Genomic DNA, 72,089 nt, shown 5'->3' on the forward strand with positions numbered 1-72,089 from the left:
CGTCTCAAAATGTTGGCAGATTGGTGGGTAGATGCGTCAATGAGCGGCGTTAAGTGGGGACTTAGAAAAAATTTGGCCTTTTTCCAGCATAGGATTGATGCCGGGGGTCTCCAGAGCTGATACCCATTAAAACCAGCACCGGAGACCCCCGGCATGCATCCGATGCAGGAAAAATGCATTTACAACAACTTCATTACCTTAGCGGCTAACCGCTAAGGCAATGAAGGGATTAACCACCCGTGCCAGGCTTATTGTGGCTAGCGAGGGTGGGTGAAAGGGGTATTTGGCCCTTAGTGGATGTTTAGACCTTGCGGAGGGGGTTGCGGAGGGGGTTGCGGGGGGACTTAACCCATGCATTACCTTAGCCGTTAATACCGCTAAGGTAATGAAGGGGTTAACCCAATCGCTACTCACCCGCAAGGTCTAGACACCCATCCTTAGGGCTAATACCCCCTTCACCACCCCCGCTACCCACCCGGGAGGACTAAGCACCCACCCCGGACTGACTATACCCACCCTGTACCCATTGAGTAGTATAGTGGTACATCATACCCATATAATAATTTGGGCATGATAAGCCTCTATAGCACTCAATGGGCACCCTAATCACAATACATTAATGCACCAGACACACAAAAATAAAACATAACAAAACACCAAAGAACCACACTTCACTAAATAAAAACAGTAGCCAGCTACAGTTATCCAATGATACAAACAATAACAACATCAACAATGAATTAATGAAACCATTAACCAATCAAACCAATTAATTCCTAACAACTCGGAATTATTTTAAACAGTAACCAATCAAACCAATCAATTACTAAACCAACTCGAAATTAATAGTCACATTAACCAATGAAACCAATTAATATATACAAGATTAATGAATTAATTGAAACATTAAACTACAAAGAAATAAATTAAAAAAATATCTGAAATAACAATTAAACGCATTAGCTAACATAATACATCATTAACTAAAAACAAAAAACAATCACAAACATTTGATTTCAATCAAGCAGAAAAAGACCAAACAATGACATCCACATAATAAACTGTAATTAAAAAAAACATCAGCAATACCAAGCCAGAAATGCCCCCCAAATATTGTCATAATAATGTATTGATCTGTACCCTAAAGTGGTACAGATTAATATATTATCAGTCAATGTGCCCCCCCCCCCAAATCAAAAAACACATCCAATGAAAAAACCTGTAAAAAAATAAATTTACAAACATTCACTATATTACTTACCATTAGAAGCGCTGGCCCTCCGACTCCCGGGGAAACAGGATGCTCACGTACCTTGAAGGCCTCCAACAGCATCCGATGCAATCCGCCATGAAGATCCGTATCAGGTACCCAAATCTTCTTTTTTTAATCACCTTCTTCTATCTTCATCTGTCACCATTTCTTGATCTTCTTTATCTTCTACCCTGATTTGTCAATCCAAAAAGCCCCATGGTAGATCCGAACCGATGTTGTTTCGTCGTCTTCTTCGGCTCAAATGAGGCGTCACGGCCTTAAATAGGGCTTGTGATGTCACATTTTGCCTCACAATTGTTTAACAGCCACCTGATTGGCTGGTAAAACCATGTGGCGACTTTAATTTTTTTTTTAAATTACGTCACTTAAAGGGAATGATGCCTGCCAATCAGAATGGCTGTGATTCATTTGCCTATAAGATGACGTCACGAAGCCGGCGTCACATGGTATTTCAGCCAATCAAATTGTGGGAACCAATTCCACAACCTGATTGGCTGAAATACCATGTGACGCCGGCCATTTTGGATTTCGTGGACTACCTCTTCTTCAGCATGCAGTATCAGCAGTAGAATTTTCATAGCCCACTGCATGTTTGGATGTCTCTATTATAGTGAAATGTGTCTGCACACTACACATATTTAAAAAAGGGTAATATTTGCAGTTTATGAGCTTTTAGGATACACATACAATATCTGCAGAATTGATAACTGTAACAGTGTTTCTCCCACCCGGTGGGAGATTTGGCCATTACTGGTCGTGTGGTGCATGATACCTGCTGGTAACAGGAAGCATGAGTCATCCGCCGGTGGTAGTGGGGACACAGGACTAAGCTTTTGGGGTTATTACCCTACATATCTCTTGAGCAGTGCAGCGCCTCCATCTGCCGTAGGCTCCAGGAGCTGAAGGTGATCTCCCACGATAGAACTTATTACCTCTTCCCCTGGTAAGGTCACACACCAGGCAGCAGGTATAACAACAGGAACAGGTTTATTACTCTTCTGTACAGTTACAGGAACAAGGCAGGTTCTGCCTGATGCAGTACTCTCAGCAATTCCCTGCACCGTAACTACAGGCCAAAGGCACCCTCAGCCGTCCTAGCTCTTCCCCACCTCTCTAGCAGAGGCAGAGGTATGGTCCACACTCACTCTCCCCCGGAGGGAAGAGGACTGGAGAAGGCCCAATCTCAGCCTTTCCACTGTGTGACCTGCCTTCCTCGGTGGGGAAGGGACACTAACAAATTTGGGGTGGTATTGCCCTTAAGTACAGCCAGGAGGAGGGCACCAGATCTGGTTCATGATTGGTCATGCTCAGGCCTGATGTCACTGCCACCCGCTGTCACTCAAGTGCAGCTCCTCTGAGGGGGAAAATCCCATATCAACTACTGGCAACCTGATTGTTCCAGGGTTTACTGCCAGCCCAAGGGCAGAATAGTAGTCATCATATGACCTGTCTACACTAATAAAGTAGCACTCCATTTTGTACTATAATCAATCTGGGTTTTTTCTCCAATGTTTCAGTCCTGCTTTGATGACTTTTGTCACGGCAGTCATAATAATGTTGCATTTATACACATTTTTGCTCTTTTATCCATTATAAATTGCAATTGAAAATTCATTGGCACATATTGCACATGGAAGCTTTTCACAAATCCTGAATGTGAATGTAAAAAATGTTCATTGTGTGGATTGCAGGAGAGACAATGGATAATCTAGAGATAATAATTCATTCTGCACAATCCCCATACTCCATTAAATGAATCCATTAAAAAAAATACCACAGTCATACAGATGAGAGGGCAACACTTACATAGAGGAGACAAAATTAAAATTGTACTAATTAATGTTTTTATAGCATAAGCCATTGAACATATTCAGCTTTGCAGAGCTCATTCCATTAATGTACATGAATAATGCATAAAGTGAGAGTAGCATAGCACTATTTGCTTAAAGAAATAATCTTTAAAAAAAGCAAACTAAATTAAACATAATTTATCTTGATGTTTTTTCTCGACAATTACACACAACTGCCTTATTCTCCACAGTAATTAGCAGATCACATCTTTTTTTAAGAAATTAAAATTGAAAGTATTTTATTTCTATAGAATATGTAAAAGATCAGTAAAACTACAAATATTCTCCCACCTTAAATAGATAAACTTTACGTTTTTAAATTGGCCATCCTTTTATGTCTGTGTATTAATTTGGTATTCATTTTTCTCATAGAAAAAACAAACAATATTATTCTCTTAATATACGTTGTGTGTTTCTTTAATCAGCTACTACCAACTCTGTTATATCATTTGCATGTAGACCATCCTTCAACGTTTCTGTACAGCTTCAAAGTATAACAGGTATAAAATACTAAGATGAGCAAAACAATGAAATTAACCCCTCCAAAAGCGCTAACCTACACTAAACTAAGTGATAACAATTTGTGCTAAAACAACGATAAGTGCTCGTGCAACATCAAAATAAAATGACTTGCACAATGCTGTGATAAACAATGAGAAAAAAGCAGCTAGGTGACAATAATAACAGGTGATTCCAAAACCTGATACAAAATGGTGAACAAACAAATATAAAGTCCCCAGCGCTAAAGTCCAAGATACCGTGATCTTTAAGGCAGTCTCTAGTCTTTAAGATGGTAGTTGGGCTCTGGTTTAGATGCTCCAGATGGGATAGATGTCCTTGATGTAGATGGATACACCGTCTGAAATAACAGATAAGCAGACACACCTGATTGCGCAGTGTGTTATAGCAATCAGAGCCCTATCTGAGATGTGAAAGAATCCTACTCACATAATCAACGCCAATATGTTCAGTGGAGAGGATCTGTGCTTGCTCCCCTTCTAATTCGCTCCTCACACGAACCCCACGTGGAGACAGCTTACAGGAGACAGCTTACAGGATACACCCTCTATCTTCAATGGCGTCGGGGATGCGTCCGTTAACGACACCTGTGCCGGATCCTGATGGCGGATGGCATCGGATGCTGTTGGAGGCCTTCAAGGTACGTGATCTTCCTGTTACCCCGGGAGTCAGAGGGCCACCGCTTCTGCAGTGGTCTGCAGTGAAGATTTGTGAGAATTGGGTTCAGCTGGCTGTCTGTACTGGAGCAAACTGTTGCAAGGACTTATTTTGAAATCTGCTTTTGGAGAAATACTGATGTAACCCCCCCTCTGGGATTACTATGGGCAGTTAAGGACCCGAAAGGTCCTTAACTGCCCATAGTAATCCCAGAGGGGGGGTTACATCAGTATTTCTCCAAAAGCAGATTTCAAAATAAGTCCTTGCAACAGTTTGCTCCAGTACAGACAGCCAGCTGAACCCAATTCTCACAAATCTTCACTGCAGACCACTGCAGAAGCGGTGGCCCTCTGACTCCCGGGGTAACAGGAAGATCACGTACCTTGAAGGCCTCCAACAGCATCCGATGCCATCCGCCATCAGGATCCGGCACAGGTGTCGTTAACGGACGCATCCCCGACGCCATTGAAGATAGAGGGTGTATCCTGTAAGCTGTCTCCTGTAAGCTGTCTCCACGTGGGGTTCGTGTGAGGAGCGAATTAGAAGGGGAGCAAGCACAGATCCTCTCCACTGAACATATTGGCGTTGATTATGTGAGTAGGATTCTTTCACATCTCAGATAGGGCTCTGATTGCTATAACACACTGCGCAATCAGGTGTGTCTGCTTATCTGTTATTTCAGACGGTGTATCCATCTACATCAAGGACATCTATCCCATCTGGAGCATCTAAACCAGAGCCCAACTACCATCTTAAAGACTAGGTATAAAATACTGTCACAGGAGACCAGGTCTTTTATACCTTTTTACCAGGATCATTCATTGAGCAAAACAAGGTAATGAAATAAATTGTAGTTTATTTGTAGTTTATTTGCATAAATTCGCTTACACGCAATGGAACACAAAATACAGACAAAAAGACACACTTACTGGTGGTCTGCGGTCGAAAACTAAACTTTCCTAGGTGCAGTGAACTCTAAATAAGAGTTTTACCCTGACCAGGAAACTCCAGGTTCCCAAATCGACGTGAAGTTCCACACACCACCGCTCCCTTCTCTCCTGAGAACTTGGACTTTCTTCACCGCAAGTTACTGCCAATCCTCTGGGACCGAAATCAGCATAAAATCCCAGCCGCGTCAGCTACGTTCGATTTTGAGAATTTGGCCACAATATTCGGGACTTAGAGACTGAGGCTTTTCCTGGCTTGAAATTGAAGCCGGTTGCCTTGCTATTCGCGTATAAGAGCAACTTTTAAAACCTGCCCACGCTCTTACTACCGGAGAACTCAAATCTGTTTGGCTCACAGTTTCTTTATGGTAGTCTGAGTTTCATTCACAAAACTCAGCAGCCAATCATCCAACCAATGAGAGCCAAGCCGGTAAGAAATGCCGGGTCAGCAGGAAATATGAAATAGCCAGGAGACATGCGCAAGCCAGGCACATCACACCTTGGCTCAATCTCAATGCGACCCACTTGGACAAGCTCTTCCAGGTCTGGCAGAGCAAGTGGCATCCTAGATGACTGCCATTGTTCTCCGGGCCTGGATACTCAGCCCTTCTCTGCTAATCAAATGCTTTTTTCCTCTCTGGCATCCTCTAGTTTCTTTGAACTCCGATGTCCAGCAGACTTACTAGCGCCTATGGGTTAGCCTGGGCAGCCTGGCTGGACAGGGGTTCCGAATGTAAAAACACATTTCATTACAGTACATTAATAAAATATACTTTTATACATTTCCGAGTCTCTGCGTATAGGGGATTGAATAGGAAAAATGTTGTACTTTATTTTCTATCTCCCTTATTCTCTATACACCTTATCTTAGACTGTGTGGACTCTTAGTGTCCCCCTCAACCTTATATACGGTTGGGGCACCCACAAACCCTATACTGGTTCTGGTTTACCTGGGCACTAGCTCGGGTACCCCCCTTAACCTAGGGATTCCCTCAGCTATAGGAATAGATGTTTTATCCCTCTGCCCCATTGACTTTTCTGGGCTATGCTGAAGCAGGGTACCCTAGTGGTGAGTCGCGCTTGTGTTTTCAAGGGGAAGTATTGCCTACATGAGACCCAGGTACATTTATGGGGGATCTGACAACTCCGGACCCCAACCTCCTAGGCACATTCTGACAACGGTTCCTCCGCAAAAAAAACCCCTTGAAACTCATAACCTAGCAATCCCTGCTTGATTACATGCCCGGAAAGGGAAAAACACACAAAATACTTTTATTACACAAAGTACATAGGAAACATACAATGTTACTGGGCCCAAGAGCTAACTCTCTTGGACCCTTATACACAGATCAAGTGTAAACAAAATTGGCTTAACCTTTATTTTAGAGCCTGGTTACCCTCTACTGTCACAAACACAAATAAATATCTTGTATAATTTGGTAAATTTATTAGACTAATGAAAAAGTCTAGGAAAAGGAGAGTCCAAAGATTACCCTAGTTGAACTCCCCCTTCCAGAATTAGATGTAGGAATTGTGATATGCAAAATATTAGTCTTCTTTGTAATAATTACAACAACAACAATTTATATTTACTGCACCGACACACTTTATTCGAGCAAATACCCAGTATGTACCTGGCAGATACCTGGAATGCGCCGCTCCTCACCTCTGACAAGCCCCGTTGCGTTTGCCTTCCCAGCCTGGGTTCATGCCTGGCTGACGGGCGGCTGATCTGTTAAATGATAATGATTAGGATTTAATAGGCTGCAATGCTTCGCGTGTCTACCAGATGGCATAAATTCATGAATTGTAATGCAGTATATATATATATATACTGTGCAGTATTGCAGCCAGCGGGAATAAAATGCTTCAATCCCTGCCTGGAAAATACCTCAATGCACTCGGGCAGAAAACAGTCACAAACCTCAATACACCCGGGTATACCCGAATTCGTGGGACTAGCCGAGCTCGAATAAAGTGTGTCGCCAGTGTATAAAGAACTACTAATGAACATAGGGCTGCACAGTTGAATGTATTCAACCTCTATGCCTGTCTACCTACTAAAAGGTATATTCATGAAACTGTCATACTGTACGGGGAATCCCTATGTGAAAGGTGAAAAATACAATTTAAGTCAATCACAGTTATCGCATGATCGCCTGATAGTTTCATGAATCTAACCCCAAAAACCTCAGTTCAATATGCCAGAAGTCAACACTCCCTGCCAGGTTACCCCGCCATGATTCAATTCAACGGCAGTTCATTTAATGAATCTCAGCTTTAGTCTCATTAACACTTTCAGAAATCAACAAAAATCTGGTCAACAATCCCCTGTTTTTGTAACAGATGGCGCTCCTAATGTAAATCATATAATTCAGTAAAAGCAAGGAAAATATTATTTTTCTGGAGCACTTTTTAGTCACTAATTAAAAAAAAAATATATATATGGAATGAATGAACATTACAAATATACACAAAAAAAGCTAAACAAATTGAAGGGAATATCAAACCTCCCATTTGATATATATATATATATATATACAGTATTTGTTTAGCTTTTTTTGTGTATATTTGGAATGTTCATTCATCACATATAAATCATACATTAGGGACACGCTTCACGTCATCGACTCCATGTCTAGTATTATTCTCTAGTATTATTTGTAAGGACACTTTTTGTTGGGCCACGTGTGATGTTTGTTTGTTATACACATGTATAGATCACAATAATGGGATTGAGGCTATAGATCATTTTTTACTTTTTACGGTTAGATTCACTATTACAGTACATCCATCACAAAGGGAATTAATTTTATTATGCATTATGATTAATTTTAACTCCCAATTATTTTTTGTTCAATGACACATATTATTTACAGACATGTGGAATGGCCATGGGTACCAGATTCAACCCCAGCTATGCCAACATCTACATGGGGTTGTGGGAGAACCACCATGTTTGGGAGGACACCCAGCTGGGGGCGGGTCTGGTATACTATGGCCATGTCATAGACGATATTATTATTATTTGGGTTAGCTGGTATCAGGGCCAGAATTTGTTCTCTTGTGTGGATTGGGAGTGTTTTAATGATCCTGTTGAGTTCTCCACAGCCACAGTTTGCCAATCTGCTCTGCGCAAAACTGGAAAGTGACTTCCTTTCCTCCTGTCACTTGAAGCCTCTTACATACTTTTGCTACATTGATGACATCCTCCTGATTTGGACCTCTGGTGAACAGGACCTCCTACAGTTCCATGAGAACTTCAATACATTCCACCCGACCATCAACCTCAATCTCACTCATTCCCCGGATGAAGTACAGATGCAGCCACGAGTATTAGAACTCTGGCCTTTTAAATTCTGGTGCAGTCTCACAGTAAATGCCTCAACATTGCTGCAACATTGCCTCAACATTTTTGTGAGATTCTTAATGGCCCATCGGATTAACACAGTAGGGGTCCCTGCAGTCTCATTCCATTTGAATGGACTGCAGGGACCCCCCCCGTGTTAATCCGATGGGCCATTAAGAATCTCACACAAATGTTGAGGCATTTACTGTGAGACTGCCCCAGAATCTCACAGAATTTCCCAGGTACAAGTGTTTTAATACTGGTGGCTGCATCTGTATATTTCCTAGAAACCACCATTTCTATAAAGAACAACCAGCTACAGACTTCTGTATATCGCAAACCCACGTTGGTGCGTTCTCCTACCCCATTGTAAAACTGATTAATTAATAAACAATTCGTTTTTATTGTACTTGGAGTTGCGCTATTTCATTCCATGCATTCTGGATGCGGATAGCTGTGCTCCTTCCTTCCTTCATCTTCTGATCTACATCTCCGAGGACTGCACGCTGAAGAATCCATCCCACTTGGAACTTACACATTCAGGTATAGGGCATTAGCCCTTTTATTATTACCTCTCTAGTGTGGGATTGCTTATTGATCATATCCCATGGGTGAATTATGTTTCTAAGGGACCATTGGATGTGGCAGCTGTGTGGGCACCACTAGGTCTCCCCCTTTTTTTCCCCTGGGATGAACATCTCTGTTAATTATACAGTGGTTATGAAGTTTGGATTAATTTGAATGGACTTATATCACGGATGATCTTATTTTGTGATGCACCAACTCACCACATATCTATGTACGTTTGGTGGTCACATATAACCCACACCAAGAAGCCATACGCAAGATTGCCAGGGAACTACAACCCATTCTCCAGGAAGATACAAGACTGCAACAGGTCCTCCCAGAAACACCCTTATTATCATACAGACAACCTCATAATCTCAAGAAAATGAGACGTAAGGTATCCATCAATACAACTGAATGTATTGACCAAGACCATGCCAGGACTCAAGATGGAAAACCTGTGCACTGCTCCACACACCAGACAAAATACACATACTACACAGGAATCTGGAGAACAAAATCACAGGAAGGTTCCCATTCAGTTACCATTTAATACCTCAAGTCATAAAACGCATACTGCAAAGGGGGAAGGGATAAGATTCAATCACAGATAACATTCCAGTATGTACTGTTTTAAAGTAAAAACCCTTTTTTGGCTTCATTCATTGTAACACCGCCGGAAGAGATCAGTGTATCTCAAAAGCTCGCACAAATATAAGCTTTTTGTTAGCCACAGAACGGTATCATCTATTAGTTTTTGATTATTAAGCTTGGCTAAAACGGTAGAGAGAGCTCTCTATCTCTCTCTCTCTCAATATTTCTCTCTCTCTTTCTCGCTCTCTCTCTCTTTCTATTTCTCTCTCTCTCTCCTGTGCGTTGTAGTGGGGACACCCGCGGTATGTCAGGCAGTGGCAGGGGCAAGTGCGTCGCCGGGGGCTCCGGGGCGATTGAGGCAGTGCGTCGCCATCTTGGTTGTGTCCGAGCACGTGCGAAGGGTTATGCAGACGCAAAGTGGTGGCAATTACAGAGAGGGAGGCAGGTCAAGATGGCGCTCCATAGTGTAGGGACCCCTAGAAGTCGCGCATGCGCAGTTAGGGCAATGCGGCGCCATTACAGAGTTGCGCAGGCTCAGTGGAGAGTAGCGGTGGCCATTACACATCGCGCACGCAGTCCCAATGATAAAGAGGTCCTGAGTGGACTACAACTCCCAGCATCCTCTGGGGATTGCCCTTTCACCCATATCACATGAAGCCAGGCAGCCACTAAGGCTTATAGATTCTCATGCTGCATTTGGATACATTGTGGTGTGCTGAGTCAGGAAGCAGACAGTTGAGCACATGAGTTTGTTGGAGTTGGGATAAGGGAGGGGGAGGTAGTGTGTGTGTAGGGAGCAAGTGCTCCTACTGCTGCGGCAGCCTTTATTCTTACCTTTGCCACTAATTGGCCGGGGATTTACTCCGGCTGGCGCCGTGACTAAACAGCGCGCCAGCCGCATCCCCTCCCTGCACCCCTCCACTTCGCGCGCATTTTTGTTCCCCTTCCCGACCCCCTAACTGCTCCTGCCTTTGCCCCTCTGCTTCCCCGCAACCCCGCTTACCTCACTTCAACTTCAGGGGTGTCGGGGAAGCCGGGGAAGCCGGGGAAGCCGGGGAAGCCGGGGAAGCCACGTGACAGTGACGTCACAGTGACGCGCCGACATGCCGCCGTCACCACGCGGCCCGCACGCGTCCAGCCGTTCGGTAAAGGTAAGAATTAAATGTTACGCCAGTGTACAAACTGGGCCAGGTTACCCCCTTGGCCCCACTCACCAGTAGATGTGTAGCTGCTGTAGGGAAGGCCCTAACGTAGGGACTTTGCCCTTTTAGCAGTTAGCTTAGTCAGGGAGACAGCTGCAGTGCTGCGTGCTCTGACAAGGAGGGAGCAGTGAAAGAAGTCTGGGATCAGACCTGCATCACTCAAGATAGAGACTATCTGTGTGGGTGAGATTATCTTAATTATTGTTTGCTGTACACTGGTGCAGGAGCCCCGGGCAGGTATTTCTACAAGTGCACCAACTTTAACCCACATACCGGTTTCCTTACAGGCACTTATCACGCCTAGTGGGGGGGTTGCTGGACTATTGGGACAATTGGGTATAGCGGTGGGGTTGAGGCCCAGTGAGGCCAGGTTAAGGGGTGACACGGCTGTGTTGCTGTTATTGATGTGATATGATGTAATGTTATTGTTCTGCCCATATAGTAAACAGTATATATATATATATATATATATATATATATATATATATATATATATATATATATATATATATATATATATACTTCATTGTATGTGTTTCCTATTTTTGGGTCCTGTGTCAGAGGTCATTCTATGTGCCTGGAATCCCTGCACAGGTGGAGGCGCTGTAAGCATACGTTCCAGGATACACCCCAGTGGCGGAGGTTCAGGCCTCCTGTGAGCCTATCAGGTATTGCACCACACTCGTAACATATGTAGATTTCCCCACATGGTCCCCGATTGGGGGTGTGTGCAAAATGTGTTACATGTGTGTGTGTGTGTATGTATATATATATATATATGACAAAAGCATGCCAATTATAAAAAAAAGAGCGTGAATAAGCTAGTGGATACGATGTAAATCTTTCCAGTATCTTAGAATAGCCACAAGTCTAATAAGAATCAATTAGTAATTGTTAGGTAGGTGTGGTGCCAGTGGAAATGCTGCTGCTCAAAAGTAGTGGTTTCCTAGGCACTGGGATTCATTTTCTGAGAATGATGAGCGCAAGAATGTCTCCAATTGCATAATATCATTTTTAATCTGATAAACTTAAAATTCAAGATTGCACACTCACAATTTCAATGAAAAAATCAGGTCCTTCACCCTACTAGAGTAGTGTGTTTTGTTTAATGAGCAGGTCGCTTCCTCCTTCGGCAGGGTAATGCCTGACATGCGAGCAATCAGGGGTTTCATTTTTTGGTTTATTGGCATTTTTTTTTTACAATTTCATTGCAACTGTATTTATGTATGCCCCTTTACTGTTATATATATATATATATATATATATACTAATATATACATACAGTAAGAAGCAATGGTTATTTTGCAAAATGCTTGCTTTTATGTTTTTATATGTATGTTGGCTCATTTTTTAATATTTCTATTCAATTTATTTTGCGTGCTCATGTTTTATTATGACATTTTTGGTGGTGTTTTTAATTCTTAATTTCTGTGTTCTTTTGGATGTTTGCATTTTAATAGTGGTTAATTTTGGACTTTTGAATTTGAAGGATGTTTTTTTTTGGAGATTTATTTTCTTTATTGCTGGTTTTCTTTTGGTGTTTGAATAGTTAATTCTATTGCTGATGTGGTATTTGATTAATTGATTGGTGGTAATTTTGTTGTTTTTACTTGTTTTTTTTAATGTTTATTTGGTAATTGATTTTTTTTTAGGTTCACCATTGACTGGCATAGTGTTAAATCTTCTATATCAGCGTTTCCCAAACGGTGGGTCGCGACCCGGCACCGGGCCACGGCACCAAAATTGCCGGGTCGCAGCGAGGCTGGCCGCGCGGTGTCTCCCGTCCCCCCTGCTCAATTTAAAAAAAATGCCGGCGATTTCCCCCTGCGGTCCCGCGCGCTTGCGCAGGGCAAGCAAGGCCTGCTCCCTTCCTCCCCCCCCGCTCCCAACGTGGGACGGAGGAGGAATGTACCAGCTCCTCTGCGGCCCTCACGTTACGTGGGACGTAGGGGGAAGTTCAAGCTCCTACTGCGGCGTGCTTCCCCCGCAGCCAGCTTCCCCCCGCAGCCAGCTTCCCCCCGCAGCCAGCTTCCCGAGCTCACCTCCCGTGGCACCCCCTCCCGAGCCCACCTCCCGTCCCCCCAAGCCCACCTCCTGTCCCGGGCAGCAGGGGATATCGGGGGCAGCAGGGGAAAGCATCCGGCGGCAAGGTAAGTCACCCCATCCAGTCACTGCCTCCCACCCAAGTGCCCCTGGTCCCCCACCCACCCATCCAAGTGCCCCTGGTCCCCCTCCCACGTGCCCCTGGTCCCCCTCCCACCCACCCAAGTACCCCTGGTCCCCCTCCCACCCACCCACCCAAGTGCCCCTGGTCCCCCTCCCACCCACCCAAGTGCCCATGGTCCCCCTCCCACCCACCCAAGTGCCCCTGGTCCCCCTCCCACCCACCCAAGTGCCCCTGGTCCCCCTCCCACCCACCCAAGTGCCCCTGGTCCCCCTCCCACCCACCCAAGTGCCCCTGGTCCCCCTCCCACCCACCCAAGTGCCCCTGGTCCCCCTCCCACCCACCCAAGTACCCCTGGTACCCCTTCCACCCACCCAAGTACCCCTGGTCCCCCTCCCACCCACCCAAGTGCCCCTGGTCCCCCTCCCACCCACCCACCCAAGAGCCCCTGGTCCCCCTCCCACCCACCCAAGTGCCCCTGGTCCCCCTCCCACCCACCCAAGTGCCCCTGGTCCCCCTCCCACCCACCCAAGTGCCCCTGGTCCCCTTCCCACCCACCCAAGAGCCCCTGGTCCCCCTCCCACCCACCCAAGTGCCCCTGGTCCCCCTCCCACCCACTCAAGTGCCCCATGTCCCCCTCCCACCCACCCAAGTGCCCCTGGTCCCCCTGCCACCCACCCAAGTGCCCCTGGTCCCCCTCCCACCCACCCAAGTGCCCCTGGTCCCCCTCCCACCCACCCAAGAGCCCCTGGTCCCCCTCCCACCCACCCAAGTGCCCCTGGTCCCCCTCCCTAACCCAAGTGCCCCTGGTCCCCCTCCCTCCCACCCAAGTGCCCCTGGTCCCCTCTCCAGTCACTCACATCCGTCGTTGCCTGTAATTCACTGTTTGTGTCTGTGGGGGTATAGGGGAGAGCGAGTGTGTGTGGGTATAGGGGAGAGCGTGTGTGTGTGTGTGTGTATCTGTATCAGTGTGTGTGTGTGTATCAGTGTGCGTGTGTATCTGTGTGGCTGCATGTGTGTGTCAGTGGCTGCGTGTGTGTGTCAGTGGCTGCGTGTGTGTGTGTCAGTGGCTGCGTGTGTGTGTCAGTGGCTGCGTGTGTGTGTCAGTGGCTGCGTGTGTGTGTATCAGAGGCTGTGTGTATGTATCAGTGTGTGTGTCAGTGGCTGCGTGTGTCAGTGGCTGCGTGTCTGTCAGTGGCTGCGTGTCTGTCAGTGGCTGCGTGTGTGTGTGTATCAGTGGCTGTGTGTGTGTGTATCAGTGGCTGTGTGTGTGTCTGTGCAGGCCCTATAGGCCAGTATAGGCGATAAATTTTTTAGTGGGTCACGAAGGAGAAGTTCAAAAATAACCGGGTCACGGAAAAAAAAGTTTGGGAAACCCTGTTCTATATTATATGGGCATGATTTACACACTGCGCCAATCATATGGTTTGTTCGCATTTTTTATGTCTTGATTTTTATATGTAATGTGTTGTATTTTGGGCCTGTTTTGATTTAGCTTCACCATTTATTGCCATAGGGGTAAGTCATGCCCATATTATATGGGCATCATGTACCCACTGTGCCAATGAATGGGTGGAGGGTGTGTTTAGTGGGTCCAGGGTGGATGGTTAGGTCTCCAGGGTGGGAAGCTTGGCAGTGTGGGTTATCCCCTTAATAACTGTAGTGGTTATTAACCCCAAGGTATTAGCCCCAAGGATGGGTGTTTTGTCCTATCGGGTGGTAGAAGGAGGGGTTAACCCCTTCAATACTGTAGCAGTATTAAACGCTAAGGTAATGAGGGGGTTAGGTCCAGCTGCAATCCCCCCGCAAGGCCTAAACACCCACCATGGGCCAAATACCATCTTCACCCACTCCCGCAACCCACAATAAGCATGGCACTGGTAATTAACCCCTTTATTGCCTTAGCGGCTAAGGTAATGAAGTGGGCTGCATATGCATTTTTCAGGCATCCGATTCATGCCAGGGGTCTCTGGTGCTGATATTAATGGATATCAGCTCCGGAGACCCCAGCATCAATGCGATGCAGGAAAAATGTCTGATTTTTTTTATACTAAGTTCCGTCTCTCCATTCATCGGCAGCTTCTCACCATCTTCTTGCCAACTTTTTGTTGCGAGGCAATTTAGAGAGAAAATCGCCATTCTAGAGCGGTGATCAGCAGCAAAAGATGATCGGGGCTACTAGAATACAATGAGTTTTAAAAGCTGGTGATGAGCGGCGGAAAGTGGCTTATCGCCAAGCGGTTGTCAAATTTTTTTTCCCGGCAAAAAAAATCCGGTGATTTTTGCTTATATCGGGCCTTACTGATCACTGTAGGCTTTTTTAGCGATAATCTGGTGATAAGGGGCTTATCACTGCTTATAGCATGAGGCCTGTATTGGACAAAAAACAGGCAGAAGAGTTACCGCCACACTGACCTTATTATTGTTCCATCAATTTGCTCCCAGGGCCATCCCTCCTCGAGGCCACACTTACCCCCTTTTGGTACCATAAACCATGTCTATGTGGGGATACTGTAACGTACGTGCCTGCCACAAACAAGGAGGGACCCCGATACTGAGGTGAGATGGGTAACAAACTGCACCCACAGCTATGTGGACACACCTGGAAAGTGGAAAATAGGCGTCTGGAACCACCTGGGAGTATAAGATAAAGTAAGATACTCGCCAGACGAGAACGGAGATTCCAGAAGATAGGTGGTACCAAGAGCCTGGGGTCCAGAGCCGGGAGGTAGGTCGGAATGGGGTATCCAGGAGGTCAGGATACAGACTAGGGGTAGAAGACCAGAGCGGATCCACAGCCAGGCCGGTTCGGTACACAAAGGATCACTGAAAAGACAAAGAGATAGGAACTGAGGCAGACACGCCACAGGAAATGCTGGGGAACCAGCGTAGCCGCTACAGCGTGGTGAAAGCGAAGTCTGCCAGGAACAAAGAAAGCAGCGCCGAGGCTGCTATGCAAGAAGGCCTTGGGATGCCGGGGCCTGGAAACAGGATACAAGGCACAAGGAGCCCAGCAGGCCAAACACGGAGTCTGTGACAAGCACAGTTACTTGCAACTTTGGATTGCCAAGTCTATGTCCAGCAACTTCCTGAGGGCGGGGCAGGCACTAAATAGCACAGGAGGCCAATCAGACCAGAGCTGCACAGGAGGCAGCAGGAGGCAGGTGATTGCAGAAGCAGGGAATAGATTGTCTGGAACCTGCAAAGCTCTGGATGGAAGGGCTCCAGCCAAAGCCAGGAGTGGATTCCTGACAGATACATTTTGGAGAACCTCCAGCAAGGGTTTATTCGCAAATCAAGTTCTCCCGCTGGTGCAGGTTTCTTCTTTGTTTCCAAAAAAGATGGTTTACTCAGCCCATTATTGATTGCAGAGGCCTAAATAAAATCAAAGTAAAAAGTCGGTATCCTCTACCCTTCATTCCTGAACTTTTCGACCACTTACGCAAAGCTATGATCTTCACCAAACTGGATCTTTGTGGAGCTTAAAATTTAATTTGGATCAGAAAGGGTGATGAGTGGAAAACAGCCTTTAATACCCATGACGGTCACTACAAATACCTGGTCATGCCATTCGGGTTATGCAACGGACCAACCATATTTCTAATCCTCCTCCAGCAAGGCTCTGGTTATGCTTAGTGTGGACTTCAGCTCCTCATGCTGCTCTCTGTGGGGACACTGAGTATTCAATTGCTCCTGCAGCATTTTTACTTAGTTAGCAGTCTGGAAACTTTTTTCCTGCAGAACTTGCTGCTTCTCCTCAGCATCCACCTGTTTTTCCTTGGCATTCTCCAGACTCACACGCAGTTCTTGCAGCTGGCTCTGCAGCACGTTCTCTGCTTGTTTGCACTGCTCCAGGGAGACATGTTCTTATTGCAGAACTCTCTTTGCATTTTGAAGTTCTGCCTGTACGTCTAACTTTTCCTTGGTCAATTGTTTCTTCACTTTTCATGCTTGGTGAAGCTTTTCAGTCTCTTCACTGACCTGACTAGTCAGATTCCAAATCTCTTCCTTCAGGTTTATGTTCTCTTTGCTTACTGGCTCAATGTCCCTTTGGACCGTCTCATAGGCATCCCTCAATGTACATAGCTCTGTTTATAGACCATGGCCTTCCTGGCGAGAGTGTTCCAGCTTGGCACTAAGCCTGCGAATTTCTTTCTGAGATGCTTCCAGCGCTGCGCCAACTTGATCCATGAAACTCTGGACCTGGGCAGAATCAGCATATGTCTTCTCCAGCTTAATTGACAAGATCACCCTGTCACTCTTCAACTAATCCTTTTCTTTCTTCTCGAGTACGCACTTAGCAATTGCTGTGAACAGAAACTTTTTTAGTGCAGCCTTGGCCTCTAGTTCTTTATCAAGTCATCCATAGAGGCAATCAATCTCATTCCATGCATATTGAAGTGCCTGAGTTAAGGCATCTTTACCTTTTTAAAGGCATCTTTTTTCTTTTCCACTACCCCTGGAATGATTCTGTGAGTTGCCTTAGGCTGCAGCATATCTGTGTTACATTCTAATGCAGGCTTTCCTGAGGTTGAATGAGCATCCTTAATTCCTTTTGCAGTTTCCACTATAACGGAGAACCATTCTTCTTTTTCTTTGCCTTGAGAAGCTCTGAAGAATCAGTGGTACTGTGTTCACATTTATTGCTCAAGTGTTTTCAAAGTGGGAGCCATAGATCCAGACATACGGAAAACCAAACCCCAAGAAACCCAGTAAAGAGGAAATGTATTTGAAAGCAGAAGCATAGGAATGAACAACAGAAATAGACATAAATAGGGAGACAAAAAGACAGGAGAGCTGACTTTTAGATTTACTACCTTAGCATTAGTGATAGAAATATCATAATTGCAGGGGAAACCATAGATAGAAAAATATAAACAATGGAAATACTTTTGTCTTTTGGAAATGGAACCCTGCAAAACAGCAGTATATAGCAAGCAGTGCAGAGTAACAAAAGAAAATCAAGTTTGTCTTATAAGTAGAAGTCTGAATGTCTGCAGTGAAAGGCAAGCTGGTCCTTGAAAATGGAAAAATGAGAATTAGCAGGGGTTAAACCAGGCACTGCAAAAAAAAAACCCCTCAAAGAAAGGTGCACTTGTTTCTGCAGCAACATTTCTAGCATCAGCAGAAACGTTTTTGAACACAATAATTCTTCCTTATCTGTACAGGGGGTGTAGTGGTGGGTTTGCTTTAGGAAAACTAAAAAAACCCTTTCAGCTGGAATTCCCACAAAATAGAAAAAGGGAACTCTTCTCAGGGAAAAAAAATCAGGATATAACAAATCCTGTAGAAAATTTTGAAACAAACACATTTAGCAATTCACAATTTCCAAACACCAAGAGAGTACTTAGCTTCAACCCAATGTAAGTGGGAGGTGTCTGCTGAAGCAGGCAGGTGATGGATCAGTTCCATCGAGATCCAGAAGTGGCTTTTGTTTTTCTGTCATGGGGACTCAAGGAGACAGCAGGACCTCGATAACCGGAACAGCAGGAAAGGCAAGGATTGTTGGGGTCATGGGCTGAGGTTGGTGGCAGGTGGCAAGCAGGATCGCCGAGGTCCAGGAAGGGGTTGGTTGCAGGCAGTGAGCAGGATCATTGGGGTCTTGGCAGGGGTCGGCAAAAGATAGGCAGGAATTGGACACAGGAGCAGGAACTGGGACCAGGGACTCACAAGCAGGAAACAGACAGGGGACAAGCCAGTACATAGGCAAGGACCTTTAATACGTGTCAGGACTCCACATGGAACAGAAGCAGAAACAGAAGCATGGGCATAAGCATAAGGAGTAAGGACACAAAACAAAGGCAAGGAGGAACAGGAAACGGGGAACTATAAGGACAGAGGACAGGAGCACCAAGAGGAGACAGAGAGACAGAGGAACCTCAGAGCAGACAGGAACAGCAGCACACCCAGTGGACAGACAAGGGAACTGTGGCTGGGAGCAGGATGTCTAGGAAGACTCTGACACTTACTCATCAAGCTCATTTTGTTCCTCTCAGGAAACTACCTACAGCTTCAGAACTATCTGAAATCTATATTAAGGAGATATTTTGCCTTCATGGACTCTCGGACCGTGGATCCCAAGTCGTGTCAAGATTTTGGAAGGCTTCTGTCAAAGAATGGTAATCTACCTTAATTTTTCTTCTTCCTACCATCCCCAGTCAAATGGACTAATGGATAGAGTTAATCAGTCCTTAGAACAATTCCTCAGATGCTTTTTTTCTGAGCTACAGGACAACTGGGTTGATCTGCTCCTGGGGGCTTAATCAGTCCCACAATTCCATGAAGCACGATTAAACACTGGAATCACCATTCTTTGGTGCCTATGGGTACCATCCCACTGCCCTTCCTCCTTCCAGTCCCCTCTCTGGAGTTTCTGCAGTGGCTGACAACATGCAAGAACTCCAATAACTCTTGAAGAAAATCCAGGCAAACCTGACCATAGCCACCCTCCAGAAAAATAGCCAGGTGGATAAATGTCGATGACCACGACCTTGGTTTCATGTGGGTCAGGTTTGGCTGGCTACAAAAAATATCCGCTTGAAACTGCCTTCCTCCAAACTCAGGCCCAAGTTCATTGGACCTTAAAAAATCCTGAAACAGAATCCCAAGCCCTTCTGGAGATAAATTACATCATGTTTTGATTCTACTTACACAATTTAGTATCATCAGCAAAGATGGAGGCTTTGCTCGCGATGCCAACCTCAAGCTCATTAATAAGTTAAAAAGCAGTGGTCCCAGTACTGATCCCTGAGGTACTCCACTCACGACCCTAGTCGAACCTGAAAAAGTTCCATTTATGACAACCCTCTGTTGAGTCAAATTTGCTTTATTTTGTATACCAACCTGTTGTGTGGAACCATATCAAAAGCCTTTGCAAAATCTAAGTACACAACATCAACTGCATTAACCTGGTCTAAATTCCTACATACCTCCTCAGAGAAACATATATGTTTTATTTTTTAATGGGCCAATGTGCAAATTATCCAGATATGGATAATAAGGATTTTGCACATTACTGTACTGTATTTGTTTGGGGCGTGGGAGCGTTTTTTTCAATTTGTTGTATTGTAATGTTTATTGGGGGTAGAGGAGGTGGGTCAAGTGGGTAGTTTCCCCAGGGTGGGTGGTTAGGCTATGGGATGGTTGTGGGAGGGGTTAACCACTTCATTACCATAGTGGTTACTACCACTAAGGTAATAAAGGGGTTAAACCCTCCCACAACCTTCACGGTAGGGCTAACCGCCCACCATGGGGCAACTACCCCCTTTACTCACCCCCTGTACCGCCAATAAAGCAGGTGCTTTGGTTTAACCCCTTCATTGCCTTAATGGTTAGCCTTTGTAATGAAGCTGATTTTATTTTATTTTAATAATACAGTATTGTAGCATGGGGTCTCTGCAGCTGAATCACATTGATTTCAGGTCCGGGGACCATCTGCTTTCTGAGGTATGTGTTGCCGGTATCCCTCTGCTTTGTTTAAATCTCCAGATCACGTGGGCCTTGATGCGGGAGAATGTAAACATGGACGCTGGGATACTGGCACGCCATAACTGGGAATGTAACTTGGAAGGCAGGAGGTCTCCAGACCTGAAATCAATGCATTCAGCTCCGGAGACACCCTACTACAATAATATGTTATTAAAATAAGATTACATCCCCGTGATCACCTCTTAGAGGCGCAAAGGGAGAGTGACTTATTCAGTCTATCTCTTACTGCGTGTCTATTACAGACAGGTGCAGACAGACAGGATTCACACCGTGCGAGTGTCATTAAAATGGAGGGATCCCTGATGTGTTAATGTTATGGGCCATTACAGCCTGCTATGCACTGGCTGCGGTGAGTTGCCGATTGTTTGGGTTATTTCCCCCAACGGCAGGAGACTAAAGTCAAGACTCCATCTATGTGTGTGACAGGGTAAATAAAAGCCACCAGCTATATGCCTGGAAAACCTATGTCTAGTCTGCAGTGCAGCAGTGACAAGGTTAACTTCAGCTGGGAACCTCAGGACAATTAGTTGGATCCCAGCTGCCTAATCAAGGTGTGTTAAAACCCCAGGCTGTAGACACATGGGTGCTGGCTGTTGAGGAGAGAGGAGTAAGCTACTGAAGAGATTACTGAAACAAGGTCTGTGAGCAAAGTAGATAAATTATGAACTGTCTGTCCCCTGTATAGAAAAGGGTAGCTGCCTTATTTTTAGACTGTCTGCTGATGAAAAGCCATTTTTTCCTTTTGTTTGCTGATGAAAAGCTATTTTTGTTTTGTGTGCTGTATATCTTTAAGGCTAAAAAAATAAGCCTTGTCAAGAAACCCGCGTGTGTAGTTGCATGTACCCTGCAACAGTGTGTATATATATATATATATATATATATATATAAACGCATATATATATATATATATATATATATATATATATATATATATATATATATATATATATATATATATATATATATATATATATAAACGCAGTGTGTGTGGCTCCCATTTAAAAAAAAAAAATTCGGGGCAAACTTCCAGGATTTGCCAAGAGGAATGTGTGTTACAGAGGGGTTTTACACACACACACACACACACACACACACACACACACACACACACACACACACACACACACACACACACACACACACACACACACACACACACACACACACACACACACACACACACACACACACACACACACACACACACACACATTGTGATTGTGGAAGTGTGATTGTGGAGGTGGTACCTGTGAGAATCAGAAGTAACAGTTTCAGGAATAGGAGGCAATGCTAGGAAGTGGCTAATTTACTTACAGTCTCGTGTGCATGCACTTTTTAACAGAATACCAATAAAGTGGCAGATTCTCTTGCCTAGTTGGAGGATGAAGTAGAATGGTTACTTTCTTAGAGGGATGCAAAGGTTAAGTTATTGGTGGGTCATAATGGATTCAGCTTGGTGACAGGGCTACCTAAGGTCAATCTTATTCAAGTCCCCTGTTTTGCCTATATGATAAACCTGGAAGTCATTAACTTTTTCCTTAGGAGAGATACGACACAGAATGAGAACCTCAAGCTGAACGGATATCCGAAGGCAGCCATCATGGAGCAGCAGTGGCTGCTGCTTTCCCAGACCCAGAGAAAATTACCCTTTATTTTTTTTCAACCACAGCTGCGGGGAAGATTAGATGGACTATTGCCTGTTTATGGTTCTATTGTCTGTAGGAATGTAAGTCTGTCCTGCCACAGCTCAAAGTGCACGTACCCACAGATTTAAACTCTATATACTAGAGCAGCTCTGGTAACAGCACATGGCAGTGAATTATTACATTGTGAAGTATACAAAGCTCATTAGGGGGCCTATGTATTGCTGCATTTCATGGGGGAGTTGTGTGGGCTAAGAATAGTTAAAGAGACTACTGTTTTTGTCAGTTCTCACAAGGCTAGCATAAGTCAAGCTATCTCCTAATTTTCTCCTAAAATAAAAGCTAGCTAGCACTAGTTTGACAAATACTTAAATAGCAGGCGTGGTTACATGATTAAAAAATTATCTAATTCATATATCCTCCATAATTTAAAAACAAAATCTAACAGACTTAAATTAAAGATTAAAAGATTATGTTTAGATTAAAAAAAAACCACACACAAGGACCTGTGACATTCTCTGCGACCCATGATCTAATTACCATCATTTGAAATAACTAACAATTGCAGTCATAGCTGCTCCTTCGGCTGAAAGATTTTCAAAGTTGGAACAGACCCAAGGCTTGGAGAACAGGCACCAACACTGATGATGTTGCTGGAGGAGATGGTCCTCTGCCTCCTCACAGTCACCATTTCACATCACCCATCACACTGCTTTTCACCATGCCTCCTCTTACTTACTCTTCTACTCATCCACCTCCCTCCTTTTTATTTGTTCTCCTCCTTCACTCATTTTCATCTAATAGTCAAAATAATATATTAGGGAGTAAAATTAGATAGAAAGGGAAGTATGTATAGCATGTATATGCATTTTGCAGTATGAATACTGTATGTGTAATACGTGTACTCTGTGTGCTGGGTTTCTATGCTTCATAATATTTGTTCTTTTCTTTCAGTTTACATTTCTTGTGAGTTATTCATTAGCTTCGCCTGCCACCTGATAGCCTCATGTTTGTGTTATGTATGCAATTGTAGCTAGTTTTCATGTAACTCAAAAGATGGCAAATTATTCTTGCAGTGAAAGCTGGCATATAACTTTTGCAGTTTTGCACAAACTGAAAGTAGCCATTAGTTCACCACAAAGTTTCATGAATATGCAATTTCCAGCCCAAAAATGTGACAATGTATACAAACTCCGCATCACACACACATATGCTTTTATTTGGAATAAAAAGTAACCTGACTTTTTTACCTTCAGTATTTCCAATACAGTATAATTAATATACAAGCCTGTATCATGGTCAGGATGAGGTTTCAAAGTAGAAGAACTGATTAAAGTAAAATTGAGTATCTGGTGAAATGTTTAGCTGCTGATGTAGCAAGTCCACACTGCATGGTGGTAACGTGCTTGCAATGCAACAGAATTGAAAGAAGCAGCTCCTATTTTATTGATATTTTTGTCTGTATTATTGGGGTCCCCTGACCCTCTGGTGAAAACCTGGTTCCAATTTTCACTTGGTAGGAATACTGCCTGGTGGAGACAATATAGTGACTGGGTCACTATCTGTAGTTTTTTTGTGTTAGAAATCAGCACAAAGAATTGCAGGAATCTCGAGAACGTTAAAGTACCAATGCCAGTCTCTGATCCCCCAAGGCCCACCTGATTTAGGCAATAATAATATATAAATAAAAAACTATTGATAAAATAAGGAATTTAACTGTTTTGGTACCCAATGACACACACACACACACACACACACACACACACACACACACACACACACACACACACACACACACACACACACACACACACACACACACACACACACACACACACACACACACACACACACACACACACACACACACTCTCTTGATGCTGGGGATCGTGGTGCTGGGGCTGCTGGTCCCTCCCTTCTCCCCTTCCCCCTCCCACAGACACACTCCACCTCTGGTGGAACCCCTGACAGGGCTGTATATGTGTGTGTGTATACCCATCAAGGTTGAAACATGCCTGTGAGTGGTTTGACTTGCTTTGCTAGTCCCATGCTGTGCTTAAAAGCTGTGTGAACTGCGATGCATCTGCTTAAATGGGCTCTATGTGTATGGATATTCCAGGCAAAAGGTGACACATTGTGTGCTCATTTGCATGTCATTTCCCAGAATCCCTTGCTGCAGTGGGAGGACTGTATGCTAGGTGATAATATTTAAAAGGCAGGGTTGCAGACCTGTCTAAGTCATGTGAATGTGCTCACAAATGATATTCTTTATTGGCTATATATATATATATATACATATACATATATATATATACACACAAAAAAGAAATACAGCGCCAGTAAGATAGATAATTGGATGTGCAAAATGAATAGCATGTATTTAGAATTTTTCCCTCGATAGTATACCCCTAATGGGGAGTGGAGAAGGGAAGGAAGGGGATTGGGAGCGAAGGGGAACAGGAAGGGAGGGGAGCATGGGAATGGGAGGGTAGGGAAAATGGGGGGGGAAAGGGGAGAGAACAGGGAGGAAAATTTGGGGTGGGGGAGGGGAAGGCACTCAGTCATACCTACAGAGGGTTAAAATATGAATAGGATTTTTGCTAATTATATAATTAAATAATATCTATCTATCTATCTATCTATCTATCTATCTATCTATCTATCTATCTATCTATCTATCTATCTATCTATACTAATATACATGTTACATGAAAAATTTAATTCCCAGCTCAATAAAAATTAAAAATAAATAAATGGATAGAAGATTTATTGTCGTCAATAAATGCAACAACATACTGTACCACAACAACATTTATTAATTCACATTCAATTAACATATGCTATGTGTAACGTATTACAAGGCCATTATCAAATGCCACTGGGCATGAAAGCACACAACATACAATATGCTACCTTCAAGAGGTAAGTGCAAATACATTAGTCGATTTGTGACTTAATTTACTCCTCACTAACTTTTCCATGCAATGGATATGAAAAAGTGCAATCCAAGACTAATGGCAATTGCATATCTGAAATCATTACCAGGAATGATTTGATTTATTAAATGCATATTACTCTTAACAATACTCATCATGTAAATATTATTCACAAAAGAAATATATTAATATAAGTTAACACCATTTGGAAACGATGTGCATATCTAAATGAAGCTTACCTCATACATTGTTTTTATTTTTAACTTTCCTAAATTGGATTGTAAATGTCACGTATTACTACACTTGTCACGCATCATACCAAAGAAAATGTCATTAACTACGTACATTAATATACTTCAACAATGATCAGTTTATCTTTTAACAGCAAAGAATAAATAATTGTAAATGAATTAGTACAAAGCTGTAGTTTTCTTGTTATATTATTGTACGTGTTTGTTGCTGGCTTATTGCTCCCCAATTCATACCACATTGCTTTTACTCTTCAGAGGCTGCACAGGATGTGACACAGGGAGAAAATTCTGAAGCAGTATATACACTTGAGCTAGAGCTGACAGCACAAGACCTCCCAGCTCTAGAAACAGTGGCTCCTCTTGAACAGTCACATGAAGCTCCATGTGGAGCCATGATGAGCGTTCCTCAGGAGCCATGCAGCTCAAGTTATGCATCGGATTACACCATTCCGTAAACATGCAACCAAGGTGAAGCACAGGTGAATAGGAGCTTTTGGGCTCACAGCATAGTGCAAAAAAAATGCTGATTTGGATCAAAAAATGACGAGGCAGCTAATTAAAGTACAAAATGAATGACTCCAGGCCAGTAAGGCAAATAATGCCATACTAGGAAAAAAATGAGATTTCACATAACCGTTTAGGAACCAAAAATATATAATCACAAATCCTAGTAGTAGTAGTGACCAGGTATGTGGCATTTTAAAATCCGGCTACCACTGTCTTGAGGCCACAAGCACCATGTTCCGTAAATGAAGAAACACCTGTCTGAACAGCTAGTACTCCTGATGGCACCTCTACATCCACCTGCTGCCCTCTCCTGCACGTAGAGGTGTGCGCACCTGAGAAGGTGGAAGATGCAGCACTCGCGAAACTCAGCAGGACCCCATCCCTCCTAAGAGGGGGCATACATAAATGTGTTTATACTGTATCACCAATGTTGTTTTTTGTTTGTGTTATTGCACAATTTGTTTATAAATAAATCTTACTTACTACAAAACAGAGGTGCTTCTTTGTATTTCCACACTTATCACAGCATGGGTGAGTGTGTAGGGCCTGGGGATTGGGCACAATAGGAACAAGGGGAGTTGGTCATATTAGTAGTTGTTGCAGGTTTTGTGTTTTGTGCTCCTGGGGCACCTTTGTCTAGTTAAATGTACTTAATTAATAATGGTTTGAACAATAATTGGCTAATACACATGAAGTTGGCAAAGTGGGGTAGGTAATGAATAATATTTTGTGGATTAACCCCTTTCATCAGGTAGTATGGTTAATAAATCACACACACACACACACACACACACACACACACACACACACACACACACACACACACACACACACACACACACACACACACACACACACACACACACACACACACACACACACACACACACACACACACACACACACACACACACACACATTAAAGCAACAAGACTGCATCCCCCTTTAGATTTTTCTTTTCTTATTTATATATGTAAAGCATGTGACAATGTATAATTCTTAATTATTACCTGAGCTGGCAATCATTTGATGCTCATTTGATCAAATTGTAGATATCCTGAATGTGTGACTAACAATGGCTGCTTCAGTCAGTGTAGCTCAGCAGCTAAAAGGTATCCTTATATTACTAAGGTGACATTATCTATTGTTACAGTTATAGCTCAAGTTCTGTAAATATTGGCAACAAATTATCCCAAACAGGAATGTGTTGCAAATATCTAGCACTGCTTGGGAGGTGGGCAAAAACCTGCTATAGAAATCAAAGGATGGTTTACCAATGATTACAAATTGTATTAGTGAATAAAAAAAATAAAGTATTGTGTAATACTACCGAACTGATATATTATAATAAAAAACAAAAAAAATGCAATGTCACGTTTTGGGGCTTTAACATTTCTATTTCATCCCCTATTCCATGCAGGTTTACGAGAATGTGTGTATCATTTTCTATTAATTTGGCAGTACATACATAGGAAATATAGGGCTAACAAAACCTTGAACCAGGAGATAAATAATTTTCTAAAACAAATCAATTAAGACCATTTTGATCCTTATCGAAAACGGAACTAATGTATGTTTTTACAAAAAAAGAACTAATTTTATGATTTGTACTAGTAGCAATCTTGGGTAATACACATAACTCATCATAGCAACATTTTCCAATTTATAGCAGGACAGGGGTACTGCATGCTACAGTAGTTTAACAAAAAATTACTTATTTGTGGAGCTAACGTCTCCATTTTTCCTTATCGATGCTTGATGTATCCAACCAATACACACTAACATACCACTACATCTCACTCACACAATAACAGTCACATTTGCAAGATGGTCACCAACCCACTACTCACTATAAACACTTTTCGCGCAGATACTAAGGGCCTTATTCTTTATTGTCTGAAGTGGGCCGATTTGAACTAAAGGATAATTTAAATCAATGGGAATGTGAGGCAAAAGGTACAGAATCTGCTACATAGGACAATATTGACTTACCACCTCAGTCCTTCCTCCTACAGCCTCATGCTTCTGGCACACCCTCATATGCCCAACACAGAAGAAATGCAACAGGTCAGCTGACCACATATACTTCACAATACATAGTTTGGCAAAATTCCACTTAATCCTAAAGTGCCTGTCAATTCTAATTTCTTGCAAAATGTGGGGAGCATCGTTTTAGCTCAATCTGTGAACATAAGTGATAGAAATATTGTCAAACATATATTACTCTTTATAGAAAACTCCTCCTCTAATCCTGAGGAAGCCTTTGGAGAAATGCGTTGAGTCCACTACAGGGAGATGAAAACAATGTACCAGGAGTGAAAGGTCCACCTACTGTAAGTATCAGAAGTGATATAAGAGGCCTGTGCCAGAGCTAGCCTTATCCTCGTGGTTTGTTCAGCAGGCTCTGCGGTAGAAGCACTGATTTTAGAAACATGAGCAGGATAACTTTCTTTTTACCGTTCATCTCAATATATTTTTACATACAACAGCAGATTGTCCTTTTCTTATCTTCTTTCCCGATAAACTACAGGACATCCACCTGAGGATACACTTTGGGATAAAGAAGAGGAGGATTTCTTTTTATTAAGAGTCAAATACTGTCAAACTTTTACAGATTACATGTGAGTGCCATATATGGATATATGGTATCGTTTACTTTATTACAGATCACACACACTTTGCAAGACATTAAGTATTGAGCACACAGTTCGGTAGGTTTAAAGTAAGAACTTATAAAAATAGAAAATTTTCATTATTTTTATTAGAATGTTACATTTAAGTTCACTTTGGTGGAAGTACCTCTAAATTTATATATTCTTTATGGAAATTCTAAACTTAATTTCATGAGATTATCAGCTCTGTTTCACGTGGCAAAATATTTTGAGAGAATGCAACATTGCTAAAAAATAAATAAAAAACACATTGTGAGTGTACTTTGCACATCTCTAATTATGATGAAAATAATCACACGAATTACGTTTGATGAATGTAGGTGCTGTGGCAGGATGGCCTTGCAGTAGAGTCAGTAGAAGTCCACATATTGTACTTGTGCTGTAACAATACTTTGGGGGGGGGGGGGTTATTTTCCACACAAGTTAACAAAAAGTTAGGAACCCTATTCCTTTAAGGTAAAACTATAAACAGAAAAGCCTACTCCCCAATAGGGAGACTAACTAAACAGAACAGGCCTTGACTAAACAACTGGCTAGTTAGGCTAATTACCAGTTCAAAAAGAACATAGCATAATAGAGTACATCTGAAATCAACATATAGTTCTTCTCTGGGGTGCTGCGAATCTGTCCCAAGACTTTTCAGGTATTCCCTCCGGGAACTATCAAGCCAATGATAGGTCAGCCCCGCTTCCTTAGCAGACTGTGGAACTCAGGTTCCACACAGACAAGCCGTGCATCTTTGCAGACATGTTCAGCTTCTTGAAGCTTCCCGTGCTGGGTGTGCATCCCAGCAGGGCCCGGTGTCCTTGCAGACCTGGGGAACCATTCCAGCCCACATCCTTCTATCTTGGGGAAATACTGAGTTCTGCCAAGTTGCTGGATGACTTTGACTCTGAATTAATTAGGCGCACTTGCAGATTGCCTAGCTAGAGGAGTTTAACCTCCTGCATGCTGGAAAGCATGCATACTGTAACTTCTCTCTAACATACACAGTCTACAGTATGTGTGCATATAAATACAGAAAAACAAGAAAAAAAGTGCACACCTCATAGTGTAGTAAGTTAGTTTACTTGACAAGAAAAGATAAAAGTTGCATTTACAAAATGTCAGTGCAATGAGAGCACTGAATATGAACACTCTGGGGGTATCTCAGCATAGATAGCGTCTGTGTACTCCTGTCCACCTCCACTGACGCATCCATCAGGTCTGCTTTGCTGGTGTAGGTTCCTCCAAGTACAAGGTGCTTCCACACCACGTGACCCCTGACGAAGAGGCACATGCCTTGAAATGCATAGGGTGGTTCTGGTTGGTCAGGACACTGTGTGGGATTGTCAGAGGCAGGCTCTGTGGAAGAAGGAGAACTCGAGGGGACGCTGATCGAGTAACACCATTCCCCTGCTCCTCCTGATTTGCTCATGGTGTCGGAGCTCTGAGGCCATTGACGTCACTACGGGGAATGTAGTGACGCATTAACACAGCGATGGTGGTGGTGTGGAGGCACCTTGTACTTGGAGGAACCTACACCAGCAGGGCAGACCTGATGGATGCATCAGTGCAGGTGGATGGAGTACACAGACGCTATCTTTGCTGAGATTCCCCCAGAGTGTTCACATTCAGTGCTCTCATTGCTCTGACATTTTGTAAGTGCAACTTTTATCTTTTCTTGTCAAGTAAACTAACACTACACTATGAGGTGTGCGCTTTTTTCGTGTTTTTCTCTATTCTAGTACCCTTGTGGAACGTTTGGAAAAGCAGCACCTTCTGAACAAACTGGACTTTCTAACTCCATGGTTTTTATATATTTTATATGTTTATATGAATTTATTGTTATTGTGTATTTTGTACATTACTGTATATATTGTCCCTATGTCATTGGTTTGAGCGCCCCCTAGCTGAGGCTTGTTCTTTATATATATTAATTCACATATGGTTTTTATTTATTATTATTAGATCATTTTTTAGATCAGCATTTATTTTCCTTATATTGCATATAAATACAGCAAGACTTGTAGCTGTGGAGAAAAATGCAGAATCCTATGGCCTGTTAGTAGCCCCAAGGACAGTAAGGTTTGCAGCCTGGAAAGATTAACGTTGTGGTGATTAATGCTTTGGAATGGGACCCATGAAGCGTTAATCCCTTGCTTGAATGGGAGAGTGATACCAATATTCACTTTCCAGATGGGCTGCTCAGCCGTCTGCAGCAATGTCCTTATCTCTCTGCCTGGATCCGCATCCCTCCACTTCTGTATGATACAGGGCTGTAATTCCTTTCCTTTGGATGATGTAAATGCCCTTATATGGGGCTCTACATCATGAGGGGTAGGCTATATAGACATATTTGGGCATCTACATCGTCAAGGAGCTGGACAGGACATGTAACACTGTCCAGATCCCTCCCCCCCTTGATGATGTCGATGTCCAAATGTGACCATATTGACTCCCTCTCAAAATGTAGAGATCCATATAAGGGCATTTACGTCATCCAAGGGGAAGGAATTACAGCTCTGACTTTTTCCAGTGTTACGGGGACATAGATCAAGGCAGAGAGCTGGAGACACAGCTGAGGATGGCTGAAGACATCTGCGCAGCTCATCTGGAAGGTAAGTATAGTTTTTTTTCTCTCCCTACAGATGGCCCAAATGGATTAACACTGTGTTGTCCCATTCAGAAGCATAGAACTCTGCAGAGTTAATCCTCCTTGGCCACTTACTGTTCTCAGAATGGCCAGAGCTGTAGCTGCAGTGCTGTGGCACTGGGACAGTGTTAATCATAGCTCTGAGGACAGTACCGTAAGTCTTGATATATCTGTAATTTTGAATCTGACGTTTAGAAATATTTTTTACCATAATGAATCAACTCAATAATAGACAAATAAATATTCTGTTTTTCTAAATTACTGCTTGATTATACAGTACATCATTACTCATAAGAAACTATAAAAGCCACAGTTCACATAATTGCTCTCATTATTTTTGACAATATTTGTCAATTCCTTTGCAAGAGAGATTCAGCCCAATAATTCATACATGAAGTACATAAGTGGGAGAAGAAACAAAGAAATGACAGTTACAAATATTTTTGCACGGCACAATACAGTAATTCATCAGTGGTTTATTTCAATTAGCTTTCTTTTACAGCTGATGCAACAATACATTAATCAAACTCATGCACTTAGCATCCCCACGTTTTTATACTAAAGTTTGCTTGATAAGTGTCTAACAGAATATTCACTGGCTAATTTAGAAACAAAGTTTATGTTTTTTACTTACTGATTTGTCTGTTGGAAAAATGACACAGTTAACTTAGAAAAGGTTTACCAAGCTATAGCCACAAAGCTTTGCTAACATTTTTCCTTCAATCTTAATATGTTTATATATGTTTAATATGTTCAGCAATGTCTGAACTCCATCTCATTTGCATAGGATTAACATCACTTTATTGTAACATAGCCTTGGATTATCTTCCAATAATGTGATGTTATCCCAGTCTTGGTGTTACTCCTATCCAGAACTCAAAAGAGGGCTTTTGCTGAAGTGAAGAGAGAGGAAAGTAGAGGATACTATTAGCAAAAAATAATATTCAATTATTTTTTATAGTGTGCCTAACTGTAGCATTACACCCTTTCAGATACTAAAAAAACAAACAAATGTTAGTGTCTGAATAGGAGTAATGCTAAATATAGGTTTTATTTAAATCAAGTCCCCACTTTAACCTTAATACAGGTGCACCGACGAGTATTCTAAAACTTGCCTTGGAAAATCACCAACAAGACAGGTACATGCTGGGTACATGCTGCAACATTTCAGTGACATTTCTGCAGACAGACTAGTCCCTGGCAGTTCCATTCAAACTGAATGTGACTGCCAGGGACCCCTGCTGTGTTAATCCGATGGGCCATTAGTCTTTCTGCAAAAATATCACTGACATGTTGCAGCATGTACCTGAGTCTTGTTGGTGATAGCCCCAGGTTTTCCAAGGCAAGTTTTAGAATACTCGTCGGCACACCTGTAGATGTTTGTGGATATAGAAACATTTGATGGCAGATCAGAACTGGTTGGCTCAGCTAGTCTGAACATTTTCCTATGTGCTGTAAATCTTTAAACTCTATTTGATCTTTGACTTGCTGTCATATTAAATATAGCCTTATATCTATCTCAAGCATTTTTATTTCACTTACTGTATTAGCCCCAACTCCTCTGTTGGGAGAATATTCCTTTAATCCACAACCCTTTCTGTGAATAAGTACTTCCTCACATTTTGACTGACCCTGCCACCCTCCTGCTTTAGAGCATGGCCTCTCTCTTTCTTTGGCTAGTGCTTATATACCTACCTATACAACCTAACATCCTGCTGGCTTTCCCCATTGCCTGCCTACTTTAGCTGAAATAATGACATCCATGTCCCTTTCCTCTGTAGTTGTTGACATTACAATGCCATTAGACATGTATTCTTCCTTTGCATTTTTGAGACCCAAGTGCATTATTTTGCCCATTTAGTTGGAACTTTGGGTTCGGGACCTCTCTCAGTGCGGGTCCCGTAGGGCATCTCTACCCGCTCCTGTCCCGCACCGCGGCCATTCTTAATTTTGCCCGTGGCTTACCTGTAATTTGAAAGAGGGCAAAAAAGGAAAATTACGCAAGTTGAGTTATTGTGTCTTAAAATCAAACTGCAATGCAGCCTGACACTTATTCCAGTTCATGTGCGCACAATACGAAATTACACAGATGTACAGTATGTACTTTAAGTGTATTTAATTGAAATCTAAAGAGTAAAAATGTGACACACACCAAAAAGTATTTTTACAGAATGAAATGTTTCATTTTCACACGCTAATAAAGTACAAATGAATAATACTGAAAGACAAAGTCTCTTTTTCCAAATTTACAATATTCTTTTATTTTTCTTCTTCGAACTGGCTGGCTCTTGGAGGTCATGGCCTGTAAAGAAAGAGACAGTATTCATTATTAATAATCACACCTTCAGTAGTAGTGTGCTGCGCATGCGTGTCGCCGTGGAGCCTGGGTGAAACGCATATGAATGTCATAGCATTTCTGCACATGCATGTCACTATAGAACCTGGTTGAATTGCATATGCGTTTCTAAGCATTTCTACGCATGCGTGTCACTATGGAGTCTGGTTGAAATGCATATCCGTGTCATAGCATTTATTTTATGTTTTTTTTTAGGTTGCCCATTCACTGCCAATGTGGTTATCTGTGCCCCCATGGTTGGCATAGGTTACCACAGTTACAATTAATGAGTTTATTGTCTAATGTGTATTGTCATTTATAGTAATCTAAATGTTATTTTATTGTGTATTTATATTTTTTCAACACAAATGGGCAAAAGTGCTTTTGCACGTTTGTGTGTCTGATGATGGGGGTAGAGCGGATGGGGGATGGAGGTAGTTGCCCCAGGGAGGCTTGATAGGACTACCGGTAGGTTTCAAGTGGGTGGGGGGGGTTAATCCCTTAATTACCATAGCAGTTAATAGCCGCAAAAGTAATTAAGGGGTTACTGCCCAGTAGTTCATTTTTTATTTATTTTACTGTTGCTGCCCACGGAAGATGAGGAGGGCCAGAAGGCCGAACATGAGGATTGCCTGCATCCTGGCAGGAGGAAGTATGACTTTTATTTACTACACAATGGCTGGCTGTTTTATGCACTTCTGTAAATGTATTTCATTGAAATGTAAAGGGTAAAAACTTGAAAATACCAAAAAATATTTTTTAAGAATGAAATGTTTTATTTGCAAATCTTAAAATAAAATCCTGTACTGGGGGCACTACATCAACGATATTTTCCCTCAAGCACAATATTTCCTTTGTCTGCAGTCCCCCAGTTGGAGGATATGATCCGTCGAGTGAATGCCAGGCATACTATGAATAAGTTCACACCCTAATATAGTTAGAAGCAGGTTCATTATCTGGATGTGCAAATATCAAAGCAGGGTAATGGTCTGAGTACAGACCTGTTTAGCAAAGACCAAGACAAGAACAACCTACTACATACACTAAGCTTCCATAAATCTAACACTGTCAAAGGTTTACTGCTGCGGCTCATCTGATTCTAACACATCGCTGGTTTTTCCCTGGCTTTTTCCTGGAATGCGACGCACTTCACCTGGAGCATGCCGCATTCATTTTACGTTCTCAGCCACGGGTCATGCGCGGTTGACGCGCGGTTGATGCGTTTATTGAGAATGGTTCGGATTTAATAGGTTGCAATTCTTCGCGTGTCCGCCAGATGGCAAATATTCATGAATTGTAATGCGCATGCGCTGCAGTAATGTGTCGACTTGCAAGTGTTTCGTTTAAAAAAGATACCACAGTGTGCTATTGTAACTTGGCCTTGAGACTGAAGGAAGAGGTTGCAAAAAATGTATCAATTTAGGCTTTTCATATTAAAGAAAGACAAAGACCAGTTTCGGTTACAGTATTCTCCAGAGACCCGCCACCCGCCATCAGTGTTCAAGTGCAGCCCGTTTTCCAAAAACCCGACAGAAGTTACGCGTATTTGATATGGGCCGCGATTAATGCAACAAATGATAAGATGGCAACAGTTGTTCAAATGTATCAGTATTTTATCAAAACTATGACTTTTACAAATTTTCGCCAGCTCCTCATACGTGGAAGCATGCAATAAGGGAAAGGTTAAGTAGCGATCCCTGTTTTTATCGTATTGAGCCACAATTTGTTGGAGGGTATTGGTGTGTATCACTGGCTTTTTCCTGTATCTATGATCATGCAGACGGCAAAAGGCAAAGGGTCGTGTTAAAACCAACTAAGAAACGACAGTCGATGCCAAGCAATGCACCAGCACCGGCTTCCAATAACAGTTCCACCGTCAGTGACAACCCTTGCTGTCTATCCAGAAAGCCTGTGCCGGATTTCGCGTGCTGTTTCGATCAAGCTTGCATGTACCTAAGCAATTTCCAGCCTCATCAGCTGACTACAGGTGGACTAGTCCCGCTGCAAACTATCGACGTGGATGATCAAGAACACTGGACTGGCAGTGGACCGGCGCTAGCGCCAGCTGAATGGGAAATTCTATGGTGAGTATTGTTGCCGTATTATTTTCTGTGTTTTTTTTATTTTGACAATACAGTATCAATATCGGTGCGATTCAAAAGTCAAGCGATTCTCCTGTATGCAATATCATTGGCTGAGCGGCTTCTACAGTACTGTACTGCAGATACAGTACTGAACAATTGGTGGAACGCTAGGCGCATGCGCATTGGAACCTTCTTGAAACGCATACAGTATGCGTGTCATTACATCGACGGTAGGCACATGCGCATGTGAACAGGAGACGCCCCCCGAGAAAATTATTGGTGGGACTGGCTGGGAACTTCTTTAGGGGGCTGACCATTACAGGAAAACTTTTCTTTTTGTTTTTCCTCAGAAAAGAAAACGGCTTAATGGAGGGATTTCGATGGATAATATCGCTTTGTGTAACAATGCCTGCACATTGCTGAATCGGATTTAAAAAGCCACGTACCGGAGTCTACAGTTTAGTGGCCGTTGTTATTGATTAGGATAGAATACTGTACCTGAAACAGTATGCTGATGTTTTCCGGCCGTACAGTATAAAATACTTTTTTATATACAGTATACTGTGTAATAAACCCAAAAAAATAAAAACTATGCATTTATTCTACATGTATCACAGTACTGTACATACATTATGTGTCTTCTACAGTATACAGTGCCAGTACATACAGTACAGTACAGTATGTGTCTTCTATTTTTTTAATACTCTTATACTGTGCATGCCTACAGTATACAGTGCAGTATGCCTCGACATTCTAGAAACACTGTATTTTGTTATAGTAGCAAAGGAGCCAATGGAACAATGTAAAAAAAATCTACATGTTCTTTTATTGGTGGATTAAGTACAAAAACATTTATTTACAAATACTGTACAATGTAGAAACATTTTAAGTGCACAGCAATTAAAAACATCAACAGGTGTATGGTTTACTGCTAGTGGAAACATTTATGTACAGAAAGTAAAAACATTTACAGTCAGTCAGTATGGTTTACAGTCACATGTTATAAAAACAAATTCTTTATTCATAAAATATACAAAACGCAACATCTCCTTTATTAAAGAACGGCAAGTCAAAAAATATACAGTGGGATGGTGTGCAAAACAGTCTGCACCAGTACAGTGCTCGAGGGCAGCAAACAGGCCCGGTTTTCAGGGTAACCTTTGAAAACCGTGCCTGTTTGTGGCCCTCAGGGACTGGAATTGTGCAGGTCCTGTGTGTGTACAGCAAGTTAAAACCTTTCTGTATAAATACAAGTTCAAAAACACACAACAACATCTCCTTTATTTAAGTACAGCAGGTCAAAACATGTACAATACAGTTCAGCACAACAGTATGGTCTTACCTGTGATTAAAAAAAATCTTTATTCATAAAATACAGTATACAAAACGCAACATCTCCTTTATTAAAGAAACATATACAGTACAGTGGGATGGTGTGCAAAACAGTCAGTCAGGCCTGCACCACTACAGTCCTCGAGGGCAGCAAACAGGCCCGGTTTTTAGGATAACCTTGAAAACCATGCCTGTTTGCGGCCCTCAGGGACTGGAATTGTGCAGGTCCTGTGTGTATGTACAGCAAGTTAAAACAGTACGTTAAATACAGTACAGCAGGTCAAAACATCTCCTTTATTTAAGTTCAGCAGGTCAAAACAGGTGGTGTGTTGTGTCCAGTCTAATCTGTTTGTACAGTCAAATGTACAGTATATAAACAGCAGTAATGATGTACACAAAACCTCTCCTCTCTCAATGAACTACTGTACTGTACACAGAATGAGGAACAAGATAAAGATGGAAAAAATAATATTACTATATATATATATATACAGTGGTCGACAAATGACCAAAAAATCTACTCGCCAAACAAAAATATCTACTTGCCACCTAGTACCACATGTGTGCTGCTTGGACCAATAGGAGCTCGCCATGATGTTAAATCCACTCGCCCGGGGCGTGCAAATGTATAGGTTTGTCGAACACTGTATGTATATATATATATATATATATATATATATATATATATATATATATATTACAGTATAAATTATTAAATAATATTCTTATAAATGTGCATTAGTCATGTTTCCCCATGTTTTACAAATGTTTTCTAAATGTTTATCCAATTTCAATCTGCCAGAAGAACTTAATAAAGACTGCATTATGTATTATTCATGATTATTTTTATATTTGTATTTTTTGGTTCCTGATAAAATAAAATAAATATTTATTTACATTCCTGCTAATCATAATCATTGACAACACCCACCCACCCCCATACCCACAGTACACCAATGAATAAGAATGAATGACAAAACAACATGAATCAGTTAATGTTTTTTTAACTCTCAATTCTCACAATGCTGTGCAAATCAGATTTACATATCAAATTCGAGAAGGGATTTTCCAAAGCGTTACCGTAAACAAAGCGTCAAAGGGTTGGGGGGGGGGTTGGGTGAGTTTTGTGCAGTAATCAGCTAGCTCCCATCTCAAAGAGGATTACACGCAGGTGCAGTGAGGTTTTGTAGCTCGGCTATGGACGGATTAAGAACACAATGGCAAGATTCAGAAAATTAACGACTCTGTGGAGAGGGGGGGGGGGTTGGGGGACTCATGCGCAGTAAGCATCAAGCTCTCATCTCAAAGAGGATTAGAGTACACGCAGGGACGGATTAAAAACACAATGACTAACTTCAGAAAATGAATGACTCTGTGGATGTGTCTGTCGAAAAGAGTTTGTGTGTGCATGCGGGAGGGATGAAGGATTAGTTTGTGCAGCAGTTCAAAGAAATTACATACTGTAGAGTAGAGTACAGTAATTTCCAAAGGCAGTACATCATAATAATTTGATCAATAAACCCCCAAATACAACCCCCAAATACAGTACATAAAAAGCACAGAAATCAACCATGTGCAGGCAAACGCACAGATTGAATATCGTAATATGAGAGGGAGTGGCTCAGTGAGTAAAAGACAGAGTGGCACTGAGAGTTTGAAGCAGGGGAGCCTAGTTCAATTCCCGGTGTCAGCACCTTGTGACCTTGGGCAAGTCACTTTATCTCCCTGTGCCTCAGGCACCAAAAACATAGATTGTGAGCTCCACGGGGCAGGGACCCGTGCCTGCAAAATGTCTCTGTAAAGCGCTACGTATAACTAGCAGCGCTATACAAAAATATGCTATTATTATTTTTATAATATCAATGTGATGCTCTGTGCAAATCAAATTCGAGAAGGGATTTTCCAAAGCGTTACCGTAAACAAAGCGTCAAAGGGTTGTGGGGGGGGGTGTTGGATGAGTTTTGTGCAGTAATCAGCTAGCTCCCATCTCAAAGAGGATTACATGCAGGCGCAGTGAGGCTTTGTAGCTCGGCAACGGACGGATTAAGAACACAATGGCAAGATTCAGAAAATTAACGACTCTGTGGAGAGGGGGGGGGGTTGGGTGACGCATGCGCAGTAAGCAGCTAAGTAGCTCCCATCTCGAAATAAAGAAACTATGTGAAATTCCCTTTGTATGGACAAAATGTCAAATCCTATTAAACTAATCGTGAAGGCACATTGGCAGTGAAAGAGACAAGTGCAGAAGTACGACCAGGGAGACAGTTTTGGGGAAATTAAATAGTGGCTTTTATTCAGCCAGTGGGGGCTATGTACTAAGAAGTGAGCTTTCGCACTGGCCTGAAAAAAAATTGCACGTCCGATAAAAAGTGAAATCGGAGGCGCGATTCACTAAAGCCTTGAGCCCATTTTCTATCGGACGTGCCAAAAACTGGCTTATCGTGCGTGCAATGTTTTTTCCCTCTGCCAGCGCACTGAAACTTCACGTACAATAGCTGATAGAAAAAAAAACCCCCTGTAACTTTTGCATGGAGATTCTGCATCTCCATGCAAGGCTGTTACAGGCGATCGTATACAAAATAAATAAATTTTAATAATAGTTTACATGAGCAGGGGGTCTCCGGAACTGAACCGCATTGGTTTCAGGACCGGGGACCCCCTACTTCAGGAGATAGAGGCCCCATTATATTCGAACAAAGCGAATTCCAAGAGGTCTTCACATGAAAAAGTCCCCCACTTTTGGATTTCAGGAAGACAATTTTGAAGCATGTTGGAAATGGGCACTTGATGAGTGCTCGTTTAAGCTAATGGAACTGATTGTAACATTTAAATCAAAGGAGAAACAGCAAATTGAAACGGATATTGATATTTTACAAAAGAAGCTTCATGAGTATTCAGAAATGGAGGGGTTTCTTGAAATGGATGTAGCATTAGCTAAGAACGTAACTAAGCTGGAAAAGGATATTATGCAGAAAAGCAAACAAAGTTTGAGAGGGATAAACAGGACTATATAAAAAAAACAAATATATGTCTGGCAAAAAACAATTAACAACAGAAGATCAAACAATTCCTCTCAGATGAGTAGTTCTACCCCTGCAAAAGGAAATAGAAAATCCCCTTTCCAGAAATCTATCCTTAAGAATAAATCTGGCCACTTTACTACCAGTGGGGAATCTGATGCCTCAGACAACGAGGCTTCGGGACATTCAGTGTCATTTCAAAATCTGACAGATAATGAGGAAAAGTTTTTTAAACACTCAAAGAAATCCAAAGGGCCGAAATCACAGTCTGAATGGGGTAAGAAGCAAGATGAGCAACGGGAATTTACACCGGGTCAGAGGACATCCTTCTTCTCCATGTCAAAAAATGACAAGGGACAAGAAGGGGCAGACGGGGGAGATCAAAAAGGGTCATCGTACAAGAGGAAGAAAACAAATTAGATGATACAAGTGGAATCATTAACATATCAAATGTTGATCTAAATAATGAGGAATTATCCCTTCTCAGTAAAGGACTCAAATTTGCCCCATCCTCCAACTTCAATCTTTTTGACGCTGTGGTGGACTTGCACAAGTTCATTCGGAAGCTGACTCAATCATTTTTTTAAAAAGGGGGGCCCTATTGCACCTGTGGCTATTGATGAGGCTGATTCGAGTGTACCTGTCAATGTGGTTGATGATTCATGTGATTTTCATACTGATGTTGATACTGCAAAAGGTCTTTCTTTCAGAGATTTCTGTCATTTACAGGATTTCAATGAATTGCTGCAAGACCAAAATTCACAAAATTCACAATTTGATTGTCAGAGAGCCTCAGGGTTTAAGAAAATCCAACTTTTATCCCACATTTGTGAAGGGGAATGCAATCATTACTTTCGAAAAAATGGTTGAAAGAGATTTGTCTATCCTGGCTTCTGGATATACATTCTCTGTAAGACCAACAAACCCCCGAGAAAGATTTTAACTACTGGTGAGGCACAGGCCTTTAAACCTTGAAAACGAATAAACAATTGGTCATTAAGAATGCTGACAAGGGTGGGGCGGTGGTTGTGCAGCATAGGAGCGACTACCACGGGGAGGCTTTGCGCCAACTCGGGGATACTCTCTCCTATGCCGTACTCCCCTCCGACCCCACCAGTTCATTCATGTCCAACTTGAGAGTACTCCTTGAAAAAGGAAAAATTCTGGGGGTTCTAGATGCTAATGAGATCGACTTCCTGTACAATCCGTTTCCAACCACGGCCATGTTCCACCATCTCCCAAAGATCCATAAGACATTGGTCTCCCCTCCAGGGAGGCTCATTGTCTCTAGCATTGGATCTTTGGGAGATGGTCTGTCACGGTACGTGGACCACTACCTACAGCCCCTGGCGCTAGCCCTTCCTTCCAATGTTTTGGATAGTGCTGATTTGATTAATCAACTTAAAGATATCTCTTGGAGATCTAATTACGTCTGGTTGTCTATGGACGTCACATCGCTTTATACTATCATAGAGCATGACCTGGGGTTGGCGGCATCACAGTATTTTTTGGATCTTTCAGATTGGTCACCTGCACAAAATAGTTTTATTTTGGATTCTATTCACTTTTTGTTGAGACATAATTATTTTTTATTTCATGGTGTTCATTATCTCCAGACATGTGGAACGGCCATAGGTACCAGCTTTGCCTCATCCTATGCAAATTTATTCATGGGATGGTGGGAGTCGTTCCACGTGTTTGGAGATAGGAACCCATTTAGGGATCACATTATTTTTTATCGTCGCTTTATTGATGACCTTATTTTTATTTGGGAGGGTGATATCACCACACTGTTATAATTTATAGATTTACTTAATGATAACAGTTCTGGTCTTAAATTCACATTATTGACCTTTGTTCCACAATCCAGATGGAGGTTTTCAGAAAGGTCAATTCACGCAATACTTTTCTAAGATCAGATAGCAGTCACCCCAGATCTTTAATTAAAGGGATACCTAAGGGTCAATTCCTAAGATTGAGGAGACTTTGTTCTTCTGATGAGACATACATTCGTCACTCTGATTATCTTAAACAGAGATTTAGAGCTAGGGGTTACGATGATATAACCATCAATAACGCCTATGAACATGCTCTAAGGTTAGGACGAGACAGTCTTATTGCATCATGCGGGAGTAGGTTTGCCAAGGGCAACAATAGGAACTTTGGAATAGGTTCTGATAAAACCACCAATACCAAAGATGAGTCAGTGACTACCTTCCTTATAACCAAATTTAGTAATCAGGCTCAACAGGTCAGGAACATCATCAAAAAATATTGGGATATATTAAGTTTAGATTCTGATCTAAGTCCCTTTATTGAAAAAGAACCAAGGCTGGTTTTCAAAAAAGCCAAAACTCTGACCAATCATCTGTCCCCCAGTCTTTTCTCCCCTGATAGTTCTACCTCCAGTGCAACATTAAAAACCACAATTTTTTTTTTTAGATGTGGTAATTGTCAGTTGTGCAGATATGCATATCCATCTAAAACATTAACAGTGAAAAAAATGAGGCACACTTACTCAATTAAATCTTTCATCAACTGTAATACACAATATGTAGTATACTACATTTGGTGTAAATGTACCATAGGGTACGTGGGAAGAACTATCAGGCCCTTGAAACAGCGTATGAGGGAATATGTGAGATTTATTAGAATTAAAGATTTAAGACACCCGGTTTCAAAACATTTTGTTGAATGCCCTCTGGGTGGTCTGCCAATTTCAACTATGGCAATTGAACATATTTAGGCTCCTATACGTGGGGGAGATAGGTTAAACATCTTGAATCAAAGAGAGATGTTTTGGGTGTTTTCTTTAGACACACTTGCCCCAGTCAGCATTAACACTGACTGGGAACTTCAACATTTTTTTACATTAATACTGTTGGTCATTTTATTTATTTTTATTCATTCCTCCCTCCCCTTCCGCCTCCCCTTCCCCTCCCTTCTCCCCCCCTTCTCCCCCACCCTCCCTTCCTTCCACTCCAGGACATCTGATTACAATTGAGTGCTAGATAATCAAGATTAATTTTGAATCTTATTCTATTTTGAGAGATATGACATGATGTGTCTTGTATATTTAGAGATATATCTTTTATATTTGAGACATATATTTCGTTAATGCATAATTTTTCTCATATTTGTCATCCTATTTCAATTAGTGATTTATAAATTGCTTTTTTTATGGCTTTCAAGATAAGCCATGTATACAATATGTTTTTTCAACTATGCCAATTGTTTATGTAATTTATGTTGTTTTTATTTGTCATTGTAGACAGATAGGTGATTGTGTTAAGATATTGTGAGGATTTAGGAAGACAGCATTTGTTTTTTAATTTCTTGTTGTTTTATATTGCTTATTTTTTTATGTGGGACAGTACTATATCGATCAATTTCATCATTTATATAGATAGATTGCTTTTTGTCTATTGTACTGTCTCCTCTTTGTATAAAGTTGTTTCTTGTTCTCATTCCCCCACCCTGAGTCTTACTACCCCGGATGTTAGTTTAGCTGTTCAGAGGTTAAAAAGTTTTCAGTTCTCCGTGAGAGAAGGGACGTGACGTTTGTCATTGGCTGAAAGTGCCGATACGTCACGAAGGGAGGGGATTATGGGTATTTATGTGATTTATGTGTCTGTGTGATTGTACTCTTTGATAAAGAGTGGGTGACCACGCGAAACGCGTAAGAGTGTTACTTTGCTGTTTTTAAATGTGCCACTAATAAATTTGTGTACTTAGCAAGCTGGCTGTTCTGGTTCATATTTTCCTCCAAGGCAGCTGTACCGCCATCTACTATTTTCTCTTAAATTCACATTCACTTATGATTCTCACCACCTTAAATATTTGAACTTATTCTATGTTGATCTTTCTTTAAATATACACACGGATATGTTCCGTAAAGAAAATTCACGCAATACCTATTTAAGAGCTGATAGCTGCCACCCCAGGACCCTCATAAAGGGGATACCCAAGGGGCAGTTTATGAGGGTTAAACTAAGCTGCTCCCAAGATGAAGACGCCCATAGACAATCAGATGACCTACACAATAGGTTTTTTGCTAGGGGCTATGGACCCCTTGACTTAGCTAAAGCACGGGTAGAAGTGGAAAATATGGAAAGGAGTCAATTGTTGAAAAGGAAACCCAGGAAGGTCTCTGGACCAGAGAGCCCACTATTTATCACTCAGTTTAGCCAACAGGCACAAGAGGTTAGGTCTATCCTATAAAAGCATTGGGTATCTTGCGCCTGGACCCAGTTCTGGGACAAGATTTACCGCCTAAACCAAAAATAGTATTCAGGAGGGCTAAGACCATATCAAACTCTATATCACCTAGCTTATTTTCATCTGATGTAGACAGAACCAGACCCTTTACTAAGGGTTCATATAGATGGTTCATGTAATATTTGTGGTTTACTATCACCAATCAAAACTATCACCTTGGACTTTGGAAGCTAACAGTGAGTTATGCCTGTGGGTTTCCATACCCTTATCTTTACTGTATAGGGACATTCTATGTACTACATACTTGTGCTCAGCAGCACTAGGTACTAGTCCCCTATCCCTATTAGGGAATTTATATTACATACAGTGTTTATTGGAGTGGTCCTAGCGCAGTTTCCTTATACTAATAAAGGGACTTGTTCATGTCTGAAGCACCGGTTTCTTATATACAGTATCTTAGCTTACATTTGGGCTGACAGAAGGAGAGCATAGAAGCTCGCACACAGACACTGTCTTGAGCACAAAGGCTGTGCTGAGATCAAGACATCCAGACACCCAGAGACCTATATTTCCTGGACACAGAGGACACAGGAACCTGCCACTGACTGACATGGAGGACCACCTGCTTAAGGTACCTCCTGAGACTTTGGGATGATAGGCTGGTAATGGGAATATCTCTCCAGTCTCGCAGATAGGGTCTGGGGAAGTATGTTATCCCTTACAAAGGGATAGGGGTTTGTTAATGTGTTGTTTTTGTATGTTTGCCTGGAAAAAGGAACAGGCAAAAAAGCCGTATATTAATTTCACCCTAAACAGTCTCCATTTGCATGCTTCTTACATATGGTGCAAGAAGTTTGGATGAGAGGTAGCCCTTGAATGTAAAAGGGTCCCCGAAGACTGCCTTTGAATTTTTGTGCTTTTGCCTGCATATAGTTCCTGCAAACAACCTGAGCAAAAAAAACAAAGAATCATGTGCATAAGTGACCAGATTTAAAGGGCTACACATCTAGGCAGGAAAGCAACAACTGCACTGGAGAAAGCCACAATGCCACAGTTTGACTGGGAGGACTGCGACAGATGGTGACCCAGACAAGGGATTGATGCTGTGACCAGAGTCTATCCCAACACTTTTGAAAGAAAAGAGAAAAAAATGGCGCCCAGCTGAAGTCAAATACAGACTCTGCAAGAATGGGGAAGAAAATATGTTCCTGGTGTAAAGAGAACAGCCACACGGAGCAGTGTCCCTTCAGACCTGATTCGGATGATGAGGATGATCAATATGTGGACCCAGAAAAAGGGCCGAAGCCAGGGGAATATTTTTTCGATGAGGCAAGGAACTGCAGCAGCAAGCAATGTGCTGTGGTCACAAGGAAAGTTCAGAAGTTTTACTTCTCAAGGGCACATCCTGTATCACCGTTGAGAAAGAATGAGTGCACAGTACTGCTGATGTTTCAGAACCTACCAAAGTAAATAAGAAAAAGAAAAAGTCTACATAGATGACTGGGAGAGCTACAAACTCTGCAAGCAAAGTCGTCCCATCTATAGGATTACCAGATGGGGCTCTAGTGAATACAGTGTGAATACAGTGAAAACATCTGCAATAGTGCCTCCTGAGGTAAGGAAGAAAAGAGTGGGAGCAACAGATCACTGAATATCTATGCCAGCTAACACGACTACAAGAAAAGCCTGAGGGATACAGTGAAACTGCTGAATTTTCAAATAAAGTCGGAGACCCCAGTGTCCCTGATGGGACGAAGTCGTCCAAAACAAAAAGGCGGAAAAAAGAAAAGCAGTTCTTCAAGTACTGTGGAAGGAACAGACACTTCTGCAGATTTCGCTGAGAAAAAGGGGGTCCGAGATGCCCTACAGCCTGGAGAAAATGGAAGATTCATCATGCGGATGACAGAATATCGAGAGGCCTAAGGCAGAAATCATGTACCCCAAAGAAGTGTATGTCTGGTGCCAACAGTAAAGAACCCTCAACCAACCATACCAGGTAGGAAGAGCTGGAACTAGTGAGTGACGATCCCTTGACCAGCCCTGAAGATGAACTGTAAGCTGCCAGGCATAACTGTGATCTGCTCCGTGAATAAGTGAAACTGGAGAGATAAAATAACGCTGAGCTACAGAAGACTGTTCTCTCAATTTACTCTATGGCCAAGACCGAATTGGAGGATCTAAGAACGGATCTAGATACTGCGAAAACTACTATTACCACCATGAATTAGAGCAAGTCGGACCGAATGATTGCTAATCTGAAACAGAAGTATGAGGAGGCACTGAAAGAGATTACAGTCTTTCAGCAATAGGTTCGTGATCACCAAAGAGAGTTGGAAGTCTCTCACAATGAGGTTCATACTCTCCGCATAGAATGCCTTACACCAGGAGGTCAGCAGTATCCAAATAGAGGTGGACATATCACAGAATGTGGTTCATACTCTCCGCATAGAACTAGATCTCTCACACCAAGAGATCATCAGTTGCCGCACAGAACTGGAAGTCTCTAAAAAGGAACTTCACCGCCTCCATGAGGAGCTGGACATCTCTCAAAAAGCTGTCTACAGTGTAAGTATGGATCTTAAAGACTCTCAGAAGGAGCTTCACACCCTCAACCTAGAGACAGAAGTCTCACGCAAGGAGACCGGGATACTCAACTCAGAAGTGCGTAAGTGCAAGGAGGTCTATGAAAAGGCCCTAAAATGTATAGAAACTGTAAAAAAAGAGAAAATACAAGGCTGAAAGATGAAAATTCTGATTTGACTGACCGCATCAATGAAAAGAAGGAATAGCTGCACGAGCTACAAAAAATAAAGAAACTATTGGAAGATGAAAAGTTTGAAACATTGGAGCAACGCACACAAGCAGAGCACCTACTACAGAACCAACTGCAAGGTCTGTGAACGCATCTCCAGAATACCGAGGAGAAGCAGCGAATTTTACAGGAAGAAATTCTGCCGACTGCTAAAGAAGTACAAGTGCTGCTGGAACATCTAAGAACCAAGTATGTCCTTGCAGAACAGCATGAGGAACTGAAGGCTACCCTGGGCATCACCAGAGCATCGCTGGAGACCAAGCTTAGAGGCCAGCTGATTCTGTATGAGAGGGAGCACAAGAAGGTCCAGAAACTAGAGCAACAGATGGAGAAGCAGAGCGGCTGCTCCATCCCGAGAAGTCAGTACATCCAGGAGAAAGAGACATGGAAATCGCAAGCAGCGACGACCCTGGTGATGAAATTTGCAGAGCTCCAAAATATGTAGGATATGTGGAAGCAAGCTCAGAGAAAGCACAGTGAAGCGATCAAGACCCTGATAGGAGAATTGCAGGATGCACTCAAGAAACAGGGATCCCTCACTGATGAGTTGAACTTGCAGCAAAGCCTAGAAGTGGAATAGCTAAAGTTGCAGCTAAACACACATCCCAGAAACTTACAGCTATGCAGACGTAGATTGCTGAGCTCAAGATACAGCTTGCCAAACAGAAAGTGAAGAGGGGTCTGATACAGCTTGCCAAACAGAAAGTGAAGAGTGAAGAGGGGTCTGTTCGTCAAGTGGCCATCCTGACACTGCGCTATGATGAAAAGATGGCTGATGCCCACAAAATGCTGGACCACATGGCCAATTAGAGGGCTTAGCTGGAGGTGGACAATTTCCAGGAGGAGCACCAGCAGCTAGAGGTCAGAAATAGAGAAAAGTAAACAGATTTAAGCCTTACTTTGAGTCTACTTGGAGATGCAGAATCGTGACTCAACTCCAAAGAATCTGAACTGGAGACTGCATTGAGTGAAAAAAGTAGTTAAAATCAGAGACAGAACATAAAACACAGACAGAGCTCAATTTCAATTCAAATTCAAATTGAGCTCTGTCTGTGTTTTATGTTCTGTCTCTGATTTTAAATATATATAGCCATGCTCAGTAGCACTCCTCTGTGACACTCATATGCTTATATATATGTTGTGGTTATTTTGGGGGTTCAATAGGAGCTTGTTGGGTGTCCAGTATGCGAAAAAAGTAGTGCAGAAGGACAGCTTCAACATTTGAAAACTCAAATAGCTATTCTTGAATGTTCTTTAAGTGATACTATGAAATGGCATGAGTTTAGGATAGTAGAAATAGATTCTGGGCATCAGACAGAATTCAAAAGTAAGCTGACAGAGGCTTTGAAAGACATGAGCAAGGGTTACAAGGAATGGACATTTAGTGCTAAATTGGGGTCGATGGAAATGATGGCGAGAGAAAGCTATTTGCGGAAATGATCTGCGGCTGTTGCTATACAGTCTGCCTACAAAGAAAGGATCGCCCGACGCAGGGGAAAACTCATGACCAAGCGGTCAGAAGCAAGACTGTAGTTGGAAAAAGTGTTCCTCGATCGACTGAGGGATGCTGATTTCAAGCACCTTCTAATAAACTGGATATAGAAAAACCTGGCATGATGCCAAGAGTGTTTGGAAGAAGCTTGTGGGGAGCGCAGAATTTCACCATGTAAAGGGAATGAAATAAATAATAGTTTAATACGTCCTAAACACCTGTAACAATGTATATGGGGATCGAGATTAAGAACTCACATTCTCCCAGTCAAATAACAGCATTGGAAGACAGTTTGCAGGGGGGTCTTGCTTAGGATACTCTGCCTGGTATCAGTGGAACGAACCCTCGATGAAAACAGAAACAACTCTAGTGCAACATTGTATGTTCACTACTGATGTATTCAATAAAAACAGTGGTAATCCACACTTACATTAGCACCATGTGCATAGACACGTAACAATCAAAGCGCAGCAGCAGTATACACCATCTACCCCACTCCCGGGATCGCGTCGCGTCACTTCCGGTCCGGCCCGTCACGTCACTTCCGGTTTCGCGATCGATCTCGAAATGGATCCACACGGGTTCTCTATTAGGAGGGAGAAAGACCAGCATTGAATCTGTACCCAGTAGAATAAAAGGAATACATCAGTAGTGAACATACAATGTTGAACTAGAGTTGTTTCTGTTTTCATCGAGGGTTCGTTCCCCTGATACCAGGGAGAGTATTTGACTGGGAGAATGTGAGTTCTTAATCTCGATCCCCATATACATTGTTACAGGTGTTTAGGACGTATTACACTATTATTTATTTCATTCCCTTTACATGGTGAAATTCTGCGCTCCCCACAAGCTTGTTCCAAACTGTCAAGAGAGAAGGAACTGGATCTTCTCCTAAGAGGGTTGAGCAGCGAACTTTACTATTATTTTTGAACACTGTTTATATATTTAATTATCACTATATATATATTTATTTATCACTGTATATTTATTTTTATCACACCTTTATCGGAAGCGCCTCACAATTTTTGTTATATGATGCCAAGAGGACTGCCGCACCACAAAAATATAATGAAGCAAAGAGGATGACAAAAAACGATTTATTGTAAAAAAATGGAGACTACACTGACATGTTTCACCCCAAAGGACTTTATCAAAGTGTATGTGATCTTACTTCTATCAAGGGTTTTTGTATGCTTGCCGAACCCGGAAATGAATTCCTTGATTCCAGACATACACGTCGACGTGTTTATGTCATAAGCATCATCACGTCAACCCAGTTTGTTAAAACAACAACTTTATTTATCTGAACAACACAAATCTTTTTACTAAAACACAGTCAATATGTAATAAAAACACTTTCAAGAAACTATAATTGGAAAATTGTTGCTAGACATTTAGACTGAGTAAGAAATATATTAAAAATCCAATTAGTGATTACAAAATATACTAATAGGTGTAGGATTAATTAAAATAACATAAACAGGACCATTTACACCACCATTATTCATATAGATGTACAGGAACATTTAAATAATAAATAAAAATATAAAAAATTATATTAATTTAAAAAAAGTTTATACTAATTTACACTTAATAATAACATATATATTAAAGAAAGAATAATAAGCACAATGTGTTCCAATTCATTATTAATAATGGACCAATGGACACCCATGCAGGCATGTATCCACTATGTGGATGCATAACTGCAAAGTTGCTACTAGCCCATTATCAATCACCAAATTCTTAATTTAAATAATCTTAATCACTTTAGTAGAATTCGAATCCATAATTTTATAAATTCATAATAATTTCTCTAAGAATGTCACTTTCTAGTGGTCAAAGAACAAGAGAACAAAATTTTATAATCAAACCATATTTTAATTATATATCAAATGTAACTTTATATTTAAAGCAATAAACCTGCATGTGTATACAACATTGCATCAAATGATTGACTTATAATATACACAATATTGATTTAATATACACACACATGAGGACTGCCTTTACAAAACATGGATTGATTAGTTCATTAGCACAATTGACAAACTTTTCCAAAGAAAGATGTCATTTTCTGTCATATCATACCTCGAAACAGACTTTTTAATTGAAGAATGTACAGTATTGTTTATAAGACCTGATAGAAGGATGCATAGGAAAAAAAATAGAATAATGACAGTAAAAGAAAGAGAAAAAGGAGGGTAAGGGAGGGGGGAGGGGAGAAAGGGGATGAGGGGTAGGGGGGTATGGAGAGGAAGGAAAGGGGAAGAAAATGAATAACATAATAAATATTTATAAAAAATTACTGATGTCTCAATCCGTGTTGAGACCCAGGAGTATCCTAGTTTTCAATGTAAAAATCCAATGCATTTCCCTTCTATCAAGTCTATTAACATGATCACCACCTCTTAAATGTGGAGGGGCGTGTTCAATACCCTTAAATTATAACAGTTCTGGTTTACCCATAGGACATGTTACCGCATACAGGGTAATTCAGATCGCCTTTTTAAATCAAGCTAAGATGTTCTTGAATCCGCTGTTTAAGAAAGCGTATCGTCCGTCCTACACATTGCTTACCACAGCCACAGGTAAGAAGATAAACAACAAACTTTGGCAATTTATAAATGAATAAATACCATAACTTTTACCTGTGCCTGTGGAAGCAAAACAGGTAGATGCCTGCATTAATGAACAAGTAATGTAATTATTGAATCTAACTGTACCTTTAGGTCTATTCATCAAAGTTTTTACATTTGAAACAGACTTGGAAACAAGTAATTTGCTAACGTCTTAGCTTTGCACAACACAAATTTTGGACCCTCTCTAATGATGGAACTAATGGCTGGATCTAGTTGTAGGACCCTCCAATGCTTCCTCACAATAGCCTTAATTTGTTCTGATTGCCTACTAAAGCGAGTAATAAACAGTGAAAGATCCCCTCTAAGCTGATCCTTCCTATTTCTCCTCAATGTGTTTGATCTATCTATACATTGAATTTCTTTAAGAGCTTGCTTAAGATCATTATATCCCCTAGCTAGGAATCTATCAAATAATTTGCGAGACCGTAAAACAAAATCTTCCTGTCATAAAAGACCCAGGTACACCCAGGTACATGCTGAATACATGCCTTAAACTTGCCTTAAACTTGCCTTAAACTAGTTCCAGCATTTCTGCATTGATTATTGGCCAATCAGATTAACAGCAGGGGTCCCTGGCAGTCCCATTCAAACTGAATGGGACTGCCAGGGACCCCTGCTGTGTTAATCCTATGGGTCATTATTCAATGCAGAAATGCTTTAAACGCCTTAAACTAGCCAGGTTACACCCAGCACATACCCAGAGTGTAACCAGGCTTGTTAAAGGCAAGCTTCAGAATAGTCGTGGTCTCGTCTGTAGCATATAGTATGCATGCTTTAAAATACACAGACACGCTGATGCCTACCATAGCTAAGGATCAACAAATCATATGTTTCAAGCTGCAGTTCAAGCTGCAGATTAAAATTTAAACTAGTGTTTAATTTTTTTACATTCAATATATGCATCTATACAATCTACATACTGACAAGCGATTCGCTCAGTTACAGATCAATCCGTTCTCCTGTAATCGATCGTTTACTATTTTGCATCTCATTATATCGATGTCGCAGCGTCATGTGACGTGGGTATGTGGTCATTTGACGCCACAGACTCGTCGCTATAAGAAGATGCATGAAGCCGCCCTCCTCCTGGACGTGCGCAAGACAGCTTGCGCGAGAAAATTGTAATGGCGTCTGTGATAAACACTCTGAGACCTGGCTAGACGAAACACTTTTTAAACAAGCAATTAGAATGCTAATGTTTAACAGAGTGGATCTCATGAAGCACATGTCTACCTTATGCATTACCATCAGAATTATTTTATAACAATATTTTGATTGCACACCTGCTTCAAGCAGCATATTTTTTATTGTGCAATATTTCCCTATGCTGTTTATTTTATTTCAGAAACCTACTTTTCACAAGGACAGCCCTAAGATGTGAATAGAAGTGTGAAAAAAAGACGCTTACAAACAATTTTGGATCATTGTTTCGTAGACTGTATAGCTGATTGATACAGATCTTGTTTTATCAGTCTGACCTATATTGTAACTATACTACATTCGAGACATCAAATAGTTTAGCTAAATTGATTGTGTGACTCATATGCACAACTCAGTTAATAAATATGTCTCAAAATATGTACCTTCATTCTTACATATATATATATATATATATATATAAACCATACGATACCGTTTGAAGCACGAGATCAGGAGACAGCACTCTGGTAAGTTTGATCACAAGTTTTTGTATTGAAAAAGACACATAAACCGACGTTTCGGTCCCCCAGTGGGACCTTTCTCAAGGTGGTGATAAATATATATTTATATTACAAAAACACAAAAATTATGTAGCGCTCAGGAGGATATACAGTAACACTAATAACAATAAATTATAAAATTATAATAACATACTAGATAAAGATACTTTACCACAATTTTAACCTAATTGAATCTACAAACCATAACGTGATAGTGATATAGAAAATGTCCAAAATAAATGTTCCACTTGGAAAAAAGAATAAATCCCGAAAGATTTACAGTCCCAGTTGAAGATCCAGGGAGCGTCTTGGCAGCTTTAAAGAGAGTGGTATAGCCAACCACTTTGGATCTATGGACAAAAAACAAACAAAAGCGTAAGCTCCATAGCACGCAACTGTTTAAAAATAACCCATAAGAATGTGCACTTACAGGATTTCAAACAGAACCATTCGTGGGAGAGAAATCTCTAGTGTGGTCATCTGCGAGGGTAGGGGGAGTACCAGGTAGGCAGAGTAGATAAACACAGCCTGTAGCCACCGCAAGCTCCTGTCACGAGTTGGCGGCAAAATAGAGGGGCTTTCAATGCCTTCACGTTTTCTGCACCTGGATAAGATGGTTGCCAGCACTAAAAAGTGCAGCCAGCTAAAGCGCATGGACGCCCAGATCTCCGTGTACACAGACCCAAACGCGATGACGTCACCAGCCCTACGCGTTTCGTCACACAAAGGCAACTTCATCAGGGGGTCACTATTTTGCCGCCAACTCGTGACATGAGCTTGCGGTGGCTACAGGCTGTGTTTATCTACTCTGCCTACCTGGGACTCCCCCTACCCTCGCAGATGACCACACTAGAGATTTCTCTCCCACGAATGGTTCTGTTTGAAATCCTGTAAGTGCATTTCGTATGGGTTGCTGATCTTTTAAATAAATGTACCCTTATTTTTAAACAGTTACGTGCTATGGAGCTTGCGCTTTTGTTTGTTTTTTGTCCATAAATATATATATAATATGGTGGGTAAAAAAAGTGATAAAAACCCTCCACAGCATAGCATATACAGTAGCAAATGGAAATATTCCTGTATGCTCATTTGCATGTCTTAGACAGGTCTCACCATTATCACCCAGCACACAACACTATCACTGCAGCAAGGGATTCTGGGAAATGACATGCAAATGGGCACACAGCGTCACCTTTTGCTTCAAAACCATTTTAACATGCTTCTCTATAGGCTTAAGCTTGCTGCATGGTCACAGCTTTAAGCACAGCCAGGGTTAAGATGCATAGCCAGAAAACGCACCCGCAGACAGCCGTTTCCAACTTAATGGGTCTCATCAGTGTGGGGTATACATACATACATACATACATACATACATACATACATACATACATACATACATACATACATACATGCATGTATGCATGCATACATGCATATATACACACACACACACAAATATTTAAAAAAAAAAAAATGAATTTCTTATATGAACTGGGTATGTATATCCCGGCTAATAGTAACACAATTGTAGTTATTGCTGTTTGACATTTCTAAAAATAGCATATACCAACTCTCTAGTACTTTATTTCACATACATTCGTCTGTGTTCTGACAGCTGCTGTTTTAATTTGGGAATATATCCATGCATAAGTGAGCTAATATTGTATTTGTAGGGATGCAAAGTATGTCTAAATTCGATGAACATACAACCATCTGTAATAGCCAATTAGATTTAATTGGTAGTTAAAGAAAAAAATTAATATAAAAAATTATCATGTCTATAACATTGCATCTAAAGCTTCAAGGATGGGAAAAATGACATATTAGTACAATGTAAAATATTCATGGATAAGAGTACAACTAAAACACTAACACAGTTACAGTCTCTGAATGTAGATTATAAAATATATAAATTTTGATTTATCATGGTCGATTACAACTTGCTCTGTTTGAACTTAATAATTAAATAACATGGTATTATGTTCCGCAAATACCATGTTAAAAAACAAACAAATATTTTGACATGCAATAATACATATAAGGTAGCATATTGAAATTGACCTAACTTGGGAAAGCTTACTTCACATATGACGTGTGAAATCTTATACATCTGTTATAAATATACCATTGATTTAACTAATATGCTAAAATAATCCATCAATGTCCATTATGTACATACACAGCATTGACCTCATGGAAACATGATTCAAATTTCTTGGATGTGACACAATTGCCATGGTTATAACAAAGCTGTATTGAGATTTACATTCCATCGACAGATGGCCACATACACATAGCAGAGCTTGTATACACAAGATGTGTAGAGCCAACACTATTCTATCATAATACAATTTTAACACATTAACTTATAATAAACATGAAGGACAGTATATATTATTATTAACAGATACATTGTGACTTACCTGAGAAATAAGGTGGCAATGACATTCTGATGTGTCTCCACACCATTGGCTGTCTCCTCATGATCCCTGGCAGAATGGATAGGAGGGTCCTCCTCAAGACTCTCCCATATGTTGCCTAGAAGATTGTGACACCATGCAATGTTGTGCAGAATGCAGCAACTCATCACTATGTGACAAATCTTTTCAGGTGAGTACTTTAGGTCACCACTAGATCTATCCAGACATCTGAACCAACTTTCAGTCCAAACATCCTCTCAATAACTGATCGAGTGGATATGTGTGCCGCATTATAATGCTCCTCTGCACCCCTGCAGGGTTAGCCAGTGGGGATAAGTGCCAAGGTCGGATTCCATATCCTGAATCACCTATAATATAGTGATATAAAAGATTTAGAAAGTATCTATGTAGCTGTTGGCAGAAATCTATATTTTCACTAGCCTATAACATGAAAAATTAGAAAACATTTTTGTCTGTATCACATGTGACGTGTTTGGCAGGATATGAGAGGTTCATCCATGCAAATATGTGTGTTTGATACATATATTCATAATGTCATTTATATAAAAGTTTTTATCATTTTATAGGCAAACATGTTTGCACAGATGTAATGTTAACAATATGTTCTGTCCCTGTATAACCGTTGGCGGGGCACCACCTCTCTCCTCCTCCCTCTCTTCTCTCCATCCCCCCTCTCCCTCTCTCCTCTTCATCCCCCCTCTCCCTCTCCTCCCTCTGCTCTCTCACTTCTTTCTCCTCTCTCTCCTCCAAAGCCAGTGTTCTTCTTCTAATCATAATCTGCCAAAATTGTCTCTCCATATCGTAATCCGCCATCTCTCCCACGAAGTAAGTGTGACATTTGCTTGCTTTAAGTAGGTATCTCATTAAGCCACATGACTTTAAATAATGACAGGTGTTAATCAAACTAATTAATTAACCAAAATATCCTACATGTGTGTTATTTGGAATAAATCAGTAATGTACAATGAGAACTTACTTGTAGCATTAAAATAAAGGTTGTAGATTTGTAAACACATTTTGAATTATTATACTGTACGAATGATTTTGTGCTCGCTATCGAATAAATTGAACAAATTCCAACCCCTAATAAACAAAAAATAATAATGAAGGGAACACCAAAAAGGTGACCCACAAAAGCACACATTCCTTTGATGTTTTTGTAATCTAAAGGCTTTTTTTTGTGTTTTTTTTTTGGAAAACCTTACCAGTTTAGTGGCGTTTAGGGTCCCCAAGGTTTATACTTTAGTAAAGTAAGGTTCAGAGGGTGTTATAATGTACATATAAAAATCCATGCAGTCAGCCTTAGCCACATTTGCATAGGAGACATGATGGCTACCCCACCTTCTAGCCTCAAAGGGAATCCAGGTGTCAGTCCAAGAGAATAGAGGGCACCCCACCCCACTGAGGTTCTGATTGTTACACCAGACTAAGCGGAGCCAGCAAGGGGTTAGCTGGGGGGAAGTTGCTGCTTGTGGGAATATTTGGCTGATTCATATTTCCAGCCCACACATTATTTTCAAGCTGGCCCAACATGCCCCCGGCCTCTGACATCATCAGCCAGGTGAGCCCTGCTCTGATTGGCTACTGAGAAATTTCTCACGCTTTTTATTGGGCTGTAGGTTTCTGTGAATGAAACTGAGAGGTTTTAAAAACCATTTACACAGCTTAGATTTTCAGATTCTCCCAAGATTTTAGATTCTCCCAAGTTTTAAGATTCTCCAAGAGTAAAAAAAGAGTAAAAAAGATTCTCTCAAGGTTTTAGATTCTGAAATCCTGGAATATTATTTGTCCTGTTTTTTGCAATGCTGATCAGGGGAAAATCCTTATTAGAATTCCCTGCATCTAGTAGAGTATTCATTTTATATCCCACCTCTAACATAGGGGCCTATGCAGAGCGCTCCGAAAAAAATTATCGGCATTGGTTTCAACTTGCCATGTTTTTGCCAAGTTGCTCTCACGGTATGTAGGAAGGCCCGAATACCTGCGAGAGCAACCTGAGCAAACATGGCGAGTTGCCAGTGGTGAGACAATCTGTCTGCCGAGAAGGGCTCACCTGGCGAGATCTGCCTGCATTAGAGAGAGGAGATCTGCCTCTCTCGGCGCAAATCTCACCGTAAAAAAAAATATTTTAAAATAAAAATGTTATTCATAGTGTAGATGTGCAGGGGGTCTCCTGAGCTGAACCACATTGGTTTGAGGTCCGGGGACCCCCTACTTCCCGAAATACAGGCCCCGGTATGGGGTGCTGGTATCTCGGGAAGTAGGGGGTCCCCGGACCTCAAACCAATGCGGTTCAGCTCAGGAGACACCCTGCTCATGTACACTAGTGTCAAAACACACATATCAATAAACAATAATTAATTACCGTAGCAGATAGATGCTATGGTAATGAAGCTGCATTAATGTAATTTTTATTAATAGTGTGCGGGAGCAGGGGGTCTCCTGAGCAGAACTGCTTTGATTTCTGGCTCAGGGACCCCTGCTTCCTGAGATACAGGCTCCAATATGTGGCATCAGATACCAGTGTCGTCGCCTTCTTTTTAGCGTCTACGTTGCGTGACATGTGACATGTAAACCATGGGATACTGGCACCCTATACCGGGACCTGTAATTCAAGAAGCAGGGGGTCCCTGAGGCTAAAATCAATGCGGTTCAGCTCAGGAGACCCCCTTCTCCCGCACACTATTAATAAAAAGACATTCAAGCAGCTTAATTACCTTAGCGGATTGGCAATGAAGGGGTTAAGGCACAATAACATGTTTATTGGGGACAATTGCTCCCAATAAACATTGCAATATACAACACACCCACCCCCTGTGCCCCCAACAACCCCTATACACACTAACATATCTTCATTTTTTGGGGGATGCACAGGAATGATACTATATGTCGGCGGTGGTCCCACAGGTTGTTCGTGGGTCCCCGCTTGCCTGCAGTACCAATTTTGTGCCCCAATAAAATAAATAATAAATACTTTTAAATAAATGCACATACCCCCTCCGCCCCCTGACACATACAGTACAGTAATGGGCAAAAATTACTCTTATCCACATATGGATAATAATGCATTTGCCCATTTCAAATACAAGAAGCAGAATAAATAAAATAAATACATCTTGCACTCACCCCTGCCAGGCACCCACGATGATGTATTATTTTACATACAGGCTTAATACCCCAGGCCGATGGTAGTCCCCGGTTGTCCTAACGGGTGTCCGTAGGCCCCACATTGCACCCCGGTGGGTGCCCACGGGTGTCTAGGAGTCTCTGGGTGGTCCCCCCTAGGTGACGTGGGTCTCCAGGTGTTCCCCATGGGTGTATGGAGGTCCCCGTGTCATCCTTACAGGTGTTTGGGGGCCCTCGGGTGGTTCCCATTGGGGTCTGGGGGCCCTCGGGTGGTTCCTACAGGGTCTGCGGCCCCCGGTTATTCCCCGCAGGTGTCCCCCGTGGGTCTGCAGGTGGTATCTGTGGGTGTCCGGGGGTCCTTGGGTGGTACTCGTGGGCGTCCGGGGGTCCTCAGTTGGTGTCCACAGGTCCCCACAGACCTAAGGTACCAACCCTTTATGTAAAAAAATAAAACGTCCTATATTTAAATAAATCAACCCCCCCCCCCACCACCACATACATACAGTACAGTAATGTGCAAAATAACTATTATCCAGATATGGATAATAGATTATTTGCCCATTTTTAAACACATTAACCAGCATAAATAAAGTAAACAAATACAGTTCTACTTACCACAGCCAATATGAAGGGCATCCTCGTCAGGATACTGCAGGTCCCTGTCCTCCGTTGCCAGAAAACTACATAGCAAATACAATCTAATGTCCCCTAACCCCTTTATTACCTTATTGGTTAATAACCATCCTGCCCTGATACCCACCCATGAGGCCTAACCACCCTCCCCAGGCAACTACCCCCGCCCTTCAGCCATTCATTTGAACAGTGGCTTTATCATGCCCATATATAATATATATACAAAGAAATGGTTAAGGATTACTGAAACGTGCACAAATAAAATCATCACATAACTACATCAAACACAGCACATTGCAAAATAAAATCATCACATTGCCAAATAAAAAACAAAGCACATTGCATAATAAAATATAGCACATCTCAAAATAAAACACAGCACATAGCCAAATAAATCTATAACAAATGCCAATCAAACAATTGAATGGCACAGTGTGTACATGATGCAAATAATCTGTGCATCATGTAACACTATGCTACTCAATGCTCAAACTAAAAGAAACAATTAGAAACTAGATCCAATGCCATCAAAACAATGAGAAATTCAAAACAAAGCAAGAAGTAAACAGAAATAGGGACATACATAAACACAGGGGCAATAAATGGGCATTAAAAACAATATCAAAAACCTGTCAAATAAAAATAACATGTATTTAATATATTACCTTTAGATGGCCTCACCCACCGAATCCCGGGGACACCGCATACTCACGAACTAATCAACGCACAGGAACCAGGTTTTAAAAAAAAGTTTTTTTCTTTCTTTACATTTGTAATCCATACCGTCACCCTTCTGGGGTCTTCTGGGGTCAGGAGACCCTCTGATCATCTACATTAGTATCAAAATGTATATTAAAAATGCTTCACAACCTTATCAGCAAGGTTATGAAGGGGTTAACTCCACTCGCTACCCCCACGCAAGTTCTAAACAACCATCAAGTCACAAATACTACCCTCACCCACCACTAGCCACAACAAATGTTCAACTGGTACTTTACACCATCCTTACATTAGCGATTAGCCACTAAGATGGTGAACTTGCATGTAAATGCATGTTTATTGCGTGATATTCATGACAGGGTCCTCTGGAGCTGATATTAATGGGCATGAGATCCGGACACTGCAGCCTTGAATAGGATGCAGAAAAAAATGCACACTTTTTTCTAATTCCTGTCTCGCCGTCTCACAGCAGCTTCTCACCACCTTCCTGCCAATTTTTCCTGGCGTGAGGATTTAGTCAGAAAATTGCCATACTAGTGCCGCGATAGGCCTCAATAACCTAATAGCGGCTAATAGAATTGAACGTGTTGAAGAACCTGACGATAAGTGGGTTATCGCCGCTCACTCTGCGATTTTTTTAAAGGAATTTTTTGGGGGGGCAATTTAGTCTTTTATCACCCACTTATCGATGCTTACTGAATCGGAGTAGGCATTTTGGCCGAAAAGTGCTCAATAAGTGACTTATAAACGCTTATCGAATAGCCCCCCTCCCCCTGTATTTTGAACTTTCCTTGGGGTAAACTGTTCCATGAAAGTTTCTTTAATTGACCTTGAATATATTTGTAAAAATATGTACTAATCAATCATATCCCTTCTCTAACATCCCTTTAGTAATGATAGGCTTTACTCATATTTCCAGCCTCTAATTTGCAGCACAACCCATTACTTTATATATCTAATACTTGCACACATTTTTGAATTTTTAAACTTATTCAGCTCAATTAAATATCCTAGCCATACTATAATAAATCAAGAATATTATCAGTACACTGTAAAGCTATTTTGTGTATTGATGCCTGCACTGTGATGTTAAGGATTATGACTTTTCTGTGAAAAAGATCATTACCCAAGAAAGCTCACTCATTCCTGAAACACCTGGGAGATGTTATCATTGCATCATCTATTTCAGTAATAAAGTATAAATTTACACTTCAGTAGAGTAAGCCATTTAAAAAAAAACCTGTATGCTTCTTCAATGTGCATGTTATAGAAATACTGTTTTTGTGGGGCTATAAAGTGATACTCCAGTTCAGAGCTACAAAAGAAGAATAAAAATAGAAAAAACTAATATATATATATACTGTAAATAGATAGTAAGATATAACTCACAAACTAGACTACATAGAGCTGCAACTGCAGGTTGTAGATTGCTTGCCATTGAGAATTATGCACGTAAAACCATCCCACGCTGTGAGATTCCTGCAGCCAGACTAATGGCCCATTGGATTAACACAGCGGGGGTTGCTGCATTTGAATGGGTTTCGCGCTGTGTGAATCCTACCGGGCTGCAAGTCCCATTCAAATGCAGGGACCCCCGCTGTATTAATCCGATGGGCCATTACAGGCTGCTGTGGACATCTCACAAGTTACTGCGAGATGGTCACAGATTTTCCTTGGCAAGCAGTCTACAACCGGCAGTTGCATCTGTATATGATATTTCTTTAAATAGGTTCAAACAACAATGTTTCAAATGTGTATTCACAAATGAATACTATGTACGCTGATTTATTGAGTAATTTTGTAACTAGCAGTACTGATAAATTGCACTATAATATTATTAATAATATTATTATAGTATATATTCCAAAGCGCAGTAAAATAGGATTGAAGTAAGCAAACAATGAAATATCAAACATCAACATACATTGGTACAGTAGGTAAGGAGGGCCTTGCGGCAGGGAGCTAACAATCTATAAGAAAGGGTAAGTGGACCCATGAGGCAGATTGGTTGTGATGAAATAGGCAACACAAAATTAATGGGCTGCTTCGTCCTGCTGTCCATTCTAGTCAGAGTTACTGTGTGTAACCATAGGGTTCATGGTGGGCATCAGTATATGGCCTATGTTTTCCAATGTATTGTAATGTATATACTGTATGTAGGCTATGTCTCAGCACATTTGTAAGCAGTGGTATTTCTCTGGTCAGGAGAGTGTGGAAACTCAGAAGTTAGCTTTAAATTTCCCTAAATATTTACTTTTAATCACAGTAATTATCAGACATTGTATGCCTGAGGAAAGGAGCCCCTTGTTTGGAAAGGTAGCCTCAAATTATGTATGTTGTTTGGGTGTTTTTTGGGTGTGTTACCAATGTACTTATTCTGTGCCCTTTTTTGAGTAATTGAGGATGTTAAGGGACATCTGTACTTCTTGTATTTTATTTGTGTTGCTTAACTAGCAATGACAGAAAAAAGGGGGAGATTTCAGCGCTAACCACTATACTAATAATGTGTATGTGACAAAACATGTCTAAATGAAACAAAGTCCCAAAAGTAACGTAAAAGATCCAAAGTAATTAAAAGTCCAGAATCATACTTAAGTCCAGCTGCCAGAGTCCAGGGAGGGATTTCTACAGCCCTCCAAAAGTGAAGCAATGTGAAGAAAAAATGTTGTCCTCTGGAGAGTAGACTCAGCACGTCTGGTGTATATGTGGAAGATAGGAGAAACAACAAAAAATATCAGGGCAAAAATGTAACTAAAGCCAGAGGAGAATGGTTGAATATAATAAACCAGTTACAAATGACAAGCTGAATTAAGCCTTCCGTAAAATATCAAGCTATAATTGAGCATTGGCCCACCATAGACAGACCTTAAAACCTAGAATTAGGAAGCTCTAAATAAGCTCAGAGAGACACCTGTCATTAATATCTAAATGGTAAAGTATAGTGTAGTGTAAATCATAACGCTCCGATCAACTGAATACTCGTAACTCTAAAAACGAGCACAACTCCATAACGGAGGCTGATGACGTCATTACGTGCCTTACACACGTTTCCCTACAGCTACGGAGCTTCGTCAGTGACATTTTTGCAAATACATGGAAGCAGATCTATTTAAGGCAATTCATTGCGCCGGTGCGCATGCGTAAAAAGATAAACTTCATGATTCTCCAATTTTGCAAATGCGCATGTGCAAGAAGAAAAGTTCCTTTCTTGGCACATCACACAAATGCGCCTGCCAAGGGAGATAGACTGCCACCTCAGCATCTAGTATGCGCGAGGAGATAGATTCTCGATCGCGCAAAATGCCCATGCGCTTGCGCAAGGAGATAGACTCCATACCACTCTAATTGCACAAATGTGCATGTGCAAATAGATAGACTCCTTGCTGGGTACATCATGCGACTGTGTTTGGTTAAGGAGATATACTAATCTCAGAACATATAATATGAATGCGCATGCGTGAGGAGATATATTGTTTTACCCTTACTTAGATATGCAAATACGCATGTCTGAGAAGATAGACTACTTTTCCTCTTACAACGTTCATACTAATGCGTGAGGAGATGTTGTCCTTTCAGAGCTGAATAGTGCTTTAAGAGATTATAGTACTAATATAAGATCTTCCAGTCATCTTAACCCAGACAAGAAGTAAGCTACAGTAAATGCACATACAATGTCTGCTTCCTATGATTGTTATAGAACGCAATGATGTCAATGCTAATAGTATATATATATATATATATATATATATATATATATATACATACATAAGAACAGAGAGCGCACGTCCCATAGTGTAAAAAAGTATATTTAATATTAAAAAGAGGACAAGGGGATTAAGGACACTCACAAAAGTAAAAGAAAATCAAGCAGTTTGTGATATAATCACCACCGACAGGGCAACATCGTCCTGGATCACACCAACGGATCGATATCCACTCTGGTTCACTTCCAGCAGCTCTAGATGGATAAGAACGCCGTGTCTCTACTTGTAGTGCGATCCCAAGTGTATTAGCCTCAGATCAGCTCCATGCGCTCTCCGGCCGTAAAGTGCGCACTTGCATGATGACGTAATGTCGCGGGGACGTACCCTGATGCGTTTCGTCACTACGGTGACTTTTTCAAAGGGAATAGTAACATGGTGGAGGACTCGATCTTTATAAGCACACCCACAGAGAGGGGAGTGGTCAAAGGAGCAACCAGAGGCCAATCGCCAGTGCTTATACATCAAAGCTAAGACACTGGTGAGTAGCCAATGAGAACGCCCGTAGCCATCCCAATTATAGCAAAACAATGCATTACATAGTATAATATAATAGTAGGCATATTGGCCACAGATAAAGCAAGAAAATTAAAATAACACTTAATATGAGCAAATTAATAAAAATAATTACAACACACAATAATAATATAATATAAAACTTTGCGTATGTGTGTGCGTGTATATGCGTGTGGACACACACGATCATGTCTCACACGCACACACACACAGACAAACACGAACGATGAAGGACCAAAAAATAAATTCTCTATACAATTATATTTATAATCAAATAATATCAAAAAATTGACACAGGTATTTATTAATCTATCACAACACTAATTAAAATGATGCAAACAGCTAAGGAAAGACAAAATAGGAGAAATGGTCTGATCTCCTCCCCTCCAGGCTTTGATAATGATATACCTGTAGATACAGGTTTAGATATTAAGGAACAATTTTTTAAACTGGAGAAATTAATGAAGGATGAGATGCGCCACTGGTGGGATGCCTACTCACTTCAAGATTATTTAGATAGAAAAATCATCCCACGGGGTCTAAGGATCAGTTAGAGTCCAACATTTGAGACAGACACAGAGTTCACCAATAGCTGGAATAATACTCTGGATACTTGTTCCTTTTCATTGATGAAACTTCTGGTCCAATTTAGAGATACTAAAGTTAAAGCATTAGAAACCGAAATAGACTCTATTCAGACATTACTGTCACCATACTCAGAAGGAAAAGAGTTCAGAGATTTGGATGATTTAACCATTAAACGAGTTAAAACTTTTGAACAGGAGGTTGTGGCTAGGAAAGAGAATAAACTAAGCCGCGATAAAGAAGACTATGCCACAGATAAAGTTAGGGCTTGGAAGAGAGCGCACAGTTTTAATAGAAAGGGTAAATTTTATTCTCATCCACAGGTGCGAGGTAGTGACAAGTATCAAGCAAAATCTGGGGAAGCCAGTGGGTCTGGCCCTGGTAGCCTGATGCATCGCCCGGTCCAACAAACCTTGAATAAAGGTTCAGGTACTGCACGGGCCCCAGAGAACAGATACACTGTGCTAGAGGTTGAGACGCTTCCTGAGGATAGAGAGGGGGAATTGATCCCGAGTGACATCAATGGGGGTGCCAAACCCAAGGCACATAGAGATCTACAGAGATCTTTAAATTTTTTAGACTTGACTCCATGATCGGAGAAACCACTGAGAGAAAAAGAGAAGGAGAAACACTATACACTATGGTGGGGGGCCTCAAACAATCCAGTCCATCTAGGAAAAAGAGGGGCAGAGAAGTTAGAGGGGGCAGAGTCATCCAGAGAAAAAAAAGAAGGTCAGAAGAGAGTTAACCCTTCCAGAGAGTAGTGGAATATTTAATCTTTCTACTTTTCAGTTATCAATGTACCAATCACTACTTATGGAGAAGGGACTTTCTTTTGCACCCAATACAGGTCCCAGTGCCTTCCAATTATTTGTGGACCTTAATAGTTTTATTAGGGAAATCACTCTGAAACGTTATTTTAACATTCAGGAGAAAAATAGAGTACAAGCGAGGTCCGCATTTACCACTAGTACACAGGAAGAAATTTGTACAGAGGCTCTTGTAGACTTACTGATGGAGTCGGAGGCATTACCAGGATCATTTGACCATGCCATTGACAATTTTGATTTCTCCATTCATTCTACATATTTGTCAGATTCAGGTCAGGAGGGGAAATTATCGGTCATGCATTCCCCTTTCAGACCAAAATCGCTTTTCTTCTCTTATCAATCTAAGGGAGGATTCATTGATGCATTCTATAATTTGGTACTAAGAGATTTTGAGTCACTGTGTATTAAACCTTATAGATTTAATTCTAATTTGTCTAAAGGTGAACTGGATGCACTCAATGATCTTAAGAACAATAGGGACATCATCATCAGACAGGCCGACAAGGGTGGGGGCATAGTAATCCAGGATAGATCGGCTTATCTGAGAGAGGCCTTTTGACTCCTGGGAGACTCTGCCTCCTATTCTTCCTTGTCGGCTGATCCCACTACATTATTTCTTTCAGAATTGAAATCACATTTGACACAAGCTTTGGATAATGGTGTATTAACTAAATTATAATTACAATTTTTGTATTCTGATCACCCACGCACCCCTATTTTTTATCATTTACCCAAGGTCCATAAGTCTCTTGTTGATCCCCCTGGAAGACCCATTGTTTCGGGGGTGGAGTCGATGACGTCCGGCCTATCCCAGTATGTGGATTACTATCTCCAACCCTTTGTAGCTAAGCTCAGGTCACATATTAGGGATACGCTGCATGTCATCGACTCCATATCTGAGATCAAATGGAAGCCCAATTACCTCTGGGCTACATGTGACGTGTCATCCCTTTACACGTGCATAGATCATTCCACGGGGATCAGGGCAATTGACTTTTGGCTCAACACGGATCCTTCTATTCCCACTTCACACAAGAAATTTTTATTGGATAGTATCACTTTTTTTTTGACGCACAATTATTTTTCGTTTGAGGATTTATTTTATTTGCAAATCTGTGGAATGGCCATGGGTACTAGGTTTGCCCCCAGCTATGCCAATCTCTTTATGGGATATTGGGAAGAAACATCTATTTGGTGGAATGCCGGGCTGGGGGCTGGCATTGTATACTATGGTCATTTCATTAATGATATCATTATTATTTGGGAGGGTGATGTCACAGTTCTGTCTGTCTGATGTCCTGAGTTCTTTTGATCAGAATGAAATGGGCTTGAAGTTCACATTTGAAATTAGTTCTAGCTCTGTGGTGTTTCTGGATCTAGTTTTGACCTCGGATCCAGAAGGTAATATTGTCACTACCACTCACTTCAAGTCCGTGTCTGTTAACAATTATGTACATTCATCCAGTAATCACCATGCACAGTGGCTCAAAAATATCCCTTTGGGGCAGTTTTATCATTTGAAAAGGAACTGCACCAAAGAGAGCGATTTTCTCATTCAATCCAAAGATCTTAGCAATAAATTTGCGATGAAAGGTTATGATCCTGATCTTATCAATGACTCCTTCAGCAAGGTACAGGCCTCTGATAGATCCACATTACTCATGAAATCCAAAAGCTCCACTAGGGTACATGTAGGTTACGGTGAACCTAGAAGTAGATCGGGTAATGCTGATGGAAATCCTAGGTTCATCACCACTTTTAATCAATCATTTAGATCTATCAAAGGTATATTAAATACCCATTGGAGCATCTTAAAATGCAACCCTCATTTGGGAAATATTCTTCCTGATACACCACCTATTGTATATAGGAAAACCAAAAATATTAAAACCATTCTAGCTCCGAGTAAATTAAGATTGGTTGATGCGGCTGCCAATGCCCGATCTGTGGGCCGGTTTGGCAACCACAGGTGCGGCAGAGGCCGCTGCATCACATGTAAACATCTGACTTCCACATCGGAGTTTGTCTCCCTTCGGAAAGGTGGCAGTATTAATTGACTTAGCACTTATATTGTCTACCTTTTGCAATGTGGTTGCGGCCAGCAATATGTGGGTCGCACCACTCGATCCCTTAGTACCCGCTTCCTCGAGCATAGGAGGAATGTGATCCATGGTGTCAGTACACGCTGGGTACATGCTGCAACATTTCAGTGACATTTATTCAGAGACTAATGGCCCATCGGATTAACACAGCAAGGGTCCCTGGCAGTCCCATTCAGTTTGGATGGGACTGCCAGGGACCCCCACTGTTAATTCGATGGGCCATTAGTCTAGACAAAACCAAACAGAAAACAGCGCACAACGCTCATCATGAAATAAGTAAAAACAATTTATATGTTAAAAATGATTCAAGGTTCTGCATACATCAGATAAATGGAAAACGGGCATTGAATGTAACAATGATGGCTGTTACCACTCATGGACACCGGAACACACGAGAAAGCAGAGATGGATAGCCTGGTCCACAACAGTGTTCTGCAGTCAGATGGCTTGCAGTGCTCCCGTCCATCACGATGTGCGTGCAAAGAGTCCCGCAAACTCGCCCACAGTGCCAAGAAGAGTGAGTCCAAAGCTCATTTTAAATCATTAGTAGCAGTTGTTTCACTGGCAGTCTCATGGGACAGCGTCTGATGTCTAGCTCGCGGCACTGCCCTGAGTGCTGTCGGGCAGTGATGACGTCACCGTATCGGCGTCAGTCAGGAAAGTGCCGAAAATGCTGTTGAACTGCCAGAGTACTAGTATAGTACCACAGGTTACATACAGGTCAACAGAGGGTATATTCCAATGCGTTTCGTAGCACTAGAAAGGCTACTGTCTGCAGAAATGTCACTGAAATGTTGCAGCATGTACCCAGCATGTACCTGGGTCTTGTTGGTGATTGCCCCAGATTTGTTTTAGAATACTCGTTGGCCTATGTTCATGGTTCATGGTAGAAAGATCAGTGTTCTGTATATTGTATTGTACTTTCTTGGTCCTGATCTGGCAAACCATCCTATGAACCTTTGTCTACCCTTTACCATGATACATAATGCAATGCTTGTCACCTGGATGCAACTTCAGCGCAGCCACCATTGTATTATGTAGGTTGTGACTCCCCTGTTGCACATGTACATTATTTTCAGATTTGTCTCTCTGTTTATTTTTTTGCAATTGTTGATATTCCAAATAAACTGTCTAAACACCCAAAACAATTTGGAGGCGCACGCGAATAAAGGTGCAAATATTTTCTCTTGTATATAGATATAAAGTAACATTTCGGGGACGAATACACTTCCTTAGACAGCCACCGTGTAGTACTGTATACAGTAATAATACCAAAAGTAGCCCTTAAGTAGCTAAGGGAAAACTCACCACTGGAACCCTCCATCAGGTTCTCACTTCCAGACATTGGACCAAGAGTCATGTGGTCTCCAAGGCATACACTGCAAATGTGACGTAATCACGCAAATCATGTGAGTGATGCACCTGAGCAACCTCATCACCATGTGTTTTACATATGGAAGACTTCATTGCTTAGCAACATATAGTAAACAAAAATGAATTTCTTTGATGGGGCATGTAATGCTCCAGAACATTATTGCAATCTATGTAGGGATGTATAATAGAAGAAAAACAGCATATGCACAATTACATTTAAGTCTTACCGTAACTCACCATGGTATGGTATAATTTTAGGCTGGGGAGATACAGTCAAAGTTCATGTTTTTTCTCCATGTTCATGGTAATCATATCCATATTGCTTAATGGTCAATTTAGTAAATCCAAATGTATAGCAACTCACACTAAAAATTCTATGTTTACTGTATATGGTAACTTCTTCATACTGTACACACATACTGATGTACAGTACATACCATACAATCTTGGTCACAATTCCTGCTGATATTTACAGTATAATACATCCTCCATATACAACCTTTGGTGACCATGTTGTAAATATATTTTTCCGTTTACATAAGTATATAATAGACCTTCATCCTCAAGTAACCTCTAATGAGTTGTAGGTCATCCATCTAAACATAGTAGTAAACATTAATCAAAACAAGAGGTAAAAGAGAAGCGTGAATTTCAAATTTCTAGTACAAAACCCTGGCATCAAAAGCTCAGTAGATTTCTATTATGGTGAAACTATTGGATAATTTTGAAGACAAATTTTTACAACAATCAGTTCCCTATATACATTGCAGCATGGCATTACAATTTTTTTTTATATATATATATATATATATGTTGGTAGACAATGGAGTCTTCCCTACAATATGCAGGGTGAAATCATTGAGCATGTGCATTACTTGCATGCCATGTGTGATTATACCACCTTTGTGGCACATGCCCGGGAGACCACATGTCATGCGATTCCATGTGCAGAAGTGAGAAGTTGAGGGTGGGTTCCCATGGTGAATGTTCCCTTAACTACTTAAGGGTTACTTTATGTATTATTATAAAAAAGTTATAATAGTTCCAGCACTCACTGACTAGTAGAATGAATCTCAAGAGTAAGTAATTGCCAAATCAAAAAAAGATATTTAATGTCAACACAAGTCAAATCCACGGAGCGATGTGACCAACACAAAAGCCTCTAAAATACATACTGCAAAAAAACATAGTTTGCAAAAAACAGAATATCACACAATGGGAGGTGGGGGTGGGGTGGAGGGAGAAACAAGGGGGGGGGGGAATGGGGATAAGCAGGGGGGCAACATTTCAGGGACAAACCCCTTCCTCAGGCCCGTTCCCTCAGGACTCCAAAAGGGGACACAGAGGTACTTCCCTTCCCGAAAAGCCCCAACACAATGAAACAGCAACCCTAGCAGATTAAACACACAAAGCACCTCTAATCAATCTAATCAAAGCACCAGTAATCAATCTAAGAGTATGACAAAGAAAAAGTAGAGAGAATATAACTGGTGTGAAATCAGACCACAGGGTGTAAGACATCTAGCATAATCACAAACACTCCTCCTCTCCTGCTGCAAGGGTGGCTGCTGACTGGGACTGAATGAGACAGTATATAAAGGGTAGGGGTGACATCATCATTGGTGGTGTAATTAGTCCAATAGCAGCAGCTGTGTGGGTAATCAACCAAAATCAGGAGCAGCTGAGCCCCTTAACGTCATATGCTAAACACAGTACATGTATCTGATAGGATGGAATGTCCTCCGGCTTCACTCCTGCTGGGAATGGCACATGAGCACTTCGTCTAATGAGGGAGACCTTCTGTGTTAACACATCAGATGTCCACGGGAGCGCGCAGACGCGCACGGGTGCGCGCGCACATGCGCATATTGGAAAATGGCAGTCCACATCACAGATGCTGCTGTTTTAATTGCAAATGCTGCCAAGGGGTCCCTTCTTCAACTGTGTGAGCTCAGTGAGCAGATGATGAGCACTTCCATCAGGCAGAATACTGGTTCAGCCCAGAATCAATGTCCAATGTGCATAGGGTAATGTAATCAAACATGTAGCTCAATAATGTTACCTATAATAAAATATCAATAAAGATAAGAAATCAAATAAAATTACAGTTCATAAGAGTGTGAAACTTGTAGACATATAAACTAATAATACTTGTATATACACTACAGTAAAGGATATTATCCTGGTGCTGAGAGGGTACTCCCCTATACAGAATAGGTGATAGAGGTGTTGTTGGGCAAGGAGTAGAGGTGGAGCAAGGATGTGTAAAGGATGGATCAATCCACCAAGACTGCCACTAGTGACCCATACTTGACCAGCCACATCCCTCATCAGGAGGGGCAATACTGTACCAGGTCAACCGAAGTTCTTCATAGAGGTAGCCAGATAGCGGTGCTATCTATGGATCAAAGGATCAACCATGAACAGAATACACCAGTATACTGTATATTAAAAGTAACAGCTCAGATCCAGTTCCTTATTCATTCCCCCTTGGACCATGGTACCTAGGAGCCTGAACAATCTAGATTCCTTCTGGAGTAGCAACCTTTGTGTATCTCCACCACGGCGACTCGTCCTCGTGCCATCAATGACCTGGTACCTTAGCTGGCTAGCATTATGCCCAGGTAGTGTGAAGTAATGGGCCACGGGTGCTTCTGGATCACATCATCGGATGGCAGCCTTGTGCTGTCTAATCCGATCCTTCACCAACTGTGTAGTCTCCCCCACATACCCCATGCCACAAGGATACTTAATCAAATAAATGACATGTCTTGATAAACATGTATAAAAGTCCTTAATCTGAAACCTCTGACCCGTGAGTGGATGTAGAAATATGGAGCCTTCCTGAATACTATTGCACTGGCTACAGCCGAAGCATCTGTAGCACCCTAGTTTAGGTGTTCCCAGAAACATCTGTCTAGGACACCCCCCCCCCTATATCAGCTTTTACTAAGTGGTCACGTGGACATCTGATTTGCTTACACAGAAGACCTCCCTCATTAGCCGAAGTGCTCAGGCGCCAGCCTTGGACGGCCATTCCCAGCAGGAGTGAAGCCGGAGGACATTTTTTTGCATACTATGTTTTTTTGCAGTATGTATTTTAGAGGCTTTT

The sequence above is a fragment of the Ascaphus truei genome, chromosome 1 (genome assembly GCF_040206685.1).
Source record: "Ascaphus truei isolate aAscTru1 chromosome 1, aAscTru1.hap1, whole genome shotgun sequence".
Lineage (NCBI taxonomy): Eukaryota > Metazoa > Chordata > Amphibia > Anura > Ascaphidae > Ascaphus > Ascaphus truei.